The 71,205-nt window shown below is 40.5% G+C and overlaps 4 protein-coding genes across 8 annotated transcripts; all 4 read right to left on the minus strand.

Moving 5' to 3' along the window:
* Positions 1-12,726: 12,726 nt before the first annotated feature.
* On the minus strand, positions 12,727-21,035 carry LOC134634630 (programmed cell death 1 ligand 1-like). Its single transcript, XM_063483946.1, has 6 exons — positions 20,850-21,035; positions 16,990-17,307; positions 16,148-16,429; positions 14,624-14,724; positions 14,509-14,544; positions 12,727-14,211 (listed from the first exon to the last, which is right to left on the minus strand). Exons 1-6 carry the CDS (start codon positions 20,914-20,916, stop codon positions 14,209-14,211), a joined length of 807 nt encoding a protein of 268 aa, XP_063340016.1. The 5' UTR covers positions 20,917-21,035; the 3' UTR covers positions 12,727-14,208.
* Positions 21,036-25,497: 4,462 nt separating this feature from the next.
* Positions 25,498-29,389, minus strand: LOC134634043 (V-set domain-containing T-cell activation inhibitor 1-like). The gene is made up of 8 exons (XM_063483077.1): positions 29,317-29,389; positions 29,007-29,095; positions 27,510-27,818; positions 27,010-27,297; positions 26,716-26,804; positions 26,551-26,619; positions 25,938-26,035; positions 25,498-25,826 (listed from the first exon to the last, which is right to left on the minus strand). Exons 2-8 carry the CDS (start codon positions 29,074-29,076, stop codon positions 25,766-25,768), a joined length of 984 nt encoding a protein of 327 aa, XP_063339147.1. The 5' UTR covers positions 29,077-29,095; positions 29,317-29,389; the 3' UTR covers positions 25,498-25,765.
* Positions 29,326-47,482, minus strand: LOC134634032 (NLR family CARD domain-containing protein 3-like). Of its 5 annotated transcripts, XM_063483061.1 has the most exons (13): positions 46,653-46,992; positions 44,773-44,794; positions 44,502-44,634; positions 44,013-44,111; positions 43,632-43,730; positions 42,999-43,077; positions 37,073-37,301; positions 35,154-36,954; positions 33,930-34,103; positions 33,024-33,197; positions 32,243-32,292; positions 32,037-32,116; positions 29,326-29,403 (listed from the first exon to the last, which is right to left on the minus strand). In XM_063483061.1, exons 3-13 carry the CDS (start codon positions 44,588-44,590, stop codon positions 29,392-29,394), a joined length of 2,886 nt encoding a protein of 961 aa, XP_063339131.1. In that variant the 5' UTR covers positions 44,591-44,634; positions 44,773-44,794; positions 46,653-46,992; the 3' UTR covers positions 29,326-29,391. The 5 variants fall into 5 exon arrangements, with proteins under 5 accessions (XP_063339131.1, XP_063339127.1, XP_063339129.1 ...); XM_063483057.1 differs by lacking the exon at positions 29,326-29,403 and having other exon boundaries at positions 30,552-32,116; XM_063483059.1 differs by lacking the exons at positions 29,326-29,403; positions 44,773-44,794; positions 46,653-46,992 and adding an exon at positions 47,317-47,482 and having other exon boundaries at positions 30,552-32,116.
* Positions 37,500-41,170, minus strand: LOC134634034 (piggyBac transposable element-derived protein 3-like). Its single transcript, XM_063483062.1, has 3 exons — positions 40,804-41,170; positions 38,876-40,399; positions 37,500-38,636 (listed from the first exon to the last, which is right to left on the minus strand). Exons 1-3 carry the CDS (start codon positions 40,830-40,832, stop codon positions 38,354-38,356), a joined length of 1,836 nt encoding a protein of 611 aa, XP_063339132.1. The 5' UTR covers positions 40,833-41,170; the 3' UTR covers positions 37,500-38,353.
* Positions 47,483-71,205: the final 23,723 nt, after the last annotated feature.

Here is a 71,205-nt window from a genome sequence, read left to right on the forward strand (position 1 = left end):
ACGGGATTATTTCAACAAACTTAGGATGTATTTTATTTGTAGGCTAGTTCCCCATTAACTTTACTGTATAAAGAGGTAACACAAACATTTCAGGGCCAAGAAGTTATTATAAGAAGTGTTTATGCACTAAAAAAACACAAAATAAGGGCTAGTGTTTGTCTGAGATTTGGACATCCCTGTGTGCGCTCCTAATGCAGGGGGAACAAATTCTGTTGGGGATACCTACCTTGGCACCGGCATTTGTAACGCATATTTTGAGCTACAAAAACAACAACAACAACAAATGTCTACAGCACACTTAAATTATTACTTATTTCCCAAAGCCATAGGGAGCTGCAATGTAAAGGTGAAAGGTCTGCACATGGCTCCAGGCTGCTGACCCCTGAGTTAGTAGCTAAAGTGAACTTATCAGCAGTTTTCACAGACAAGTCAAAGCTGCCTCTGTGAGTCACGCTCATTTCTTCTCCTTAGATTTATTCAGTTGCACACCCAAAGCTCAAGGGTCCAAGATGAAGCTGGGAGGCATATTAAAATATTTAGGGTATGATTGTAAAATAAAAACTTTTCTTTGATAAAATCAAGCATTAGGATATGACGAAAACAAAATGAAAAAAAAAGGAAATTAATGTCTCAGTGTTCTTGCTCCTCAGTGCACGTATGAGTTACTATGGCTCCAAGAAACTCATTTGAAGGTCGTCTTTAGCGGGTTTTTCACTTATGAATGTTTGTGCTTTACTAAACAGACAGTCAACACATTAAGAGAGTTCAGTGCTGAAGCAGAGCTGCTGGGGTCTGCTAGGGTGGTGTCAGGTGTTTCACCATTCATGGTAGACCTTCCCTTTGCCATCGGCACAAGTTCAGTGTTACTGTTAACAAGATAAAAAAAGATAGCTTGAAAACAAATCATCATTATGAATGGAAAACAACGCGTGCAGTTCAAAAATAAATAAGTAAACACCACATCCATCTGAATGTGCTTTATCTGATTTTCTGTTTTTCATGTCATGGATGTTGTTGAACGCTGCTTCACTCTGACACACTAATAAAATATTTTTGACAAAACAGCAGTTTAATTAGAGTCATTATATACATCTGGTTTAATCTTCAAGACCATAACACTGTTTTCAAACAAGTTTTCATAGTGTAATTCATAAAACATTTACTCACATATGCAGAATCACTGTCTGTACTTTGTGGTTCTTGTTGCTCTGAGGGATTGGGGCCTGAAAAAAAAAATCATACTCAGTAGAAAAAACATAAACAAATTGAACTGCAAAGTGAAGGGAGAAAGTCATTTACCTTTTCTGCGTTTATACAGCATGAAGCCTACTGCTGCTACTACTCCTGTAATCACAATGGCTGCAATCACCCCTCCTAAAATAGCTCCTGAATTACCTGAACCTGAAAGAATCAGAAAAAGTCATTTGGCTCCAACCTCTCTCTTAAAAATAGAGTCCAGCATCACATGAGACACAGTTGATGGACCTGAAACCAGTAAGTGCGGCAACATCACTATGCTGACTGCTTCCAGATACACGCTCCCAAGTATGATCCCGGACAAAAACTATGGCATACTGCAAAAAATATTCATTCAAATCATTGTCTCGCAAGCTCGCTCCTCATTCTATTGGACTTTTTGAAGTCAAGACTGTCATCAGACCCTCTGCAATGAAGCTCAAGCTACCACGATCAGTTCACATCCATCCCATTTCATGTCTTGAAGGTCAAACTTGTCCCTTTGAGTCCAGTGTCGAGGAAAGCTCCTGGCTTCACAGTCTGCTCTGTAAGCAGGAAGTGATTTTTGAGGGGAGGGTGCTGTCATGATTCGAGTGTTCAGTGTTTTTCCATCTTCGGTCTGTTTCTCTTGTGTTCACCCTTTGGGGCAGAGCCCTGGTTCCACGCCTGCATCTCTCAAAACAAAACAAAACAAAGCAAAACAGAGAAATTTCTTGAATAAATATATATTTTTTGTTTTTTACCCTTTATCTTTAGGTTAATAAATGATTCTTGGTTTCCTCCGTCAGTGCTGGTGTAGCACTTGTATCTGCCTTCATCCTGAACCTCCACCTTTGTCAGCTGCAGTGAGGCGTTTCCTGTGGAGATCTGGTTGTTGAACAGTGATGTCCTGCCTCTGAAGCGCTCATTCTGGAGTTTGAGCTGGTCTTGGTTATTGTAGAATGAGTGGACATTAAGGTCTCCTGCTGATACCTGAGTCCAGTTGATGACTATACCACTGCCACTATAGCTGCACGGTAACATGCAGCTTTCCATGAAAATGCAGGACACTTCAGTATCTGCAACAGCAGGTAGAGACACATCATCAGCGTTCAGCCCTCTGATGTTGCAGAATTAAAAACTTTTCTCTCTCTTAATCTCTTAAAGTCTTTTAACATTGTTCTCCTCCAGCTCAGGAACATTTAACCCAAATATGCAGCACCGGTGTGCCGACTTTGATTAAATGATTTAATGATATTCATCAAATGTCATCTTTTTCTGTGCTGTGCAGAGAACTTAAAAACATTAATGACACAATTTTCAAAGCAGGCATGACAACTGTTTTTGATAAATATATACTCTATCTGCTGCTTTATTTGACCCTTAGCTAAGTTAATTCAGTTATTCATCAAGTTTTTTATGTTTGTGAGAACATGCCACTGTAAAAGATTGGATTAGACTGAAAATGTAAATGTCAATGGAAAATTGTACTTAGTAGTCAGTATAAGCTTTTAATGCTTTAAGGCTGCGTCCTTCAGAATCACACACACACACACACACACACACACACACACATGTGTGTATTTATATCCTTGTGGGGACATCTCATTGACAAAATGCTTTCCCTAGCCGCTTACCCTAACCCTAACCATCAAAAATGAATGCCTAACCCTGACCCTGACCCTAAACCTAACCATAACCTAATTGTAACCCTGACACTAAAACCACATTTTGAGGCTCAAAAATGCCTTCAAACTCGTGGGGACCGGGATTTTGGTCCCCACGAGGGCTGATTGTCCCCACAAGTATAGTAAACTACCAATTTTTGGTCCCCATGAAGATGTTAATACCCGTCCACACACACACACACACACACACCTGCATACGCACATACATACGCACTAACATTCCTCTGTCTATGAACAGACATATTCATTATTGTATTACTTTGTATATAAATAAAGACCAGGGCAGTGGCAGAGCGCGAGTCTCTGAGCCCTCACTCTCATGCGAGTGCTCTGTGACTGCCCTTGCTTGCAAGTAAAACTATGTGTTTCTCCTCTCTGATTTCTCAGCTGAAGAAGTGTCTTAGAATAAATCTCTTGACAGTAAACATTTCCAGTTTTCTAGTATTGAATGAGTATTGAAGTATAAGTAAAGTGAAACACAAACTGTTTCACATTGTCATGAATCTGCAGTTTTGTGTTAGTATATTTGAGTTTCTGTTTAGGTTTCCTTTTATTTTCAAGTTTAAAGCTGAGATTCTTTGTAGGGTGAATTTTAATCCCTGTTGCCTGTTTTATTATTCTTGTAATGTTAAATCACTGTTTTATTGCATTATGTGAGTTCTAGCTACTGTTGATTATCTATAGAGTTTAGATGTTTTAAAACTCCAGTCCTAGTTTTGCACCCTCGTTCTTTATTCAACATAATTTAGAAAAACATAAATTTGTCATATGTGCATGTTTTCCAACCTTTAACATTATAATAAATTAAATCATTTAGATTAATTCACGAATGGAAACAGAAAAAAAGCTATGAGATGAGAAAAATAACACAGGCGACAAAATAAAATGTTTTGTTGCTTTTGTGTTCATAGGTTTAAAATCTCAAACACTGACAGCTGGCTGTACTACAAATTCTATTTCCTGCTCTTTACACTCTGGATTACTTAAAGAATATGTCATGGACCTGTGAACCAGGGATCACGTGTTATTTTTGAGTTTAATGAATATTAAGAGTTTTATTTGTCTTTCTTAATCCTTTATGGTTGTTTGTGGTGTGATCTGCTCCTGGTGCCTCGTTTCACCGTGTGTGTTGTTGTGTCAGTTTTGTTGCCCCACCAGGCAGGAGAGTCCCCGCCTTGGAGCCACCCACACCTGGGATAATCACTCTCCTGTTGCTGATCTGCCTAATCAAGGAGCTCTACTTAAGAGAGCAGCGCACTGCTACTGACTGTTAAACTTGAAATTCAGTTAGTGCTCAGCTCATATAGTCGTGTTTTCAACCACTCTCTTGTTGGAGTGGTTAATGTGTTTTGTTGGCCAGTGGATAGGATGGTACTCATTGTGGCAACTCTTGTTTTCAGGGTAATTATGGAAACGTGTGGAGGGAGCAGCGCACTGTTAAACACGTGCACTGAGGAGGAATCACGGCATTTGGAATTCGGAGAGCACAAACTGTGGATTATTGCCACTGTTTTTCTGTTTTTTCTGTAAAAAACAAAAAAAACAAACAAAAAAAAACCACACTTTCTCCATTGTAAAAGTCCAGCATTTGGGTTCACCTTCAGCCAATATGTTTCACTGACCTGTCAGTGAGCACAAACTCACTGCCTACATCCAAACACAGTTTAAACCATCTTCCCATTTTACCGAACCAATCTCATAGTTTGTATACTACGAGTATAGTTTGTGAAATTCCTGCCTCCACTCCCACGCACTGAATGTTTTCAGTGTTATTCAGTCCGTTTCCAATAATTACATTTCCTGGAAGTTTGGGCGGTTTTTTGTTTTTGTTTTTGTTTTTTCGATGAGAGATAGGAAGTAAGAAACGTGCAGTAAACATGTTTTCTTAAATGGCATTTTATATATAAATCCACAGACCAGGCCCTGCTACTATCTTTTTGCTGTTAATTAATAAACATATGTTACAGTCACAGTTTCAAGGGACATTTAACCTGACTTGAAATAGTTTTTGTACCTTGTTATTTAGATTACACTTTTCCTTTGATTATAAACTTCACACAGTTACACTGAGGGTTTGTTAAATGTATATTTTGTCTTTGTGTATGTTTATCCTCACTGCTGACAGTTTGAACAAACTCACTATTGTGCAGTCAAACATTGTTTAAACCATATACCTGCTTCACTGAATAATGATGATAAAAAATAAAGAGAAAGAACAAGGTTTCTCTACACAACTTTCTGAGATTTACATCTGAGAGTTTTGCTCTGGGAGCTTTTAAGTTTGACTCAGAGTCTCTGTCTTTATTACATTTCTTCCTGTATTTAGCTTTCTAAACAACATGACATTATTCTAGTATAAATACAAATCAAAGTAATAGGTGTAGAAAACATCTCCTCACCTCCTCTTGCATGAGTCCACTGGAAAATCAGGACCATCAAAAACACGACACATTTGATCCCAGCCAGCATCCTGCTCATTTTCATGCTACACTACCTGAGTGTTCAAACAGAGTGAACAGCGATGGTGAAATCTGACCCAGCTGGTTTTGTTGCTAACGTCAGCGTAGCGTGTTCACTGTGAAAAACATCACACCCTTCATCTAAATACATTTTTGTGACATACTAAGGAAAAGTTAATCAACAACTGCTCACAGTGTTCATGTAATTAAAGTGTTCAAAGAGGTCGGCTGTCCAAAAAATGTTTGGCTGAATAAGAATAAAAAGAACCACAAAAAAGGAAATATTTCTATAATATTTCATAGACGCTGTCTAAGGCTCGGTGAGTGTTTGGCAGAGTGTCATTCATATTGTAGAACTGTGGCGTTGATGTTAGCCTTTGCCTGGGTTGTCTCGACCAGGTGCTAAAGAGGTAAAGCTATAGAAATGCCCTGTTCAGTTTAATGTGGAGCATGTTACTAACAGTATAATTTCTAACCTGTAGGATAAAATCCTGTGTTAGATTCCCCTTGTCTGTCTGCAGTGCTGTAAAGCAGACACTGTATACTGAGCAAGGTCATTTCTGCAGGTGTGATAGAGGAGGAAGAGAATCCCCTCTGAGGTTGTTTTACTCTTTCATGGAAAATATTCAGGCCATGATTTAGTTGTCATGTTGTACTCTAAAATTATTTTTCTCAACATGTAAAAAAGTGTCACTTCAGCACCCCTGCTGGAGAAAAAAGGTAACAGCGATTTATTGTTAGGCATTATTAATTTTTATAAATTAATTAAAACTAAAGAAAATAAACCAGTAAGTAGTGAAGAAAATTAATCCATTTAAATGCTTTTCATACTTTTCTATTTTAAAGCATCACAGAAATCTGATGTCAACTGAAATGCTGTGCTCAAACGAAACCAACATTTCTCCCATAGAGAACATCAGTGGATTTACCCTGTTCAGCTCCATAAATACATGGTTTTAATTTGAACAACTGAACTTTAAATTTCAGCTATAATAAATTAGCTGAAGAAAAACAACAACAATTGTTATTATTGTTCTTTTTGTGTCTAACTGTATTAAATACCTCTAAATAGCATTCAGTCCAAATAGCTCTATATCAAAGAAGGGAGGATGGTAATTAATTACAACAGAACTGTGTCACATATAATTTAACTTATTTTTGGCTCATAAACTGCTAATTAGTTCTAAGAGCATAATTATAGCCTGCTCCCACACTCCAGGAGGAGCCGGAGAACAAGGTTAATAAATCAGGAAATAATGAAATGAAAAGCATTATAGAATAGAATAGAATAGAATAGAATAATCCTTTAATTGTCCCACAAGGGGAAATTTGGTTGTAACAGTAGCAAAAAGACACATATACAAACAAACAGTACACAGGACACAGAACAGAAACATACACAATTTTTCTTAAATATTTACATTAAGGACAATGGTTACTATATACAGAGTATTGTACAGTTATTAAATTAAATAAAAATAACTACAAGTAAGAGGCAAACCAGGTTGTAGTGCGAATCAGTTGGTTAACTTATTGCAGTTAGTGCTGATGTAGACATCTGTGTTTGTTGGGAGCAGTTCTGATTGTACAGTCTGACAGCTGCAGGGAGGAAGGACCTGCAGAAACGCTCCTTCATGCATCTAGGATGCAGCAGTCTGTCACTGAAGGAGCTCTGCAGTTCAGCAACATTTACATGCATGGGGTGGGAGACTCTGTCCATCAGAGATGTTATTTTGGCCAGAGTCCTTCTGTCTCCCACCACCTGCACTGGGTCCAGGGTGCATCCCAGAACAGAGCTGGCCTTCCTGATGAGTTTATCCAACCTCTTCCTCTCAGCTGCCGATAAACCGCTGCTCCAACATACCACACTGTAAAAAATGACAGATGCCACCACAGAGTCATAGAAGGTCTTTAAAAGCGCTCCCTGGACTCCAAATGACCTCAGCCGCCTCAGCAGGTAGAGTCTGCTCTGACCCTTCCTGTAAAGAGCATCAGTGTTGTGGCTCCAGTCCAGTTTATTATTCAGGTGAACACCCAGGTACCTATAAGAGTCCACTATCTCAATGTCCACTCCCTGGATGTTCACCGGTGTCAGTGTGGTGGGTCTGCGTCTCCGGAAGTCCACCACCAACTCCTTGGTTTTCCCGGCGTTGATCAGCAGCTGGTTCTGCTGACACCAGTCCACAAAGTCCAGAGTCCACTGTCTGTACTCTGAGTCGTCCTCACCTGTGATGAGGCCGACTATGGCAGAGTCGTCAGAGAACTTCTGTAGGTGGCAGCGTGGGGAGTTGATGGAGAAGTCTGCAGTGTAGAGGGTGAAGAGGAACGGTGCCAGCACAGTTCCCTGTGGGGCCCCCGTACTGCAGACCAGCGTGTCAGAGACACAGCCCTGTGACCTCACATACTGTGGACGTTCTGTGAGGTAGTCCAGTATCCACTGGGACATGTGGTGGTCCACTCCCGATAGCTCCAGCTTGTCCCTCAGAAGTCGTGGCTGGATGGTGTTGAAAGCACTGGAGAAATCAAAGAACATGATCCTCACAGTGCTTCCAGGCTTCTCCAGGTGAGTCAGAGCTCGGTGCAGGAGGTAGATGATGGCGTCCTCCACCCCAATGCCAGGCTGGTAAGCAAACTGCAGCGGATCCAATGAAGACCTCACCAGGGGGCGCAGATGGTTTAGAACCAACCTCTCGAGGGTCTTCATCAGATGCGATGTGAGGGCTACCGGCCTGTAGCTGCTGAGGTCCTTGGGATGGGAGGTCTTTGGTACCGGTACCACACAGGAGGTCTTCCACAGCTGTGGTACTTTCCCCAGTGACAGGCTCAGGTTGAACAGATAACCTAGGATGCCACACAGTTCATCTGCGCAGCACCTCAGGAGCCTGGAGCTGACGCCATCTGGACCTGCAGCCTTACGCAACTTGATCTTGCGAAGCTCGTTCCTCACTTGAAGTGCTGAGATGGAGAGAGGGGGTTTTGGGGGAGGGGTGTGTATGTTGGAGTCCACAGAAGCCGGGGGTAGGTGTAATGACTTGGAGCTGGGAGGTGTGAAGCTGAGAGGTGTGAAGTCCTGAGATGAAGGACAGGCAGTCCCTGAAGATGAAGGAGATTGCAGCAGGGGGGACGATGCTGTGGGAGGGGTGGGTGGTTGATCAAACCTATTAAAATATTTATTTAGGTCATTCACCCACCCCAAGTCTCCTGCAGCCTGGGGGGTTGGTTTTTGTCCTGAGATTGTCTTCAGGCTGTTCCAAACCCCTCTGATGTTGTCCTGTTGCAGCTGCTCTTCCATCTTCCTCCTGTAGTTTTCCTTCCCTTGCCTTATCTTCCATTTCAGCTTCTTCTGAACAACTCTCAGCTCCTGTTTGTCTCCAGATCTAAAGACTCTCTTCTTCTCCTTGAGGAGAGCCTTAATTTCAGGATTTATCCATGGCTTGTTGTTAGAAAAACACCGTACCTTTTTGATGGGTACGGTGTTGTCCACACAGAAGTTCATGTAATCCGTAATGCAGTCTGTGATGCTGTTGAGGTCATCCTCCAGGGGGCTGCAGAGGTTGTCCCACACAGTAGAACGGAAACAGTCCCTCAGGGCCTCTTCAGTCTCTGCCGACCATTTCCTAACTGTGCGTTTCACTACTGGTTCTCTGTGTACTAGAGGTTTATACACAGGCTGGAGATGAACCAGACTGTGATCTGAGCCCCCCAGGGGAGGGAGAGGTGATGAGCTGTATGCCTCCTTGGTGTTGGCATACAATAAGTCCAATGTTTTATTGTCTCTGGTGTGGCAGGTAACATACTGGGTGAAGGTGGGGAGAGTGGAGGACAGGGAGATGTGATTAAAGTCCCCAGAGATCAGGAAAAGGGCCTGAGGGTGCTGTGTTTGGAGTCTGCTTGTTACGGTGTGCAGGACCTCACAGGCTGCTGCAGCGCTAGCAGAGGGCGGGACATACACAGCTATCATAATCACGTGTGTAAACTCTCGCGGTAGATAGTACGGTCTCATGCTAACCGCTAGCAGCTCAATGTCCTTACAGCATAGCGTCTCTTTGATAGATAAATGCCCAGAGTTACACCATCTATCGTTCACAAACACAGCCAGACCCCCTCCTCTCTTCTTACCGCTCTCCGTTGTTCTGTCGGCCCGGATCAGATGAAAACCATCCATGTTTACGTGTGAGTCCGGAGTTAGCGCAGTTAGCCACGACTCTGTGAAGCACATCAGGCTGCACTCCCTGTAGCTCCTCTGATGTCGGGTAAGGGCTGCCAGTTCGTCTACTTTATTGGGGAGAGATCTCACATTCCCCATAATAATAGATGGAATCGCTGGCCGGTACCTCCTAACTTTACTGCGACGCCCGATCCCGGCCCGAGTACCGCGTCTCTTCCTCCTCACTTCGCGGGGGATGTTAGCTTGCTCGGCGGTAGGCATGGCAGCGGAGGCTCCGAGGGCTAACAGCTGATCCCTGCTGTAAACAATGGGAGGTCGGACCTCCACGCGCTCTCCGGACAAAGACGCCGTAAAAAATGTAATAAAGAACACCATTGTCCATAGAATTCTGAGCTCCATTGTGGGGGACAGCACTCCACAATAGAAAAACAAAAACAAAAAACACAAAACAACAGAGAAACATATATTAAAGAGAAAAAGGGACTCGGTCAGGTCGGAGCTGCTGATACTGGCTGCCAGCTCGGAGCGGTGCCGGAATTATGAGAAACGATGTAAGGAAAGACATGTAAAGAAAAACTGTACAGCTGGTTGTAGAACTGCTGCCTGATGTTTGCCACCTAGTTTTCTAAGAAACATGTAGCTCTCACTACACAAGTATGCAGGAATGTTTCCGCCTTCGTGCCCACACCAACTGAACCGAGAGGTTTCCTGGTTTGTTTGTTTTCTTAGATGAAAACCACATAACTGTGAAGAGATCATTGCAATTACAGTTTTTCCCAATTGTTTACACACATTTTCTAAAAGCATGCCTCATATTGTCATATTGCAAGAGTTGCAACTGCAACTACTAGCCTACAGTAACAGTAGGGTTGGGTTGAACTCTTTATCCTGCTTCCCTCATTGTCCTTCCATGAACACGGACATGGTGTGCAATAGTTGCCTGAATTTCATCAGTAATGACTTCTCTTGGTCGTCCTCCCCCCTCGAACTGACTTTTTTATCCTGTTCAGTTGGTCTGATTAAATCATTAGAAACACGTGTGTTCAATTGTGCGTTGCTGTGTGTAAAAGATGACTGCTGTAATACAAGTGTTAAATGTGTTTATTGACTCAGAATGTGTTTAAAGTTTTGAAAAAAAGAATGTATGGGTTTTGCAAATTGTGCCTAAGACCCTGAACAGTGTTTAAGGTTTGGACAAAAGAAGATTTTATTCGACAGCTAAGTTTAGGCTAGAGATGGACCGATCCGATATTATGTATCGGTATCGGTCCGATACTGACCTAAATTACTGGATCGGATATCGGCGAGAAATAAAAAATGTAATCCGATCCATTAAATATCAAAAAAGCATCTCAAAAAACTTGCGACACGGAGTAACTCGGCTCATAACCATAGCACATCGGAGCAGTATGCGTCACGTGATAGAGCGGCTGTGTGTATTTGTAGTCTAGCTAGCAAACCAGCATTTCATCTCCGAGGAAGTTATCCCAGAGAGAAGTAAAGCAAGTGTGTAAGTTCATCTCTGAATGGTTGTAAAGCATTCCCATGTTAAGCTTAACAACCGATATATGGAGCGACTGCCTCTCTCTCTCCTGCTGCTACTTCAATCGTGAAACTGCTTAATGATCAGCTGATCGGCTTTTCTGTCACGAGTCCGTCTCTCTTCTTTGTTTTTGGCCCACTTTGCACCAGAAAGAGGAAACCAGCGACTGAACAACAGCAGCACGTTTAAGCTTGATAAGCTGTTGTTAGAATTTATTTAATATTACTTTCTAGACCAGGATCCTTTTCTACGCAGCTGACGGCTGGTAACTGTGCAGGGGCGGATCTAGCAAAGTTTAGCCAGGGGGGCCGATAGGGCATGAACAGGGAAAAGGGGGCACAAAGACATACTTTTCTTTCTTATTTTCATTTAAAATATCTAGCTTTCAATAAATAATTATTTGAATCTTACACCCAAAGTTTTAATCTGATGTAAAATGTATAGAAGTCCATTACTGTATATAGTAACTGTTAAGTCTAATATACCCTAGTAAGCTAGTACTTTTTCCTTTGGGAAGGTACCATCTGTGCAGTCTGCAATTTCTGTTGAAGAAAGATGTTGAATCTATTTAATTATTCTTGAAAAATAATTTATTTCTGTGCATTTTTTTTCACCCTGCATCAAATTCAAGTTGATTACATCGATTAAGCATCATGAGGTGGAGGGTGGGGGGGGGGGGGGTGGGGGGGTGGTTCCCCATTTTCTTTTGCTGGGAGTTTGCAACCCTATTAGTTAGTTTGCTTAATATTTCTGCTAAGTACTCTTTAAAATACCAGAATAGGGAGGATAGAGTAGGTTTAATTTTATTAGATTGATCAGTGTTGCTGAACTATGAAATATTTTGGGCGCAGTGTATTTTTTTTTTTACATACAGGTATAACAGAATAGCTTTAGTGTTGTTGTTTATTTAAACTTGAGTATGAACTTATACAAAATGCAGCAAGATATTTAAAAAACAGTTTTATTGATTAAAAAACACAATATCGGATTCATATCGGTATCGGCAGATATCCAAATTTATGATATCGGTATCGGTATCGGACATAAAAAAAGTGGTATCATGCCATCTCTAGTTTAGGCCACTGAGAATTTGGTTTAGAGAATGGAGTTTAGTGTTTTAGGAAGTCAGTAATGCCTCATTCACCTCTTCTTATCCACTAGGAAGTAACTAAGCTCATCTAATTTAACCTGCCTTCACATAGATGTTTGAATAACTTTGATGGGACAAGCTTTAAAAAAGGTAAAGATCTATGGTTATCTCTTACAGGCTTACAGTTTGAAAAATCTTAACTAGTCTTCATCACAGCTGTGTTAGTATAAGAAGGTTCTAATATAATCAGTGGTGTTCAAAAAAGTCAACGCCACTGATAGGAAGCCTGTAACCTACATGAGGGCCTACATTTCTCTAAATTGTTTTAATTGTTCTAAACTGCAGTAGTTCCTCCCTTGGTCCAATAAACTACATTTTGGAGTAAGTCTGTCTATGTGTGTGTTACTGTGTTCGTCTTTTAGAGAACAAATGTGCAGATGTTGCTTCCTGCAGGAAGTGCAGAAACCATCTTCAGCTACTAAACATGGACTACAAAAAATTGTTCTTAACATGTTTTGGTCAAGTTTTTATTTAGTTAAGTTTCTTATGCATTATATACACACATACACACACAAAACATTCATTTTCGAGAGGCAGCATTTGAAAAGAAACAAAGAAACCTACGAGTTACTAGTTGCTGCTCCTGTTGTGGAAGTTTCCATTTAATAAAGCTTGCAGACAAACGGTGGATGGTAGCTAACATCCTTTAATGAAAAAAAGAACAAAAAGCCAAGCTTGGTGAGAGAAGCCATCACTGGGGCATACGGTCAGCAATGTCTCTCCCTGAGCCCAGCATGGCCCTGGCTTAAATACCTCCTACAGGAACAAAAAGCAGGACATAGCTTTTTCAGACCATCGGCCTTTCCCCCAAAGAAAGGTTCACACTCCCTTGCTACCTCTCACAGTCGTTGAAGAGACAAAAGACTCTTCCTGTGGAGTTGTCTGCTTCCCCCAACTTCCTGAGATACAATCACCCGGCTGTTCAATGGCATGAATGTGTGAGACACTGAGCCATACTAAAACCCAGTGGCACCAAGGCATTATACAGTAAAATAATGTGAATAATACATGAATAAAAGAAATTCCTCTACACTCTCAGGTCTTTCTCTCACGCACCTTTTATTTTTAGCTGCCCTCCGAGACACAGCAGGTGAGATCCTGTCCTGGTGACAGTGTGTTTTTACTACAATACAGTACAAATCCACCTTAAGATGTTCTATGTGGTTCTTCCAGCAGCTTGACGGTCTCTCCTCTGTGTTTATTAAATGCCAGATGACTCAAACAACAGCTGCAAACTTGATCATCTCTGAAGTTTGATATGATGTCTGCTGCACTTAAATTAAACGGTCCCTCATCTCAGCCCATTAAGGACTGAAACTAGTTAGTAGCTGTAAACACTGTGCAGGACGTCAGTTTCATACATTTACATTTATGTTAAACTGCATAAAACAAATCAATCATATGTAAACAAAAATAACAAGAAAAAAAAGTCATGTGCCCACCTGATGGTCTCAAACTAAAGTATCTCTCACATCATCTAAAACTGTCTGCAGTGCTTAATGTTATTTTTTCATTCCACAGTAGAAGAACACATGTTGAATAGCTACCAGCAAGTAGCTAAACTCAAGTTTATCAGCAGTTTTTTACAAACAAATCAAAGCTGCCTCTCTGGCTGAGACTCATCTCTTCTTCTTTGCAAGATTCTTCTTTGTGTTGCACAACCACAGCTCAAAGGTCCAGAAGGAGGCATATCAAAATATTTAGGTTATGACCAAGAATCAGCATAGACGAAAACAGAATTTTTTTAAAAAAGTGTCCTTGCTCCTCAGTGCATGTATGAGTAACTAAGTAACTCATTGAATGTCGTTTTCAGCAGGTTTTTCACTTATGAAAGTTTGTGCTTTACTGAGCAGAGATCCAACACTCAGGAGGGTTCAGTGCGGGGCTGAAGCAGAGCTGCTGGGGTCTGCTTGGGGGATGTCAGCTGTTTCACCATTTCACCATTCGTGGCAGAGCTTCTATTCAGCTCCTTCTGAAGTTCAGTGTTACTGTTAACAAGTTGAAAAGAGACCATTTGGAAACATGTATTCATTATGAATAATAAAAAAACGTATACAGTCCAAAAAAAATAATAAAATCACCACATCAATCTGAATTTGCTTCATCTGATTTTCTGTTTTCATGTCATGGATGTTGTTGAACGCTGCTTCAGTCTGACACACTATTAAATCATTTTGACTAGACAGCAGTTTAATTAGACTCATTATAGACATCTGGTTTTATCTTCAAGACCATAACACTGTTTTCATTTTTTATTTAGTGTAGTTCAAACAAGATTTACTCACGTATGTGTTTTTGTTGGTGTTGTGCTGAGAAATCGACTTTAGAAAAAAAAAAACATAATCAGTATAAATAACATAAACAAAATGAACTGCAAAGTGAAGGGAGAAAGTCATTTACCTTTTTGCGTTTATACAGCATGAATCCTACTGCTGCTACTACTCCTGTAATCACAATGACCGCAATCACCCCTCCTACAATAGCTCCTGAATTACCTGAACCTGAAAGAAACAGAATCACTTAAAATGTCTTTTGGCTCAAACCTCATCATGGCTCTGAATTGGATAAGCACCCAGTCCCTCTATATTATTATTATTATTATTATTGTCAATAGAAAATTGTATTTTTTAGTCAGTATAAGCTTTTAATGATATAAGTTTACTTGTGATAGAATGCCGCATGATGATCATTTTCTAGCTTAGAACTGATTGTACTTTTCATTGTTTTGGACTGATTGTTATTTATAAAATGTGTTGTGATATTTGTATCTGAATCTTCCCACAGCGATAGTAAGAAGTCAAACAAGCAGTTCTGGCGTTTCACAGAGCGCTCACAATTATTATTATTATTATTTTTGCTTTAACATCAGAATGTGGTTTAATTAGAATAATATTATTAGAATATAATGAAATCAGAGTTTATGTTTAACTGAATAAAACTTGATAAATAAATAATAAATAACACTAAACTTGATCATTAACCGATTAAGGTCTAAACTGTATGTGAGAAGGCTGCATTGCACATGTATGTTAAAGAAAATTGACCCTGTTACTCAAATTGTGGTCATAAATATTTTGTACTTTGTAGTTGTGAGTTTCGTAACCTTGTAAACCAAAATATCTGAAACATTTATGTTTGTGCATCTATAGATGAGAATTTGTGTTTGTAAAAATAATTACACCTGTTACAAATTATTTTTTGTTGAGGTCTGGTTACAGATACAAAGCAAAAAACGACGTGTAAAACTCCGCACTCAGGTTCCCAGCTGTGTGGGAGTTTCTACTTGCAAGTACAAATTTTGACCCGATTTTTCTTCCTTTCAGCTGATTGGTCAATGTCACATCAATCACAAATTTAACAATCCAATCAGAGAATAGACGGGTTTGGCTGTTGGATGCTTTACTTCACAGCCAGGGAACTTGAGCGCAAAATTTTATACGTAGTTTTTTGATTTGTATCTGTAACCAGACCTTAACAAAAAAAAAAAAAAAATTGTAACTTGTGTTTTACAAACACACACAAATTCTCATCAGTACACAAATACACATTTGATTTACAAGTACAAAATATTTATGAGCACAATTTGAGCCCATATGTAACGATCATATCATGCATCATATTTGATAGATGAGATTTTATGAGTTTGAGAGTTCAGAGAGATCTTTTGTCCTGATAAAACTGAATAAATTTCACAAAAATTCAAGATGTAGCCAAAATTATACAATTAATTAATTTCTCCTTTTTTTTTTAATTCCAATTACAAACAATGTGAATTTGTTATTCATCTGTTTTGTGAATCATGGTTTGCAGGGTTAAAATTGATTTCAACACCTTGTGTGGAACATTATCTGATGTCATGTTAGGATTAAGGTGAATTTAACATCCAGTACATCATATTACAACATTATTGTCTTCACTGCTTACCTGGTTTAGGCAAAGAGGTGGAGGGCCAAGTTACACTCCTCGTGCTACGGCGAGTGCTGATGGTGCAGCTGAAGGTCAGATCAGTTTCGCTGTCTGAAGGTGTCACAGAGCTATTGATGTTGTAGAGGTCTTGCTCAGTCTTCTGCATTGCTGTGTTGCACTTGCTGTTCACATTGGATGGAGGACTGGTGGACCAGGTGAGCTCAGGCTCAGGGTAGATCCCCTCTGAGCAACAGGTGAGTGTGTTTCCTTCCCGCTGAATGTCGACTTCATGGACTGGAGCTGCAGAAAAAAGAAAAGGAAGACAGAGTTTATGTTCACAGATTTTTATGGGTTCTTATTTTAGCATTTATAAAGCAAGTACAGTGAAAAAGCTGAAAAGGAGAAATATAGTCAAGTGTTACCAGTGCTCGATTTTTCTACACTAAATGATGTATTTTAACTCAACTTTCTGTGAGCAGGACATCTTTGTCATTATATCGAGTGTTTCACCAAATGGTTTATTCTAGTGCTTTTCTTTATTCTCATACATTTTCTGGACTGCATCAGTAGCTGCATTTTCTGAGCAGGTCTTTTACTTGCAGATAGATCTAGTTTTTAACAACTTGAATATTTAACTGCATGACCTTAAACTTTATTCACAGTCACTACATGCATTCATGGTACATGATATTGTGTTTTTTAAATTATATTTTAACTAGAGCTATTTCTTCAAAAATATCTGAATATAAGTAGAAACATTTATACATACACTTGGAGAAAATGATAAAGCTCAAAAAACTCGGGTATACCAACTGAAAACATTAATTTTTTTTTGAATGAATGCATTGTGTGTCTCATACCATCCATTTTTAAATTGATGAATGATTCTTTGAGCCCATTATCAGTGCTGGTGTAGCACTTGTATCTCCCTTCATCCTGAACCTTCACCCCTGTCAGCTGCAGTGAGGCGTTTCCTGAGGAGATCTGGTCGCTGAACAGTGACGTCCTGCCTCTGAAGCGCTGGTTCTGCACTCCAAGCTGGTCGTGGCCTTCATAGAATGAATGAACAAAAAGATTTCCTGCTGATAGCTGGAACCAGTGGATGATGACTGCAGTGCCTCCCTCAGAGCTGCATGGCAGCATGCAGGTCTCCATGAAAATGCAGGACACATCGGTATCTGCAACAACAGGTAAAGACACATGATCAAAAAAGTAAGATCTGCAAATCAAAACATTTTTAGATGCTTTAGAGTGAAAATTGGGGCTGTTAAGTAATGTTTTATTGAGAGTGGGATAAACAAATGCATGTATAGAATTAAATGTCAAATCTAGCAGTCCCCCAGAAATAATATAATCCTTCCTGACAGGACTACAGCGTTTTCTCACTGACCCTGAAAACAATCTTAGAATGCCACGCCGACTATTTTAATTCCTCATTTGATCATTTCTGAATTACACAAGGCATTGATTGAGGACTCCTTTCTCCTCTCAGCTTGTGTCTTTTTTCCCATTAGTTCAGATTTACAGTGGGAGGGATAAAGATACAAAGATGTAGTCAAACAGAAATGTGCAGTGAATGTGCATCACAGGTGAAGACGATCATGGACGAACCAAACCCAAAGCAAGGAGCAAAAGACAACTATCAAAGTAAAACAGGAAATAGGAAAAGAAAATACTTAAAGGAGACTCTGATGGATGAATGAGACAAAACATGGACAACAAAACTCAGAAGGACATTAGAATGACTTCAGACAAAACTGAGAGCAACACCAGAGACAAATAAAAATCAAGACAGAAGCTGAAAACAGAAAAGTATCTAAAACTAAAACTCATCAGGAGCCCAATAAATTTAAACATGAAACAGACAGTAAATTACAAAGCAAGAATTGTAAACTGCAGACTGAAGACTTTCCCTGTACCACAGGCTAATGTCTCTGCTCTTTCCAGCTGACTCCAGAAAAACAGAAACTTGGGTTTCAGCTAAACAGGTTCTCCAACAATCTTTTAGAGTTCTTAAGAACAGATTTAATTTACAGCAGTGATGCCAAAGTCAGTTCATCATTTTAAATGTGCATGTAGTTTGGTTTCTCTGTATAACCATTTTAGTTACCAAGTGACCTTTGACCTGATTTAGTAAAAATATGAGACGTATGATAAATGTTTTTAGAGCTAGGCATGTAAAGGCAGGGATGTTTTTGTTTGCTTCCTTGTTGGCAGAAGGGTTCATGCTGAGCCGACACACGGAAACATTGCTTTGTTGTGTTGTTCAAAACTGATCTTAGAAAGATTGTGTCCCTGTGACTCCAGAGGAAAACATCTGTCATGACTGAGTGAGGAACAGGGATCAAGACCAGCAACCTTAAAATGGGGATCCCAAAGATCGAGCACCATAAATACTGTCATTTCACAGTTCCCATAGGGAATAATTCACAATCATTAGTACTGGTTCAAATTCATTGTTTAAGTATAAGGAGTATGAGAACATGTGTTCATTTCTAAACTTACTGATGTCTCTATTTGAAAAAAAAATAAAACTTAGACTTTATTTTTTAATCACCATTTTCTACTGAAAACCCCATCGATAACTAATTTAATTTCTTTTTCTAACAATAACTGCAAAAATGTAAAGGACGCCCATTTTGAGCCAGAACTCTGAACTTCGATCTAACTAAGGAACTGTTATTAAAAGATGTTTCTGTAAGAGAGCGTATTCCTCCCTCGACAGACCCAACACCACGGTTCGGATAATGTTTTTCGACTTCTCTAGCGCCTTTAACACAATCCAGCTGAGAGAGAAGTTGGAGGACATGCAGATGGAGGCTCCACTGGTCCACTGGATCAGCGACTACCTGACAGGCAGACCACAGTTTGTGAGATTGCAGAGTTGTGTGTCAGAGAGTCTGAACAGGAACATAGGAGCACCCCAAGGAACTATTCTGTCCCCTTTCATCTTTACTATCTATACATTCGACTTCAAGTACATCACATAAACTTGTCAACTCCAGAAATTCTCAGATGACATGGCCATTATTGGAAGTGTGGAGATGGGAAGGGAAGAGGATTACAGAGGACTGATTGGTCACTTCATGAGGTGGTGTGACGTGAACCACCTGCAAAACAAAGGAGCTGGTGGTGGACTTTGGCAGAAACAGATCCTGACCCTCCCCTGTCTGCATTGGTGGGACTAATGTTGAAATAGTCACATCCTGTAAGCATCTGGGAGTTCAACTGGATCACAAGCTGGAGTGGTCTGCCAACACGGACGCTGCCTACAAAAAGGGTCTGAGTCGGCTTTGCTTTCTACTATGGTAAATGGTAAATGGCCTGTATTTGTGTAGCGCTTTTACTAGTTCCTAAGGACCCCAAAGCACTTTACACATCCAGTCATCCACCCATTCACACACACTGGTGATGGCAAGTTACATTGTAGCCACAGCCACCCTGTGGCGCACTGACAGAGATGAAGCTGCCGGACACTGGCGCCACCGGGCCCTGTGACCACTACCAGTGTTCAGAGGGCCCGGACCAGTTCTACAAAGGCTCAGATCCTTCAATGTATGCAGCAGGGTGCTCTGTATGTTTGATTAGTCTGTTGTTGTGAGCACCTTCTTCTGTGCTGTGGCGTGCTGGTGTTCAGGCATCAAAGCAAAGGATGCAAACAGACTGAACAAACTCATCAGGAAGGTCAAGTTTCTTCTTGGCATAAAGCTCGCCACCCTGGAGGAGGTGATCGGTGACAGAATGCTGGCAATCACGGACAATGACTCGCATCCCCTCCATAACACACAATCTGAAGAGCAGTTTCAGCAACAGGTTCCTTTAACCTCGCTGTCTGAGGGAACGTTACAGGAGGTCATTCCTTTCTGCTGCTATCAAACTCTTTAAATCATTCACGTGGGTCAGATCCACACATGTGGACCAGAATAATCCCACCTCAATGCACCCTGTCACTTTAGTACACCACGACATATTTCCACACGTACTTGTCCTTTTATATTAATATGTATATTTATACCTATATTTATCTATTTATCTTTATATTTATTTATCATTACTCTATGAGTGTTTGTTGTTTATTGTATATTTGCTGCTATGACAACTGATTTTCCCTCTGGGATTAATAAAGTTTCTCTGATTCTGAAGTGTAACAGCCAACCCTGATCTACCGTATATTCTCTATTTTCCTGTCAACAGCAGGTTTTAGATGTAGATACAAACTGATTGTTTAACATTCCCATTTCACTGAGAGTGATAATATTTAATGATAACGTTTTCAGGAAAATAAATCACAAACATTATTTGTCATGATCCTGCTCTGTGACCCAACGTTTTGAGTTTATCATTGGCTATTGTGTTGGCAATTATATTTTCTGCTTAGTTTGTTCCTAGTCTTGTTTTTTAGATTGTCGAGATTTAGCCTTTTTTCATGTTTGTTTCTATTATATTATTCTCGGGTTGTGTTCTCAGTTGTCTCCTGCCTTGCAGACTGCTGCCTCAGCACAAATAAAGGTTCATTTTCTATTTCTAAGTTCTGTCTTGGAGACATTTGTTGGTTTCTGGTTATGACACTTCTGCCTCTCCTCACACATTGAGCCATTTTGGAGTTTCTCTCGTTTCACTTCCTAGTATTTGTTTTCTCGAGTAGTTTTCTCAGATTAAAACCAGGTAACTTCTGTTTACACTGGAATAAGCTAGTGAGTGTAGTGAATGGCTAACTCACCTCCTCCGGTTAAAGTCCACTTAAATGTCATGAGCACCAGAAACACTGCACACTGGATCCCAGCCATGATCCTGTTGTTTTATCCGTTTGCAGCCGCATTAATGTTGAAGGATCGAGTAAAAAGAAAACTCACCCAGCCGATCTCTCTGTCAGGTAGTGCATATTAACGCACTGAGAATGAGGAAAACGCTAATCAAAGTTCGCCTGAATGTTCAGGTCAGCACCTTATAATAATTAATATTAATATTAACAGTTTGTAACTTCACCTGCACTAACGTGCAGAAGAGGCATCTGCTGATCAACGACAAACCGAGTTTCCGAGTGACAAACAATAAGAAAACATTTAGAGACGAGTCCCTCTCTGTCGAGTAGTGAACAGAGATTACTTTCGTTTTTATTGGGGGTTGTACTTTGTATCGGGTGACGCTCAAAGCCTCACAAGCCGCACTACCACGTGACTGATTCAGGAAATGATTGCAGTAATCCGGAGTGGACCCCACCCTCATTCTGCGGACTTATTATGAGTTTGTTTGCACTCTGGTCAAGCTTCTTTTTGGAAGCAGCAAGAAATTTCACCCGTATGGAAACATTTTCAACTGATCTCACCTAATAAAATATACACATAGTTATAAATTAGTATTAATAGTATTTATATAATTAATATTAGAAAAACGTGACAACGCATTTATCCCTTGTTCTAGTTTCTTTCTTCTAATTTCCGGTGTATTTAAAGGTGAAGTGTTGTTTTGGCTCAACAGTAACACCTGATCTGACATTACAGAGCCCTGCATGAAAACCAGACCAGCTCAGGTAACATTGTGTGGTATGTTTGTATTAAACAACATTAATTTATATTTTAAATGTGAGTAATTGATGAAATTTGTAACTGATATGGCATTATTTGTTTATTTGTTTGTTTGTTTTGTAGTCATCAGTGGAGAATAATGCAGTGGATGAGTCCTTGGTTATTGAAAGAAAAAAAAAGAAAGCTTGTTAAAGCTCTGAGCCCTACTGATGTTCTCCCCACAGGATAGATGTGCATGTGAGCATTTTACCTCATTTCGTATTTGCCATTCCAAGACTGGCAAATTATTTCCTTTAGGCTTTGAAAGCTGTAGTGAAGGACAGATAATCTACAATGATTCAAACCCACAGCCACTGTGTCAAAGACATCTGTAGTTTAACACCAAATATGTGAACCTCTACAAGGTTTGTTTGGCACTGATCACCATCCTCTGCAAGGATTATTGGCTTTTTGTCATTGCAATATTCTAACTGATGCCATTTTGTTTAAGTTGCTGCTGCAGTGACACTTGAATAAATCACTTTTTGTTCACTGATTTTATAGGAGACGCTGACACACGTGTTGGAGCAAACAGGTCAGCCGGCTTAAGGATGATTAAAGAGATGAATACACATATTTGAACAGCACATACCATATGCTCCAACATGTTTATGATCCCAGGGAACCTGCAGGAGCACACTGACGTTGTCACATAAGAACGTCTTTTAGAAAGTCTAAAAGTTCTGTCCCCATTTAATGATGCCACAGTTGAGCCACCAAATGTCATTCTCCTTTATCATTGCTGCACCATGCACTGGAGGAGGAAGGAAATGGCCACTGTCCAAACTCCAGAGAGTCTGAGGAGATGGTTAAAGGGGAAGCTGTACATTTTACAATAACTGAGTATCATATCACTGGCAGCACTGCTCGATCCCTGGTTTAAAACACAGTCTTCATTAACTCTGGTAAAGCAGCAGATGATGAGGAGATGCTCACTTCTAAATGTGCTGTTGTTATACGAAACAGCGCTGCCTCCACCTCCTCATCGTCACAACTGCACATATTAGAAGCTTCTCAGTCTGTGCTTCAAGAAGAAATGGACACATTCTAATTATGTTATTGTATTTAGTCACTTACAGCTTGTTTATGTTAGGTAGCAAACTGTGCTGTTGGTTGGACCTGCAGACGAGGACCAACCAGCACTGTAGACTCTCTGTGGGCTCCTCCTGTTTGTCTTTTTACATTTTTATTCCTTTTATTATTCAAACTGAGATCAGAGTGGTTATTATGCCGGGTGCTGTGGTGAGGGATAGGTTGGTGAATGAGAGAAGAAGAGTGTCAAACTGCTGCATCTGTAACAAAACAGACCCCAACAACAAACGGCACTCAAAACAAACAAACAAATAAAAACAAAAAAAACAGGACAAGGTAAACAAACTTTTGCTGTTGTGTGTGTCAGAGAGAGAGAGACATGTGCAAACTTGTAAAAAACTTGCTGGATAACTTAACTTCCTGAACTGAAGAAGCCTCTTGGATAAGAGGTGAAACGTAAACAAGTCCAGTCATGCTCCCAAAGAGCTCCTGAGACAAATCAATGCTTTTCTCAGCACTCCAGTGTTTTCTAAAGCAGATGAAATCATCTGAAAAAGAAGAAACCGCCTGAAGCCCAGCACTGTGGAAAAGTTTTTTTTAATGAAATAAAAGTCACTTTTTATAAGTAACATAAGCACAGTTACAAACCAAGTAACACAAACTCATTGCATCCTTTTTTCCTAATCTTCCCTTTTGATCCTGCTATTGTAGCATAAACACACACACCATATTTAAAAGGTCAGAATTATTTAGAAGTTCACAAAAATCATTAAGTCATACATTCACACCAACGCCATGGTGTCATTGTAATCACTCTGCCTGTTTTACATTTATTGTCCACTTGATGGCACCTTAGAGCAAATGAAGCATCAGTGCATGAACGCAACAGGTGACTGGGAAGCTTCAGTGCTTCTTAAGGCTTTATCTCAGCACCACTAAAAAACAAATAAAATTAAAAGTACTAATAATTCTTCATTTTGTAATATTTAACCAATACTGTCTGAGGATTGGTGAGTGAGTGGCAGAACTCCTTGGATCAGGTAAGGGCGATTTTGGAAAAGAGAGTTAAATGTTAAGCACATTTATTCCTGGTCTTCTCTGTCCCAGCACACTGCTGTGTATGAGGAAAACAAATTAGCAGACTTGCTGCAGGTGTATTACTCACTCACCTGACACTGCTTCCTGTGTGCTCCGCCCCCTCTCACCCTCAGCAGATAAGCCACAATCCCCACATTTTACTCAGAGTCTACTGGCTGTGGTCCTTTCACAAAAGACTGACTTAGGTTCCCTTGATACCTGCTGAAAAGCTCAGTTACCAAACTCTACCAGAACGGCCTCCTGTCTGTGTCTGAGTGCAGAGCAGGTCCTCTCTTGCTCTCTTGCTTCATAGAAAAATAATCATGATTTGCGACAACTTGTTGCAGCTCCTTGCAAGCAGCTATGAGGAAATCACAAACTTTGCCTCTTTAAGATTGCAGCATCGATTACTGTGCGTGTTGTAATGTTGATAAGCGGTGGTTTTATCCTCCCCAGTGGACTTCCTGCTCTGCCTGTTTAAATAGCTTAGATAGTAAATTATTATACCCGTTATGTTGTCGGCCATCACAGCTGTTGTAATTTAATATTTAAATGAGTAAGTAATAAATGTTATTATGGGTTGGGTTGATGACATTGGTTTGGGTTTTGAATTCAATGCATGTCTTCAGCTCATTTGTGAATTATTTGTGTCAGTTCTCCGTTAGTTGGTATTTATGTTAATGTCAGCTCTTCTCACAGCGGGTGGTGACTCCACTGTTTCTCCACCATCCAAATCTCCCAGTCTATTTCCCTTCAGTGTTTTTGTGGATATCATTTTTGGTTTGTTTTTGCTGCTTTTTGCTATTTTGGACTTTTTTCAGCTTCAATGAAGATTTACTTTTTGTTCATTGGACTTCTTTCTTCTGTCATTTAGGTCAATACCTGCACATTATGGGAATAATGGTTGTTTGTTGAAGTTTGACGGGAAGCACTATCTTATATCTCAAATTTTTACTTAAATTGAACTTCGATCATTTCATAGCCTCCAAAACAAAATCATATTTACACTTGACTTAAAAAATGTTCCACAAAATGTAGAATCAGATGAAGTTTTGACAAGACTGTATTTTTTATAAGAAAACTTTTTCTTTAATAGAGGAAATTTGTAATTGAGACTAAAAAAATATTTTTTAGTAAAGCCAAACTTACTTTATTTCTTTGTTTTGCTAAATACAACCAAATTTGCTATTTAACATCAGGTTATGTGTAGGTGTCAGTGTGAGCATGAGAGCCATCACCAGTCTGTAAACAGGGTGGGCACTTATAATAAACTGAGTATTGATGACTGCATTTACTGCAAGTGCTATAGTCTTGTATGAGCTCAGTAAGAGTACGAACAACCAAATGGCACTAATACTTCTAAATGCAAACATTAAAATTTATAAAGTCACTACATGAAGGTGTAGACATCCAAAAGGTGCATTAACAATAAACACCATGTGACAGTCCCTAAAAACATTAGCAGTAAGAAAAGCAAAAATAAGTTTTCAACAAATAATAAAACAGTAAAGCTCATTAAATCATAGTCAGGTCTTAAACATTTAATATTTGTGAATGTTTTTACAAAACACTGAAGACATGTGCTGCTTACAACCTCCAGATTTCAAAACTGTGTTTTTTTAATAAAACAAAAACAAACACCTAAAACTATTGTACAAGTAAACATTTTAATTTATGTGTTATGAAATATAATGAGTGACTTTTTCTTTCTGCTTGATTATTTTGTATCATTTTATCGAGTACATGAGGTAGAGGAGAAACCATAATCTCAAACTCAAAATATCAAAGAACTTCACATACATGTGCAAAGTGAGCATTAGTGTCACTGATGGAGAACAGAAAAGACCTCAGAGTGTATCAGCATCATTTAATGATACTGAGTCAGGTACATTTAACAGATACATTTAAAAATGATTTAATAAATGGAGAGGTCAGGTTGTCTGAGGCCGTGTCTCTACAGGATTCACATTTCTGTGGGTTCTGCCGCTGCCTTTGGTAATAAATCATCTCCCTCATGATCGTGCCTGCAAAATGAAATTATAAAGAATTCTGTCCTGAAATACATTAAGAATAAACAAAAAAGCAAACCAAAGATACACTGGATTAAAAAGAGAAGGAGAGAGAGAGAGATTTACCCAGGTGTGATCAGTGTTTTCAGTTCCTCTGAAGTTTTTTCTGTCAGGACCAAATCGAGTTGACTTGATATTTCTGCAGCATCAGGAACCTGCTGAGCCTGATGGGACAGAAGAAGAGTTTGTCATCCAAGAGTTTATATTAGTTCTATAGAAAGTAGTACAGCTATTAAATCATGTACTAAAAAGGTTTTTGTATAAGTTTAATATCATTTGTAAAGGGTTGCATACAATCGTGTGAACGTTTTCCTTTCACATGACTTTAAACATTTTAAAATACATAGACTTCCACTGTGTTGTTACTCTTTTGCCTCTGAACTTGTACATGTTGGGCTAAAGCATAGAAATACATTATTTTATGGTTTTGTTTTTATAAGAAAAAGAGATCAACGTTGGACATTTTTAAAAAACAGAATATGAATTTAGACTACCACATACGTTTCAAACATTATACAGAAACAGCTGAAAAGGTAAAAAAAAAAGCAAACGAAATTAAAGGTTTTTTTAATTATTTTTATTTTTATTGTAAAGAATTAAAATGGCTTGAATTAAATTTTGGACTTTCTAAGTAAAGTTTGGTCAGATTAAGGGGGTTCATTGCAACATCTGTCCCTACCTGTAACTCCATTGATCCTGTTTCCACTGCAGGCAGCACACTCATTGGCACTGAGCAGCTTTGGTGCATCTAAAATGTTGCATTATTAATTCAACACATCAACACAACAGATCCCCAAAATTCAGAAGAAGATTCCCTTCCTGATATCTGTTTGTTTGTCTTTACCTTACTGTTAAATTTATTGCAGCATATCGGTATCAGGCCTAATATTACCGCAATCATGATGACGCCTGCCACCATGCCTTTAGCGATGCCTGTAGCAAACACGCACAGACACAAACACGCACATACACAAATGAAAAGTGTTGATTTTACTTATTTAATAATCAATTTCAATAACCATAAATAACTACTATATGTATTTCGTTAATAACAAATTCTGAAGAATTTTGCAGAACATTTTTTTATTTGGTTGGTAAGAGTCTGACTGACTGACCACAAATCTTAAAACACACTTACCTTCTTTCAGGTTGCGGTTTGACAAAATGGCTGTTTTGTTGTTGCTGCGAGTGCTGACAGTGCAGCTGTAGGTCATATCAGTAAAATCATGTTTGGTGTCAGGCAATATCACAGAACTCTTAATGTTATAAAGTTCTCCATTCGGTCCACTCTGCTGGACTATGGTTGTGCTCCTGAAGACGGTTTGACGGCTGGTGGACCAGGTGAGCACAGGTTCGGGGTAGATCCCCTCAGAGCTGCAGGTGATCCTGTTTTCTGCTTTCTCAATGTTGACCTCACGGACTGGAGCTGTCATAAAAAAATATACTTTATGAATTATTCACTCAATTTTCAGTGGATGAATGTTTTTCACTCTGTAGAATCAGAAAATGTGTCATTAGAAAAAAACATGTATTTTGTCTTTAAATGTTTTCTGTTTATAAGACAAAGCTTGATATATATCTTACTGTATAGTAAAAAAAAGAAAAAAAAAAGTGTCTTGTCCTGTATGTTTCTCGTACCGTCCACTTTTAGGCTGATAAATGAATCATTGTTTCCTCCTGTTGCACATTTGTATCTGCCTTCGTCTTGAAACTCCACTGATGTCAGCTGGAGTGAGGCGTTTCCTTTAGATATCTGGTCTTTAAATAATGATGCCCGGCCTCTAAAGTGCTCATCCTGTTGTGTAAGCTGGTCTTGGTTGGAGTTGTAGGAGAGAATGGACACATGTCTTGCCTTGAGCAGACTCCAGCTGATAACTGCATCGGTGCTACCTTGGAAACTGCAGGGTAAGATGCAACTTTCCTGGAAAACACAGGACACCTCAGTATCTGCAACACAAAGAGACACCCAACACGGTTCAACTTAGAGGACATTTCACTGAAATCCAACAATTAAATTAAAAAAGTTAGTTTTTCCACCAGTAAAAACCTGGTGTCTAAATTAAACGCTATGAAAATACAAAACCAAGCTGGTTGCTTGAATGTAAACACGGTGCTGTTGGAGTCTGATATAGCTGAAAGATGTGTCATTCTGGTAGCAACATTACATACTTTACATTTTCCCACACAGAAAACAAAAGTATGTGACAGCTGGAATGCATGCCGGCACATAGGTCAAATTCAAAAACTACATTTCTCATGTGATACCATTTTTTAAGTTTACACTAACACAGTAGGTGAATAGGAACTCAGACTTTGTAGCAAACCACTATTCAAAAAATGTTATCTTAAGTGTTTAAAATTTAGTTACAAGTGTCTAAAATGATGCACAAGAGATCCAGGATTTTCCAAATTTGATGAATAGATAATGATTCTTTCAGCTGCTCCCTTTGCTTCTGTCTCACCATATCCCCAACATCTTCCTTTGAATGTTCTGTCTCTACATCTGTGAACCTTCTCTATGTTCATCCTCTTTTCTTCCTGCCTGGCAGTTCCATATTCAACATCGCTTGTCCAATATACCCACTATCACCCTCCTTTACACGTGTCCAAACCATCTCAGACTTGAGTCTCTAACGTTGTGTCAACCTAAGTGTCTGATGTACCCTTTTCTTATCTTGTCCATCCAGGTCACTGCCAACAAAAATCTTCAACTGTTCCAGCTCCAGCTTGGTCTTCTGTCTTTTTGTCAGTGTCACATCTCTGAACTATGCATCATAGCAGGTCTCACTGGCATCTCTTAATGAATGATGCACATACAAAATAACACAATTGCGAGGAAAAAAAAGTCTTGGGGCACAAATATCTCTGAAATTTCTGCCATTAAAGTTAATATAATGGAACACAACAGAAGACTGGATTTCTAGACAAAATACTAGTCAAGCAAAATTAAAAACCTCCTTCAGACATACCATCTATGTAAACTTTCTGAGGAGCACAAACAAAATATTAACACATTTCTTATTGTAATTCTAAATCCTTGCCATATTTCCTGGCACGTTCATTTTTTCTTTGAATAAAAACCATCATGACCCTAAACACACCTGTAATAATGACGGTCATGGCAGCCTCACTCACCTCCATTTGTAAGAGTCCACAGAAAAGCCAGAACAACACACTTGATCCCGATTATCCTGCTCAGTTCCATATTCCTGCTGCTGATCAGACTTCATAACAGAAGAAAAAAGAAGTCTCTCTTAGAACATGTAGTTTTGGCATTTGAGATTTCTGCCTCCACGCCCACAGAATGAACTGTTTCTCTTTAGCCTGCCATATTGTTTCCTGGTATGTTTAGATCCATTCATAATAACTACCATGATAATGGTTAGTTATAATGGTTAGAATAAGGTATTATGTATATGCACGCATAAGATAACACCTCACTCACCTCCTTTTATCCACCGACAGTTCAGCATGGTCAAAAACACGACGGACTTGATCCCAGTCATTAGCTCGTTCAGTTCTAGTTGCCTCCCTGTTACTTCATCAGTGTTTGAAAAAAGAACCAACATGTTACTGGCTCATAACAAAACTCATCGGGCTTGTTTGTTTGCTTGTGACGCTCTCAAGTGTCTTCAAACTATGACTCAGGGAAGTGTTTGAAATAGCTAGGTGTGGTAAGAAGAAACGAATGACTTGTCAATCATCAACTCTTCACAAGAAGAGTCATTCGCTGAAATGCTACCAAACCTTTTACTGCGTCTTTCTTTATTTTAGCTGCTCTCAGAATCCAGGATTCAAGTGCAGCTGTCCTACCCTCACGCATGCGCACATGCTAAACACTTAAAACATTGTTTTCATTTATACAAAAAAAGGTAGGACTCCCGAGTGCCTCTGATTACTGATCCAGCATAGGTTACTTTGTAGGTCAACCTTTTCAGTGCATTCAAATCATGAGGGCAGATCACATTATGGTAATCAATAAATATCATTTTCATAAAACAGCATGAGCAACAGTGCAAGAGAATCATGTCATGCTTTTTGTAGTTATTTAGAAAATCGATTCATAACTGCACACCAAAATCACGCATAATATTCAATCACCAGCCACTCTGTTAGGTACACCTATTCAACTGCTCATGAATGCAAATATCTTATCAGCCAATCATATGGCAGCAAATCAATGCATTTGGGCACATAGACGTGGCCATCACAACCTGCTAAAGTTCAAACTGAGAATCCGAATTGGGAGGAAAGAGGTGATTTAAGTGACTGAATATGCAGAAAAATAACATATTCACTTATTGCTAAAATACAAAATTCATATATTTATTCTTTCATTTTATTACTCAAGTTTAAGAGTGCTTTGTATGTGAGCTAAACTGCTTGGTGTTGTAGCAAACTTTCAACCAGAAGATGTCACTAAAAATATACAACATCTATTAAAAGATACAGTCTAAAGTTTAGCTGCTCAGGATCAAACTCCATCAAGGAGTTTTTCAGGTCCTCGCAGAAGAACCTTTAAAATTCACTGATGTAAAGGCAGAAGGACAGTGAGTAGTTATATCATCTGCCATCAACCCTGCAGTGTTGGGGAGCCCGGTGAGTTGGGAGTCGGGTTTTTGTTTTAAAACGTGAAAAAAAGGATAAAAAAAAAACTTTTTAAAATTTCTGCTGCTTAAACTGTGACAAAGACATTATTTTATTTTATTTAATACACATTACAAATAATCTACATCTCTTGTTTTTGTTGTGCTGAATACTATTTTCTGGAAGAAAGACTCGGTCACATGATAATTTTTAAACAGTGAGATGATGCTGCAGATTCAGTTAATTTCAGTAAATTAAATTACTGAGGTGAAGTAAATCTCTGCAGTTTTTTCCAGTTATACTGACAGACCAAACAGTTCATGACAAACTAAATTACACATATCTCTAAATCTATCTTCTTCATACTATTTTTTCATGAGCACTGTTTGTTCATAACACAAGACTCCACAGAAAAGTCAGAAAAATGCATTTGATCTCAGTCATTATGCTGGTCAGTTTTAGCTGCTGCTGCACCAGTGTTAAAAAAGGATCAAGTTAAATCTACTAATGTTTTTCAATTTATTTATTTTTTTTACTTTTTAAAAATAATTTCTTTTGTCAGACTTCATAACTCCCCAAATTTTCCCCCGTAATTGTATTATTTTTTGTAAAATTTGTACTACTAAATAAAACAAAAAAACTAAATCAATCAATCAATCAAAGACTGTGCAATCTAGACAGCTACTTTAATGTAGCTTATATAATTATATAAATTTAATTCCTCAAATGTAACCACAGACAAGTTATAATCTTGTTGTTATTTCATCATTTTAACAGTCAGTAAATATGGATGAAATGAGGCCAAAATCTGACAGCAGGCTTGCTTGTGGTCACTGGACAGTTGTAAACAAATCCCTGCAGCTCATTGGTTCCTCTCTAGTATCACAGTTTGTCTCATCTGCAGATGACATAAACTAAATCATGAAAACACAACATACTGATATTTACTGAAGCTTTTCACCAGAAAATGACAGAAAACAACAAAGCGTCTTCGTTTAGAGGAACACGTTTAAAATAAATTATTTAGAACAGTCGATGAATCTGAGAACACGTTTCTGAGTGAATGAGACAGGAAACAGTTGGTGTTTCTCTAACTGGAGGAGCTTCTTCATACTAAACAGGACACAGAGACACTGATGCATTAGGATTGAAACCAAATCCAGGATAAATAGGTTCAGTGAATGTGGTGTTAAAGGTGTGGAGGTGAATCAGAGTGTCAGAGGAGACTCTATAGAAGGACAGAATGCCAGCAGGACAGTCAACGTACACGGCTACTCTGTTAGAGGCAGAAGAGGTGGAGGAGGAGTAGGAGGAAGACATGCTTCTGTTATTGTGCCACACAGAACGAGGGCGACCATCGCTGTAGCATTCCAGTCTCCAGGACTGATCGTTCCTTCCAAACACGCAGTCTTTACTGTCGCCTTTCCTTTCAATTCCTCTGTAACTCACTGATATATCAATCCCTCCACTCCACTCGACCTCCCAGTAACAGCGACCAGTCAGACCATCTGTACACAGCAGCTGATACCAGTAATCAAATCTGTCTAGATGATTAGGATATGACTGAACCTCCTTCACCTGTGTCACCTTCCTGTTGTTGTTGGAAAGTTTGAGGTATTTGTTTATTGTGTTTGTGTCGATTGTGAGTTGACAGGAATCTGGTGGAGACAACAAACACAACAATGTTGTAGTTTTGATGACATCAGAGATGTGACTGAGTGATACAACAGTTTGAAAATAGTTAAATCTGTGCTGCTTTGATTTTATGAATGTTAAAAACTTACATTTCCTCAGACCGTCTGGTCGCAACCATCGGACTCCAGCCGGCTCCACCCTGAGAGGAGGAGAGGGGTCAGACCACCGTCTTTCAGCATGCACACACAGTCCAACTTTTTCACAAAGACACTTTAATGGATTTTCAGTTCTTTGAGGCAGCAGTTGGATTGTTTTTCATATTAGTAAATCCATAACGTCAAACCTTGGTTCAACAATTTTGCTGAGCACTGTACTGACAATATGATAATAAGCGAAGCGAATCAAGATCCTTGTGCTACCCTGATTCATTACTTTTATTGAGGTGCTGCTTAAGTCAGCACTGAATAACCCATATATGTCCTTTACTAGCATACTCATATGTTCATTGCAGATACTGCACTCAGTTATCAGTTTTTATTCTGTCCTCTTCTTGTTTGCTTTAAAATGACAGAGAACATTAATCACTCTGTGACCTTTTATTGGTATTTACTGATTTTTTGCAAGCCTTAGGCCATATAATATCAGTCCATTTTAAATGAGTTTTGCCTCAGAGAAGATGTCAGCATGTTCCTGAGATCATGCAATCATTTTCATGCCTGAGGGCCCAAAGATTACAGGCATCAAATGCTGATTTACAGCCTTCAGCATAAATACGTCATTACTGGTAAACTCGACTAACTTTTCTGTTGTGGGCAAAGGAAAAAATGTCCCTGCATTTGTGATTGCTCAGGTCATATCTGTATGAAACAAACAGAAACATAGTGAGGACACAGAAAATGTTTCCTCCACTGTTAAACATTCTCCTCATACCTTAAAGTGTCTAGTTTCCAACATGGATCCTTCAGTCCACTTAACAACAGTTTAATTCCTGAGTCTCCTGGATGATTATAGCTCAGATCCAGCTCTTTCAGATGGGAGGGGTTGGCGCTCAGAGCTGAAGCCAGAGAAATACATCCTTGCTCTGTGATCAGACAGCCTGACAGACTGAAGACACAAAAAACAACAATCTATCTGTGAACACTTCACTGAAGCTTTTTTCTTTTTCTGATACAATGCCATCTATTCATTCACTTCAGTTTAGCTTTATTTATAATGTGATAATTTAGACAGATAACACCAGTTGTCTTAAATTGTGTAATGACACACATCTACGTTCGGAAACTCTAGGAACTATATTGATCCAAGAACTACAGGGAGAGCAAAAGACTCTGTTGGTAAAATATGATGCCATAAGGTCATTGAGATATGATGGTGCCTGAACGTTCAGGCCTTTGTAATCATTGTATCATTGTAGCCAATTTCCTTTAATAACAACATTGTATTCTAGCCTCTGTAGTATAATGCACAATATCAAATGCTGCACTGAGGTACAGGAGGACAAGCACAGAGATGAGTCAACTGTCAAAGGCCATAAGAAGATCAATATTAACCTTCAATAGTGCTATTTCTGTGTTATAATGAACTCTAAAGCCTAAAACTGACCTACAAGAACTCTTCAGATGTTTTTAATGAAAGGAAGATTAGACATTAGCCTACAATTAGCTTATAAGCTGGATCATGTAAAGGCCTTTTAAGTAATGGTTCAATTACAACTACATTAAAAGCTCTGTTGTACATTGCTTTTTAATAAAGATAAATTCCGCTTTAAAATTGAACTGTCTATGCAATAATATAATTACGCTTTTAAAAGATCAAAGGAAAAGTCAGATTCCTGACCTCAGAGTTTCCAGTGTACAATGCGAACTCTCCAGTCCAGCAGAGAGAAGTTGCGCTCCAGAATCCTGCAGGTCATTATTACTCAGGTCCAGCTCTGTCAGACTACAGGACCGACAGCAGAGAACTGAAGTCAGAGCTTCACAGCTTCTCCCTGAGAGGTTACAGCCACTCAGTCTGTAAAAAAAAATATGTAAAACTTTTATTTTGACACTCAATGAGAAAAACAAATATTTCCTTGATAAAGTCATAATTTGTGAATAAGTAAAAAACTAGTTTACGTTTAGACCAAAAACAGAACACTTTCACATTTTCTTAGTAAGTCAAAATACTTGTAGGAAGCCATTTTTGGGTTGATACCTTATGTATGCCACTAGAGGTCACCTTTAGAGTTTTTCTGTATGTTTATCTGAAAGTATTTAAGGTAGACACACGTAATTAGCGTCAGCTGTGTTGTTGATTGGAAGAAGGCAAACAGTTTGTGACTGCTGCACTGCTACGTTAAATTGTGACAATAAAAAATCTAAAGGACAAGATGAGTAAAGCTGAAATAATTGGACTGTATCAAGTTTAATAAATTCATGCATAACAGTGACATTACGTCACCCCCACCAACGAACACCTCAGTGGCTTCAAGTGTAGGCTTAGCCTCTACAGTACTTATAAAAAGCTGGCAGATATAGTTCAGTACCTACTTCACTGATACAATCATACACCACTGCTGGTCATTTTCCTTTAAACTGTGATTATTTTTCCTATGTACAGCTCCTTGTTTAATCACATAGCAAACCTTAACGCAGCCTTTTAGTTAATCCTTTCTAAAACAAGCAGTTTAGCCATTTCTCTTTTAAAATTACTCTTCCTAAAAGCATAGTTCTTTTTTGATTGGTCTATTTCAGGAAAGAGGAAGGGCAGCACTTAATATTTGGGAGCCCCACCTCCTCTGCCTTGTACTTTAGTTGTTCTGAAAACATACCTTTAGACTGGACTTAGTAATCCAAGCACCGTCTATGTAAAAAAGTGTCTCTGTAAAAAGCTGTGCAGTCCAAATTTTTCCTCCTAACTAGATGCTATTATAGCAGACATAACAGAGATTTAAACAACAAGATAAAGGATTATGATGAAGGTTAGTTACACTGAGACTGAGCTATGTTCAGTACCATCAAAAGAAGATATAGTTACAGTCTGCTGACTAAATTATAAGGATTAGAATTGAAAATTGCTTACAGAGCTTTGTTGGAGGCTTTGATCACTGGCAGCAGCCTCAACAGAGCCTCCTCTGAAGCAGAGTATTTCTTCAGGTCAAACACATCTAGATCTTCCTCTGATGACAGTAAGATGAAGACCAGAGCTGACCACTGAGCAGGAGACAGTTTATCTGTAGACAGCCTTCCCGAACTCAGGGCTTGTTGGATCTCATCCACTAGAGAACGATCATTTAGTTCATTCAGACAGTGGAACAGATTGATACTTTTCTCTGCAGACAGATTCTCATTGATATTCTCCTTGATGTACTTGACTGTTTCCTGATTGGTCTGTGAGCTACTTCCTGTCTGTGAAAGAAGGCCTTGTAGGAGACTCTGATTGGTTTGTAGTGATAGTCCCAGGAGGAAGCGGAGAAACAAGTCCAGGTGTCCATTTGTACTCTGTAAAGCTTTGTCCACAGCATTCTGGTAGAAGGGAGTGGGATCTTTTGTTTCAGAGTTCTGGGATGTCATCTCTTTCTCTTCCAGAAGATTAATACCAGAGTTGATCAAAGTCAGGTGGACATGAAGAGCAGCCAGAAATTCCTGGAGGCTCAAATGGATGAAGCAGAAAACCTTGTCCTGGTACAGTCCTCTCTCCTCTTTAAAAATCTGTGTGAACACTCCCGAACACACTGATGCTGCTCTGATATCGATGCCACTCTCCGTCAGGTCTGATTCATAGAAGATCAGGTTTCCTTTCTGCAGCTGTTCAAAAGCCAGTTTTCCCAGAGACTCGGTCATCTCCCTGCTCTCTGGACTCCAGTGTGGATCTGTCTCAGCTCCTCCATCATACTTGACCTTCTTTACTTTGGCTTGAACCACCAGGAAGTGGATGTACATCTCGGTCAGGGTCTTGGGCAGCTGTCCTCCCTCTCTGGTTTTCAGCACATCCTCCAGAACTGTAGCAGTGATCCAGCAGAAGACTGGGATGTGGCACATGATGTGGATGCTTCTTGTTCTCTTGATGTGGGAGATGATTCTACAGGCCTGCTTCTTATCTCTGAATCTCTTCCTGAAGTACTCCTCCTTCTGAGGGTCAGTGAACCCTCTGACCTCTGTCACCATGTCAACATATTGAGGAGGGATCTGACTGGCTGCTGCGGGGCGTGTGGTTACCCATAGGCGAGCAGAGGGAAACAGATTCCGTCTGATGAGGTTGGTCAGAAGCACATCCATTGAGGTGGACTCTGTAACATCAGTCAGCGTCTCAATGTTGTGGAAGTCCAGAAGAAATCGACATTCATCCAGACCATCAAAGATGAACACAACCTGGAAGTCTTCAAAGCTGCAGATTCCTGATCCTTTGGTTTCAGGAAAGAAGTGATGAACAAGTTCAATCAAGCTGAACTTTTTCTCTTTCAGCACATTCAGCTCTCTGAAAGTGAATGGAAACATGAACTGGATGTCTTGGTTGGCTTTGTCTTCAGCCCAGTCCAGCGTGAACTTCTGTGTTAAGACTGTTTTCCCAATCCCAGCCACTCCCTTTGTCAGCACTGTTCTGATTGGTTCATGTCTCTCAGGTGAGCCTTTAAAGATGTCTTCTTGTCTGATTGTTGTTTCTGAACTATCTGATTTCTTGGATACTGTTTCAATCTGTCTGATCTCGTGTTCATCATTGACCTCTGCAGTCCCTCCCTCTGTGATGTAGAGCTCTGTGTAGATCTGATTCAGAAGGGTTGGGTTTCCTGCTTTAGCGATCCCCTCAAACACACACTGGAACTTCTTCTTCAGTTTTGCTTTAAGCTCACTTTTACTCGATTGGAAGTTCCTAAAAGACATTTCTAAAGGAACAAACAGACAAAAAAATATAAGTCAAGGACTTGTCAAGTTCATATGTTGTGAGTATATATTGGTCCATTAATAAATGTCCCATTTATCAAATAGCATGAATCCTCTTACTGCTCTGCAGACGGTCAGCGAGCTCCTCTTGCTTCATTCTCCTAAGAAAGAGCAGTGTGATCTTAACCAATGCTTCTTTGCTGCTCCTCCTCTGCTCTTCATCCTCACTGTCTAACATTTCCTCACCCTCCCTCTGACTCTCTAACAATTCTGGGTAATCTGGAGTCAGAACCTTCTGGATCTTCCTCAGTTCATTCTTCACAAAAGTGACAATGCTGTCCTCCAGCAGCTGCAACAGAATACTTTATAAATTACCTGGTCACTCCATAAACACAAGCAGTTGCAACACATAGGGAAATAAAAGAAAGAAATGAAAAGTATAAAGACCCAGGAACAATAAAGAGAACAAAACGCAAACTACAAAAGATAAGATAAGATAACCTTTATTAGTCCCACACGTGGGAAATTTGTTTTGTCACAGCAGGAAGTGGACAGTGCAAAAGTTATGAAGCAATATTAGAATAAAATAAAATAAGAATAAATACAGTACACAACTGTACAGAATAGAATAAAATAAAATACTATATACAGTAGAATAAAATATGCAATAAGATAAAAATAGAATACAATGCTATATACAACTCAGTAAAAATACAACGATGCCAGAAAAGATTATTGCACATTAGTGTTAAAAGAGAAAAGACAAAATGCAGTGATGATTTATAAATGATTAAGCAGTAAAAGAGGGGAGTAAAGACATAATCAGTGCATCATGGGAAGTCCTCCAGGAGCCTAAGCCTTCATCAGCATAACTAAGTGATGGTTCATGATCACCTCATCCAGTCCTCACTATAAGCTTCATCAAACAGCAAAGTTTTAAGGCTAATCTTAACCCGTTTGTGCCCAGATTTTTTTCAGAGTTGTAAGGCATATCATTTTATCAGTTGAGTCCCTCTGAATCATGTTATGTATTTATTTTTTCCATTTTGTACTTTTTTTTGAAGAAAATAGCATTTTTATGACTGGCAACAATTGTTGCCAGTAGTCACACAGCTTGTCACTAGGTCAAATGTCACCTAATAATAATAATAGAGAAGTAATAATAATAATATAATAAGAACAAAATAATAATATAGTCATAATAAATAATAACAAAAAGGTGGAGCCTCAGGTTCCCCCTGTATAAAATTCAAAACATCAAACAATTTGAACTGATTTCTTTATTCTCAATTTTTTTATACTCAAAAACTCAACAAACATTTTTTTCTTAGAACCTCTAAAAACATATATACATATATAACATATTTCTTCCCATACATTCCATCATCTTTCATGCATGTTCTACTCAGTGTGGTACTTCTTGAAGCACTCCACATGTAGTGGCACATCACACTTTCCACACGCAAATGATGTGCGTCCGCCGCAGTTCTTGCATCGCTTGTACCTGCTACCAGTGTTGCAGGGCCAGTGGTTCAAATTATCAAACCTGGTGGCATCAGTTATCGCCACCGCCATTGAAGATCTTCTGCCCTGCCTACTTGGCTTTGTTCCATGGCGCAGGAGGAGGGTCTGGGCTACCAGCCTCTGGAAGGAGAGGAGATCATTCTCCCCGCTTTTCCAGGACCTAAATGAATGACAAAACAAGCATGATAGATGCATGAATGTGCATCGTTTCATCCTTTCTACAACGTCATGCCCCATATGTAGAATGTTCTGTAAAAGCAATATCACACTTGAGTTTGTGATGTTGGTCTGGATATCATCACTGTTGCTCTTGTCGACCGAAGAGCACTAGCGATGACCTCGAGTCAAACATCACCAACTCGATTGTGATATCACTAAATAACATACAGCCTTGTGTACCTGTAATAGCACCAGCTGTTCACCATGGCACTGTTCAGGGCCCAGCTGAAGCATGGCCACCACCACTTCTTGGACCGGATGTTGACTCTGTAGCGGCTGACAAACTGGTCATGCAGGTCCACTCCTCCCATGTGTGTGTTGTAGTCCTGGATACACTTGGGCTGTCTGACCTTGTCCATAGTCCGCTTCTGTTTATTCCATCTCTTCGCCTCAGTTTCGGTGAACTCCCTCTCCATGTTCGACACCACGGTGACCACGCTGTTGTCATTCCACCTTACAATCAGCTTCTCTGCCTCAACCAGATACTCAGCATCTCCTCTGGGTGTCTTCTTGAAGGTCTGGGGTGCTGTGAAGGGAACGTTATGGAGCTGAGTTTGTCGCATCGTGCCACAGCTGCCATAGCCTCTCAGGGTCATCTCATCCACCAGGGACAGGGTTGTGAAGAGGTTGTCGTGGTAAAACTTGACTCCAGGTGGCACTTCAGATTTCTCTGCCAGGCCAAGAACCACACTTGGACCCTGACCAAGTCCAGTTTCCACCAGATGTGTGTGGCTTCCTACATATGGCTCCATCTGATGGACAAACCCGGAGGAGGATGCTAAGCTCCATATTTTATACCCAAAACGAATAGGCTTCCCTCTAATAAACTGTTTGCACCCATGCCTTCCAAAATACTCAATCATCATCTCATCTACTGCCACATGTTCTGCTATCGGGATTGCGTTGTTGATGTCATTTAGATGCTTAAAAAGGGGACGCACCTTGAAGAACGGGTCAGCTGTGATCTTCATGTTGTCTACTAAATGAACAGAAGACATAATTTCATCAAACCTGTTCCTCCGCATGGCATCTTTTACAGCATTGTTGCTGACATCACAATCGTCTGACCAGAGAAGACGCCGCCTTGGGACTGTGTTGTATCCACTGATCAACAGAATACCGTAGAATGTAAGAAGTTCATCCTCAGTCAGGTTGAGCGTTTTCCCTTTTTGTTCAGCGTAGAGATTGGACATTTCCAGTGTGACATCTCTGAGGGACTTGGGATAAAATGTGAGGAAGATATCCACTGGATCATCTGATGTGAAGCCAGGATCATGTTCTTTGGGGACATAGCGAGGGATCTGATATTTTTTGTTGGCTTGTGCTGGTGCTTTGGCCGCAATTTTGATTTTTTTGAATTTCCTGTCTTGGTTCTTAGTTTTGTGGAGCATGGGCCCAACAATCTGACTGGTCACCTTTTCATTTGTGCCACTGACCTTTCTAGTCTCTGTCTGACTCACTGAGGATGAGCACCCAGGATCATCATCGGGGGGATTTGGCAGCTGCATGTCCGAATTAGGTAGAAAGCCTTCACCTTTGAGTATTCTTGATGGGAGGCGGTTATGGTCACCAGTGGCCTCATCATCAGATTGGTCACTGTCACAGTCTGTGTCATGTGCGTGCATTTCTGACTCAGGCACAACTGTGATGTCCGCCACAGTTTCAGAGTCCTGCAGCATGGCCAGGATCTCTGCTACGGTGTACCTAAGGAAAGGACAACATACATGTTAGCTAGCAAGCGAATTTTAGCTAGCAAGAAAATGATGTATGGTAATGTATAAAAATCCTATACACAGAGGCCTTGAATACCTGTGAATTTATTTAGCTAGGAATTATTCTAAAAGGACTAAAATGAGCCATTGTACATCATTCTACAATTTTAAATAAGTAAATTAGGAGCAATCCTGCAGACAGTGTTTTCCTTTAGTTAGCGACATGCTATGTGCCCACTGGCAACTTTTGTTGCCACTCACAGAAATAAGCCCATGAACAAAAAAATATTTATCCTAGGTACAATTTTTTTGGGGAGGGTTACTCTAGAGACTTGAATGATTAAATAATTATAAATATGTTTGGGGGGAAAGTCATAAGAAATTTATGAAAATTACCTCTTTCCAGGATGATTTGCATCCGCCATGTCTTCAGCCAGAAAGAGCGGGAAGCAGATGATGTCATGCGATAGGAAGCACTTGGAAACGATTTTTTAAAAATCAAAACCTTTGTCTAAGTTGTCTACTAGCATATAAGTGGAAAAAGTTGCATTAGTACCTTTGAGATTTTTTATTGTGAGTCGAAAATGACAGTGATAAACTTTGGCAACAATTGTTGCCAGTGGGGCAAAACGGGTTAAAACTAGAGCAGGCATGTGTCTCCTGAACACAAACTGAGAGCTGTTTCCACACGACGGAGCCCTGACAGCTGAACGTTTTCTCTTCTATTTTACTTTCAGAAACTCTAAAGTGCACTTTTGGGATAATAAGGTACAGTAAAAAAGCAGAAATACTTTGTACTTAAGTAAAAATTTTAGGTATCTTCAGTATTTATTTTTCTGACAACTTTTTCTTTTACTCCCTACAAATTAACACAAATATTTGTACTTACTACCCCTTACATTTTCAAAACAGAGTTGTTACTTTTGGTTCATCTACAGCATTTATACTCAGGGGTTTAAGTGGGCTGGAATGGTGCACGTGTCCATAAACTGTGGTCAGGTACTTAAACATTTAGTTAGTTCTACAGAAGAGGAGCGAACATAAAGGAAGTAACATTTTTTTAACTGTCAGGTAATTTAATATTTGACATTTCTATCAGCTCCACAAACATCAGCAAACACAAACTGTTTGTGTGAAGTTTGTCACACAGTGTGTTGCAAGCTAAAGGTCCAGCTGCTGTTTTTCACAGGGAGAGAAAAGAGTGTGAGATAAGATGAAGGAAAGACAGGACAGGAGGAAGAGAAGTTAGATTTAAAGGTAAGGCCTGCTCAGTGACACAGTTGTCATTTTTAACCACATATTGGATCTGTACATGATGTGTTTTGATAAATAATGTATTTTCATATTGTCAATCATCCTGCAAAACAAACTAAGCTATACTTATTTTGTGTTATTCAAATGTTACACGAAAGCACTGGTAGTTTGTAAAGAGGTTAGTTTTCTGTGAATTTATTGCAAATTAATTTTATTTTTATTTTTGCACAGCGGCCTGTCAGTGTTGGGTTACATCAAGCGTAGTAGACTAACATGCATTTAAGATGATGATAGTTAGATTCATTCAAATAGCTGGTTAAACTGCTGCCAGTTTGTTGAATTCAAGAATTCAGATGAAATCAGCTGATTACAGTCTGTGCAAAAAATCTACTGGATCTGACAATAGAAATTTTTGTGAGTTGTGATTCTTTTCCCCACACTGAGCTACTACACCACAAACTGTGGTTCTCTCACATGCCAGCTCCAACTTTAACCCCTGACTGTACTCATTTTCCTCTTTAGGTTTATTTTTAAATTCTCTTTCACTGCATGTGACCTAAACAAACAGATTCAACTTGAGTATATTTATTAGAATTAAAATTTTGATTTGAATAATATTTGTATTTTCATGTACTAATATTGTTTTATTGTTATATTAATATAGCACAAGGTACAGTTAGCTTTGTACACAAATGGTTAGTAGAAATGTCCTTCAAGGAGATACTTTTTACTTTCTTACTTTGAGTATATTGCGGTGCCAGTACTTGTTCACTTTTACTTAAGTAATGAAGTTTCTTCAGTACTTTTACTGGAGTATTTTGTAACCCAGGCATCTGTAATTCTCCTTAAGTACAGAATATCTGTACTTTTACCACATCTGGTTCTATATGAGAGCTGCACAGTACAAAACAGGATCATTGTCATCTCTCATGACCAGACACGTTTTTTAACAAAATGGTTTCCAATTATCTATCTACCCAAATAGTTTACTAGACACTAACCAGCAGCTGAAGAAAAACATGTATCTGTAGAAGTAAAATTAGTCACCAGTAAGGCTAAACCACAAAGTTTTATATTCTCCTTTAAAAAGAAGTTTAGTATTCAACTGTGCTTAATTGTGTTTCCATTTCACCTTATCTCACCTCCAATGCTAGAAGAAACTAGTGTTTGTCATATGTACCATGTACAGCATGCACATTAGAGCAGGCTGAAATTTGACACAAGCGTTCTGTTTGAAGGAGAACCAGCTCTACCTCCTGAATCACAACCCACACACTCAACTTCGAAATAATTAAGAAGAGAATAAATGTAAAAGTAGCTGTTGTGCATGTACAAACCACAAATATGGAGTCCAGGTGTGTTTGATGCTGCTGCTCAGACCGACCACTGGGAACCTCTGAGGTCTCCTGATCCACTCTGTGGAGGAATCATGAAGCAAAAGTATAATCCCACAAAACACCATAAACAGCTACCTAAGGTGCCACTGGTCCTCCACATAATACCAAAAAACACCCAAACTAAACAAAAAAGTGCCTTCCTGCTGATGCCTGGAGCTCTGAGGGCGCCCTGTGTTATCTGTCACAGACAGTGAAAACAATAAATGCCCTCACAGTACTTGCTGTAAAATTATTAAGCTGCTGTCTTTCAAGGATCCTGACACTCGATATGTGTTGGGGGTGCATGGACCATTACAATGTTTATTAACCTCAGAACTCCATCATCAACCACAGCATTGCTATGAGATGGGGTGGCTAAGAGGAAGCTCATGAGAGAAAGGGAAACAGTCATTTAGGCTCATTATAGACAAGAAAGGCTCTCATTAAGACTTTTGTGTTTGTGGAAAAACTCCAGCAAACACAAAATCACATATGAACACAGAAACATGCGTGACAAGAGCCGGTCTGACGGGAAACATTTGGAGAAGTTATTCAGAAATAACAGAATCAGTTAGAAATTTAGATGCAGATTACCTCTCCACGACAGAAGCTTCTTCTTTAAATGTAATATCATACTGCTTTGAATGGCTGCTCTGTAATGACACAGAGCTGGGGTCAGGCCTCCGATCGATACTGAAAGAAAAAACATATCTGGTAAAATCCTGAGAATGAGAATGAAAGAAAATATTAAATTACAAATCTAGACCAGTTTACAATAGAAATAAATAAATAATATCTAAATCTTAAACAACTCAAACATTTAGAAATATTATGTAAACCTAATTAAATACTGAGAACTACTTACTATGTGTCAGATGAATGTGCAATGAAATTAACTGAGCTACCACAACATGAAACATTTCTTAAATTTATTTAGAAAAACGGATTTGGTTAGAACATTCGGACACAGTTTACCTCTCCACAGCAGAAGCTTCTTCTTTAAATGTAATATCATACTGCTTTGAATGGCTGCTTCTTAAGGACACACAGCTGGGTTCAGCTCTCTGATGGGAACTGAAAGAAAAAAATATTCAGTAAAATCATGTTGGACAGAAAATGCTAAAAGACAAAATGTGATTATACATGTTTGAATAATGAGTGAGAATGAATGATGAGTAAAAATAAGAAATTACATTTGTAGACCAGGTTATATTAGAAATGGCTAAAAAAACAATCCAAATCTTAAAAAACTCAAACAATTTATCTTGTGAAATATTATCTAACTCTGATTGAATCCTGAGAATGACTTACTCTGTGTCTCATGAATGTCTTTGAAATATTAAATAATTTTCTGTTCAGCTTGTTCTTTAACTTTAGGTCCAGGTCGATGTTTAGTATTTCTATAAATAATGATGGTGCAGTGATGTGAGCGCACAGCTGCGATATTTAGAGATGTCCTCTCACCTCTGAGCTTTGGGCTGGATCTCATGTTCCTCACACAGATTGGTTTTACAGGGAGGGACTCCCTCCTCTCTGTCCTCACGCTCATCCATGCTGTGGAATACCACATCAGCTCACGCACACTTTCTACCTTCATCTGCAGAGGAAACACAAATTATTCACATGAACATCAACTGAAATCCTTCTTTCCATCACGTGCACTGAAAAGTGTTGGGTGTTACAAAGTAATACACTACTGTAATCACATTGCAATTACAATTATGTGGTTACTTACATTACAAAGGTTCTTGAGTTATCTAGCCGGTGAGATAGAAAGAAAAAAAAAAACATCAAACATGGTTTTTGTTTTTTCTTTCTGTGCACTTGCTGAAGCAGTTTATAAGGAGTGAGGATATGATATAACGTCATTTTTTTTCCCCAAAAGGGCACGAGCACGATGGTTGAATGCAAACTGCGCCCAGAACAGAAATAACCACATTATGCTCGAAGAACAACATGCTAACCAAAAACACAGAGTGATGATAACACTGATGACAACTACAGCCCAGCAACCAGAGCCTGAACTTCTTCACGTAGCAAAAACATTCATGAGTATTCAGGGTCACAACCTCTGTTTCTACCTGTTCAGGTTAAATAGTTAAATCACTCTGGTGATCCCACTTAAGTCTCTTTTAGATGGTTTTTAGCTTTGATTTGTATTTTTGACTTTGTTTACATACTGCAGGTAAACACTAAAAAAATTAAAAAAAAATCACGTTTATTATTTGTGTTAGTGTGTGAGCCTGTAGCCTGAGGTCTATATATATAGCTAGTCATTTTCAGACAGTGTGTTTCAGATTATTTTCTGGAATAACAAGAAAGTAATGTAATGAATAGTGTAATGAATTTCTCCGTCAAGTATTTAAGCAATGCACTGCATTACTTTTTAAGAAAAGTAATGAGTAATGTGTAATATATTACTTGTTTTGAGTAAGGACCCCAACATTCCTGCTGAACATCAGCACACAGGATAACTCACTGACACAAACTGGTTTACTTTGACTGGAAGCTTCAGTGCACTGATATTCAGTCAGTATAAACATTTTCCATCTTTTCAGCTGATCCATCAGAGTTGATTTCCAGTAAAGGAGTAACAAGAGTGTCGACAGTGTTAAAGCTGCACAATAAATAATCCCGGTTACTTTTCAGAAAACTGTGCACACATTGTGTCTGTGAAGGTTCTCAGTCATCCAGCACATCGTAGTCAAAGGAGCTTGCAAAGAAAAGCGTCTGGAAGACGTTTCACCTCTCATCCGAGAAGCTTCTTCAGTTCTAAGTTCAAATGGTGACATCTGGGACTCCCCACCATTTGACCTTAGAACTGAAGAAGCTTCTCGGATGAGAGGTGAAACGTCTTCCAGACGCTTTTCTTTGCAAGCTCCTTTGACTGTGCACACATTGGTTTGCTGTTAATAAGAAACATTTTCCATCAAATAATGATCTATCTTTGTAAGTTCCAGGATTAATCAGGACAGCCTGATTATCTTCTAGTTCATTGATTTTGATAGTTTTCCATAAAATATCAAAACCAGCTGAATGCAGCATCGGTAGTCTAAAATTATTAAGTTCAGTATCATGAAAAACAAAGATTATACATCAAATCCCCCCATCAGATGTTGCTTCAAAACACAAATTATTATCAACGATCTGATTAGTAAGGATCTTTACTGTCAGCTGATTATTCAGTTAATCATCTGATACCTGCAGTTCTACAAGTCAATACTCTTTATAATTTTTTCGTATTTTTTAGCAGAGTGGAAAGCTGCTGAAACTGGGAATCATGTTAGCGAAACACTGAAAATTTGTAAGAACCTGAACTTGACAATCTGACTAAATTGCTAAAATCAAACTTCAATGTAATTTTATTTTAAAACAACTGACAGGAAAAAGCGGTACGTTGTTCTTCCAAAACATAAAAACTCGATATAGTTTGTGATGTTTGATTTCAATCAATTATCTATACCTGTATTTTCTGTAATTTCTGTTCAAACACAGTTATCTAACGTGTGTCCTGAGGTAAGAGCCTGATAAGATGACTGCATCTTGTGCAAAGATCACAGCCAGAAAGCAAACCGTAAAGGTCGTAAAGACGAGAAAGAATCAAAGCAAACTCACAGGAGAATCTCGGCTCCATACCGGAAACTAAAAACTGACTCACAGGCGAGCTGCTTCCTGAAACACCAAGAGCACCTGGGCGTTTCTCAATATGCGTACTTGTGCGTACTTGCGTTCTCGTGTACTCGTGATACGTCATCAGTCGGAGACCAAGTACTGTTCCAATTCGAAGTACGCATCAAGCCGAGAACGCGAAAAAGTCCCGGATGTGTTCTCGATCCGCCCGTTTTATCGAGCATGCATCGGTGGTGACTTGTGTGGACTTGGTACAGCTAAATATCCCAGAATGCATTTCGTCCAAAACTCAACAGCGGACTCCCGGCACATCGTTTTCAACCCCCCCCCCCCCCCCCCTCCCGCTCGCGGTCTTCTCACTACTCAGGTTAAAGAAACCCCAGCAGCTGTCTATAGTATTGAGTGTCCACTAAAATAACAATAGAAGCATTCCAACATCTCACCTGCTTGTTTTTATTAAGGTATGTACACGTATGTACATGTACACTAATTTTATTATTAGAGGTTTCACTACTGAGGTTAAAAATGATATATAAGTCACTTAGATCACTTCTAAATGTTAATGTTTGGTTTATTTCAGTGTTTTATTTGTTCCTGAGTAAACCGGTTTGGCTGTGATTAAAGTTAAGCTTCATAACATGTTACTCACAGTTACATTAAGAGGGGACGGCAGTAAAAACTCCGGACCTGTGACATCATCACGTACGCTGGTGTTCCAATTGTACAAATCGCGAGTCCGTGCTCGCGTTCTCGGCCAGTACGTACTCGCCGAGAACGCGAGTACGTACTCGCGTACTTGAGAATTGAGAAACGGCCTGTGTCCCAATCCAGCGACCGCACCCTTCGGGGTATGCGCAATTCGCGTACTACGTACGGTGCGCAAGAAGAGCGGAAGTGAGAGGCTTGTGAAATGGGACGGTCTAGCCTTCGTCGCGCTGCTCAGGTTGCCTAGCAACCATGATACTAACCGCGAGAAACGTTTCATACAGTTTTGTGTGACATAAATGAAGGAGAAAAAATATTTTTTTGTCCATTCATTTTTTTTAATGACATCACTTTGATTAGTTGAGTATCTGAGGCTGAGACCACGGGACTGTAAAACATGATAGTTGGGCTTCATTTCTGTACTGAAGTCATTTCAAGATTAGTTATTAAATAACAATTAGCTAATGTTGTTCATGAGACTAAAATCATCTCACTGTGGTAATGTAAATATAATATGGCCAATATTATATGTATTGTCATATTATTGTATATATATATATATATATATATATATATATATACATATATATACATATATATATATGTATATATTTATTACAGCTTGAAATCTGTGTCTAAGATTCAAGTTGCAGTCATTTAAATTGCCTATCACCTTAAATCTTCACTCTGTTACGATTTAATGTTGTCAGTGTTTTGTTATGTTTAAGGATTTGTTCTCGTTTCCTGTTTTATTGTGAAGGTCTGCGTCTCATGTGAGTGTGTTCAGTTTTACCTCTGTCTTGTCTTGTTGATTATTCCCAGCTGTGTTGCCCACCTGTGTGTGTTTTCCCTGTGTGTATTTAAGTCACGTCCTCTGTCTTTGTAGTTTGGCTGGTCCGTCTGTGTATCCACCATGTCTCATCCGTGTGTTTCCCTGCTGCCCAACCGCCATCTGTTTTCTGCTGGCTGTTATTCGTGTTCAGGTTTGTGTTTCTGTTCAGGGTCAGTAGTTTAGTTTTTCCCAGTATAGCTTAGTTCTCCGTTCACCATTTTGTCCATCTCTTTTGTTGTGTTTGCCTTAGTGGCACCAGCCATTTTTTAGCCGACCTGGTTGTCCATTTTAAGATAAAGCCTCTTCTCATCCCACAAACTGGTATTCATCTTCTTTTATGTTGCGGCTATGAGCCGGGTCGTAACAGAATTGGGGGCTCGTCCATTCTGTCTTTGCTGGAGGGTCCGAGGGGGGGACCGCTTCAGCCTTCTGTCTTCGCTGGAGGGTCCGGAGGACCGCTTCAGCCTTCTGTCTTCGCTGGAGGGTCCGGAGGACCGCTTCAGCATTCGTCTTAGCTGGAGGGTCCGTGGGGCCTGTCCAGCCTTCGTCCGTCTCCGCTGGAGGGGTCCAAGGGGCCTGTCCAGCCTTTGTCCGTCTCCGCTGGAGGGGTCCGAGGGGCCTGTCCAGCCAGCATTCGTCTTCGCTGGAGGGGTCCGAGGGGCCTGTCCAGCCTTCGTCCGTCTCCGCTGGAGGGGTCCGAGGAGCCTGTCCAGCCAGCATTCATCTCCGCTGGAGGGGTCCGAGGAGCCTGTCCAGCCAGCATTCGTCTTCGCTGGAGGGTCCGTGGGGCCTGTCCAGCCTTCGTCCGTCTTCGCTGGAGGGTCCGGAGGACCGCTTCAGCATTCCATCTGCCTGCAGAATAGCGGCCAGTGCCTTGTGCACTGGTCCTCCAGGACTACAGCATTCATGGCTCTCTAGGTCATGAATCAAACATTTCATTTGGGGTTAAATGTTTGATTTTTGGGTGGGGGGAAATGTTACTTTTATTCATTCCTGCGTGCAAAAACTGTATTTCAGTGTTTGCTATTATCCATACACACACACAATAGCAGCCCCTCTCTCTCAGTTTTTGCGTTTGCGCTTGCTCGCAATGTGTTGCTTGCGCTCTCAACATTTCTGCCCGTGCGCGCTCAACTCTTGATGTACACCATTGTATTTGTGCCACAAAACCAGCCAATCACAGACTTGGATGCAAAAAAATCTGATTGGCTGTTCTGGTCTCCAATCAGCTCGAAATGACGAAATGCAATATCCCAGAATCCATTTCGTCCAAAACTCAAACGAGGCTGTGGCGGAGGAACACAGAGTGGCGGAGTTTGAAATATTACTCTTTCTGGGTCACAAAATAAACTTTTAAGATATTTTCATGCGAGAATGGTGCTGTGTAAACTTCAAATATCTGCTCGATTCATCAAGACATCACATATTTGCATAAGTGCTCTAATTTTTTCGGAGATGCCTGTTACCCACCAGCTGACCGGGTGACTCGGGTTAAACACAATATATAAGGCTGAACTGACAAAAAATCACCGACTACACCACCAGGTATTACAGGAAAGGCCATAAAGCCTTTGAACTAAAACAAACGCTGTTGTGACAGTGATGTACACTGTCTTGTTGGTATATATGTATGATTTGTATCACCTTCATGTTTCCAAACCGATATCATGAGCAGCAGCTTTTACAGCTGTGGCTCCAGCAAACATCAGCTGATACTAGAAATTAATTTTAAATAAATTCTAACAACAGCTTATCAAACTTGAACGTGCTGTTGTTGTTTAGCACAACATCCGCTGGTTTCCTGTTTCTGGCGCAAAGTGGGAGATTGAAGTAGCAACAGAAGAGGGAGGGAGGGAGAGAGAGAGAATGAGAGAAGAAGAGGCAGCTGTGCAACGTAAAGACAGAATAACTCCAGCTTTGTGTCTTTTTTTCATTCTAGCTGAAGTACGGGACTAATCGCGTTCCTTTTCCTCTCAATATGGATGTATTGTAATTGGTCCAGCCCAGAGTTGATCATGACCAATTGGCTAATCCACCACCTTTCATTGTTTATACTGCTACAAAAACAAACAAACATAAAAATGAAAAATCATCATCGGGCAAATCTCCGGTATGCCCAATGGCCGGTTCCAGTCCAGCTATGCAGTCAGCTGGTGGGTAACAGGCATCTCTGAGAAAGTTAGAGCACTTATGCAAATATGTGATGTCTTGATAAATCGAGCAGGTATTAGAAGTTTACACAGCAACATTCTCGCATGAAAATATCTTAAAAGTTTATTTTGTGACCCAGAAAGAGTAATATTTCAAACTCCGCCACTCTGTGTTCCTCCGCCACAGCCTCGTTTGAGTTTTGGACGAAATGGATTCTGGGATATTGCATTTCGTCATTTCGAGCTGATTGGAGACCAGAACAGCCAATCAGATTTTTTTGCATCCAAGTCTGTGATTGGCTGGTTTTGTGGCACAAATATAACAGTGTACAGAAAGAGTTGAGCGCGCACGGGCAGAAATGTTGAGAGCGCAAGCAACACATTGCGAGCAAGCGCAAGTGCAAAAACTGAGCGAGAGGGGCTGCTATTGTGTGTGTGTGTGTGTGTATGGATAATAGCAAACACGGAAATACATTTTTTGCACGCAGGAATGAATTTTGTTCACTCAAATTCAGCTTTTATTCGCTCAAAATAAATTTCTCCTCAAACTGCAACACTTGCACCTGCAAACTTTTTTACGTGCGTTCAATTTTTTTTTACGTGTGCTCAGAATAGTGGCACAAAAATAATGCCATACAAGAGAAGGAGGATTTAGTGTTTGTGTTACTACGAGTGCTAAACAAGAAGAGTTCCCAGATGGTCCAGTGGACACATGTGTGACTCCTGTGATTAAAGCATCTTTCTTTCAGCTTAACGAGTGAACCGTCAGCTCGTTCAAACACACGTTAAAGTCTGTTTGGCTCGACACCACCGAACAGAGGCAGCAATATCACATAGCTAACATTAACAGTGCAGTGAATCCTGCTTGTGCCGTGATATTCAGGACTGCAAACTGAGCAGCATCACTGACTTTCAGCTTGTTGTGTTTGTGGATATATGACTGACTTTAATTATCCATAAAATCATCACATTCTCTGTAAGATTAAGGTCAACTATTGAACGGCGTATATTTTAAAGTAAAGGCTTTAAAACCAAGTTACCGCTGAAAGTACAAACATCACTAATGTCACACACAAGCTGTGTCCAAATTCATGGGCTGCATCCTCCTGAGGACCTGGCCTTCGCGGTCTACGTGGGCCGGGTCCTCAGAAGGTCGGGTAGGCCGGAAGTAATTGGACAGTTTAGCCTCCTGATTAGCGTCACCACTGTCTCAGTGGAGTTTAATAAACTCGGCCGTCTGCTCCTTGCTATCTAAAATATAACAGGACACTGGAGTAAATTCTCGACCATCTCACACTTCTGTTTAATCAGTTTTCTGTTTGACGTTTATTCAGCTGTGTGAAAACGAAGGAGGAACCCTCCCGGGGGATTAATAAAGTTTTATTTTATCTAATCTAATCTAATAACTTTAATCTCAGCCAAACCGATTTACTCATGAACAAATAAAACACTGAAAAAAGACAAACAATAACATTTTTAGGTTGTCTAAGTGACTTATATATTACGTTTAACCTGAGTAGCAAAAGTCTGCGGTGATCTGAAAATGATGTGCCAGGAGTTGTGCCGTTGTCAGCGGCTTCAGTGACCCTCGAGCTCTCGGCTAGCTATCGAGCTGGTGGGTAACCGATGTCTCCGAAAACGTCGAAGCACTTTTGCAAATATGCGATATCTTGATAAACCGAGCAGATATTTGAAGTTTACACAGCTACATTCTCGCCTGAAAATATGTTAAAAGTTTATTTTGTGACCCAGGAAGATTAATAAGAGTAATTTTAAAACTTAGTAGCGGCCGCCATTGCCGGAAACTGGAGTTTGGCTGGGCCGCGCTATGAATTCTGGGATATGTTGGACCACGAAGGACACACCCGACCCATCCTTCAAATTCGGGGAAAAGGAGGACGCATTTGTCGGCTGCATTCGGAGGAGTCTACGAATTTGGACAGCCTTCTGCGCGTCGCTGTGACGTAATCGGTCTACAAATGCGTCCTCAGGAGGATGCAGCCCATGAATTTGGACACAGCTTGTATGTCTAAAATCTGATAAATAAGTAATAATAAAAAAAAAAGAGGATGCAGCCCATGAATTTGGACACAGCTACAGTTGCGCTCCACAGTAGGAGGAAACACGTGAAAGGAGGCTGGACTCCAACTGAAGCAGGAAAGGAAACAAGGGGGCGGAAGTTTCTCAAAATAAGACAACTTTGAGTTTGTGTATATTATTGTTTAGATTCTTTTTCTTTTTAAACAAAGTTAATGTCACACCAGTGCTTTCTAGCTGTTTAAATTTGTGATTTGATATTTGGTTTTATTTAATCGTGTTTTTTTTCTCTAAGCAAATTCAGTTCTTATCAAAATAATAAAAATCACATATTTTGAAGTTACTTTGTTGCACATGATTTACGGTTGTCTTTGACCGCAGCACTTGGGTAAACTTTTCACTCTTAAAGTTCACATATCCACATATATATATGACTGATAAAATAAGAAACTGAAAACAGCAGCCTATATTCCTTTTCAAACTATCTTGGTCAACAGCACGGTGGGCTTGCATAAAGAGGCAGTCAGGATCAGGATTTTTGGTTAAAGGGATCTATGAGAAGCAGTCACTCTTTCATCAACCTTTTTTTTTCAAAATGGTTCACAGATGTGTTAGAGCATAACATATCCACTCTGTTACATCCAGTATAAACTGGCATCATTTGTAATTATGATCATAGGGCTGATTAACATGTTGAAATTAATGGGGTTTTTTTTTTGTTTTTTTTAAACTTTTTTTTAATTGGCATTAAATGATTATGCATTAAATAACTTATCACTTAACTAGTCTACAGTAGCAAGGAGGAAGAGGCGCTTGAAAGCAGAAAAACTCAGTTCCTCATCACTTGGATGCGGAATTGCTGAGACTGGAAGTCATCAGACGTTGGAGACAGATTTGCTGTTAATATTTTGATATTTCATTTTCTTCTTGTAATAAATTATTTTCTAGAACCCCATGTATGTTGAATGTGTTTGTAGTTTGTGTACTAAACATTACAAACACTGTACATCTTTTGTTCTTATTTTGCTCAGTGTTTGCTTACTGTAAGAATGATTTCACCATATGATCACTACAAAAAGTTAGATTATTTGATTACATGGGTGAAGTAAATGTTCAGTTTTTCATGCTTTGCTCAACATTGGAGATGCAAATACTGATTATTTTTGAAAACTTCACACTAACGTAAAACTCATGCTGTGTAGCAAACCTCTGTTTAGACAGCACAGTACTGTAAATAAGAGGCATCAGCTTTTGCTGTCATGGTCACATTTTCTCTCTTTCTCTCCCCTGTTGGGATGACATGTTTGCCTGTATGTTTCAGAAGTGAACTGATTCCCAGTTCGCCACCTCTGTTGATTACACACCCGAGGCTCATGCCTAATTACACCCATGCATACAGTTCAGTGCCGTTACTTCGTGCGGTATATAAGCTTGGCTCTCCTAGGGCCTATACTACCTTTACTAACTGGATTTTGGCTAACTTCAGGCTTAATCCTGGGTTTTCTGTACTATGAAGGTGGTTCACTTCTTTCAGCGGTAAATTGCAATAACCTATGCTGTGAACCTAACCTGCTCTGAAGCAGGTTAAGATCCATCAGGTATGAAATCATCATCTACTGAGTAATCAGTTCTCCAGAAAATAGCCACACCATTTCCAAACAGTAGTGATGGCCAAGTGAAGCTTCCTGAAACAATAACACTTGTATTGAAAAAGTGTTGATTACTTAAAGTTTTTCAACATAGTCCTCTTTGGCGACATCTGCTTAGAAAGAGCAGCTTGAATCTTCCGCTTGAAATGAATAGCTTCATTACGTTTGCCCACTCTACGAGGCTGAATTGCCAGCTTCTATTTAATATCATGTGACATTTCTGTGAGATGTTAGGGTCTCATTGCGGTTCTTTAAACATGTATTTTTTGGGGTGATGAAAAAATGTTATATCTATTTGATTAATAAATAACGTTGGTGAATACACACACACACACACACACACACACAAAAAACAAAAACCAACAGAATAAGTAGACAAAAAATACATATATCGATCACCTGAGAGATTGAGATTTAAATTTATAATCTGCATACGTATTTCCTGGCCACATTATTTTATAGAAGAAAAGGTCTAACTTTGGGCCTAAAAGGTCTTGACAGGAAACACAGGCTTGTGCAGAGTATGCTTTGCAAAAGTGAAACCGAAAGCAGAGTCTGAGTGTAAGTATTTTGAGTAGGTTATGAACAATCAGGTTATTCTTTAGTATCTTTTATGTATCTATATCTTTGGATTAAGCTTTTAGTAGAGGTTCTTGATTAAAACATTTACTCAACATATTACATATAAAGTTCCAAGTAGGTTTTTGGTGAGAGGTCAGAAGTGCAACGGGAGAGATGAGAGAGCATTTAAGGACGAGACACACATACACACACATAGTTTCAGTTGTGTACGTGCTGGCCTTCTGTCTGGTGGAAAGGTTACAAGGTCTAGCTGGGGAGCTGAGAGGTGAAACAAAGTGCAAGCAGAAGCTGACACACACATACACACACATCGTAGATAGACTCAGTTATATAGGTAAAAGTTAATCATGTTTTGCTTGCAACTGCAAAATTGTGCGTGCGTATGTGATAGTTTGTGCAGAACGTGTGCCTGATGTTCCAGACAGATAAGCGAGCGTCCGGGGACAACAGGAAGACACCTGGATGGAGACGAGACGATGTTCTTTTAAACTATGTTAAAAGTCATTGTGGTTTTGATTTGACGTATGCTGTACTGGATCTGCCTGGCAACAGAAGAGGGGCTGTACTATTTCACCCCTATAAAGTCTTTGTTCTGACTATTGTAAGACAGTTCAACACTGAATCTGTACAGTGTTGGCTCCACGCTGCGTGTATTCATTAAAATGTCGTCTAACTTTACCCGGCCGGATCAGTGGTCATTATTTTGAAATCCCCCTCAATTTATGAATCTTAACAATCACCTGTTGAGAAAGAAAAAAGAAAACAAGCAGAAGAAAACAAGAGTAATAGAATAAACAACATCACAATGATATATGAGAATATGACAGTAAATACTAAATATTAAACATTATTGTGCAGCACGTAAGATTGACAGCGCACAGTGTGCTTTGAGGTAGGAGCCAAAAAGGGTGTAGTTTGTGTGTGTGATCACCCGTGTGTACACCTGTGAGCATGGACGCGCTTGTTTTTAAGAGGTTCCTTCATGTAATGACCTGCTAGAGGGTGTGGGGGGCCACTGCCCCGTCCTCCAGGGCATGAAGCAGGTATGGAGGAGATCAAAACTCCAGACATCCAGAGGCCCTCAGAACACAAGAGACCAAGGAAGACCAACAGAGGGGCAGCCGCGCCACTGTCCCAGAAAGAGCTGAGGAGAGTCCCAGATGAGGGGTCACTCAGCAGCCGCGGAGCAGAAGCCAGGGGGGGTTGCAGTGACGTGCCCGTGAGCTCCGCCGGCAGCCAGCTGTGCCTGAGTGACCGAGCCCCAGGCCGAGAGGCCGAGAGGCCGAGAAGCCCCGAAGTGGCCCGAGCGAGCCCCAGGCTCCAGGCCCCGATAAGCAGCCACCAAGGAGTGAGCCGGTGGGTACCTGGACTCCCATCCCCGGACACAAAGAACCACCAACGCACCGATGTCTGACGGCGTCCGCCACCAGCAGGGGAAGTGGTGGGGGGAGATAGGCCTCCAAACCTTGGAGGGCCTGAGATGTCCCCAGAGAGGTGGCGTCTGATACCCAACCTGACATATAGACACAGACATACAGGCACACACAGATACAAACATCCATTCCCACCCTCATGCTCTCATAAGCAATTACTCCACACTCAACCAACGTGGAGACAGACATAGAGAGACACTGTACACACAATCACACTCCCCAAACGTACTCTAAGAACCGGGTCTAGGTACCCTTGCCCCTGGAGGGGGAAACTGCACCCAGACCCAGGTGGTGTTACCCTTTTCCCTGCGGTGGGGAGAAGCAGACCGCCCCGACTCCGCAGCAGCAGGGAGGCCCCACATTCCAGACCCCAGTTGGACGGCCACTCCTCCTCCTAGCCCCCCCGCTCCAGCAGGCCGCAGAGACCGGGGGTGTGAGAAGACTCCAAACCTCCCTCCACCCGCTCATATGTAGTGTTGATGTATGTGTGTTCTAAGGTGCATTTAAAACCCAGGAGGGCATGGAGCTACCTGCCAGAGAGCAGCAGGTAAGCGCATAGCCCCTCCTGCTAGCCCTCAATGTCTACGTGTATTTAAAATTGAGAGGTGGGCAACGACGCCAGGGGTGAGGTGTACACCCTGATGGTAATTTGGAGTCCGTGTAGTGTGCCCACCCCCAAGATCCTATATGTATGTGTTATGAGAGTGTGAGTAATGTGAATGTCTAAGTTGTGAGATAAAATTGAGGCAGAGGCAGCCAGAAGGGGACGGGGGGGGGGGGGGGGGGGGGGGGGGGATGCCTCTTCTGCACCCTGGTGACACACCCCTACCTACCCCAAGGCCCTGCATGTGTGGGTGATTGTGGTGGAGCGGGAAGAGGGAGGCAGCTGGAGATGGGGAGGGAAGGAAGGGAGGGGCAAGTGACCCCTCCCTGGGGCCAGCTCCCCCGCTGACCCCAGTAGGCACCCCCATGCTCTGCAACGCGCCAGGGAAAGGGGGCCCAGGCCCATCCGGACCGGGGCCCAGCGCAGCAGCGCCGCCCGGCCCCACAGAGCCCGGGACAGTCCACCCGACCCCACCACAGAGAAAACTGCACCCACCCCATCATCCACTCATCTTCCAGACTACACAAGACAATAGACGCCCAGGCTGAGATCTTCCTCCACCTCTCCTATATCTCCCCCTCCTGCAGAGAGAACTCCTGAAGAGAGGAAAACTCCTGCAAGATGTGACAACCTCCCCCACCAGTTGAAGAGCCCCCCAGGTGGCTCGATGCACTGGCGGCACCCTGCGCGAGGAAACCGTCACCTAAGAACCAACAGAGCCCTTAATAGGCCATGACCGCTACCCCGGGTTGAGCCCTCCAAGGAAGATGCTCCTGGGCAACCCCCCGACGCCCTAAGCCTGTCCCTACCACCACACCAATCACAACAGTGAAGGTGGGACCAAACTATGACCCCCCACCCCCACTAGGTGATGGAGCTGATCAAAGGAGACAAGAGCAATTGATCTGATGTGGTGGCAGAGGCTGTATCAAGACTAATGTAATCTAATAGATAATTTCTATATTGGTTAGAATTAAGATTATTTTTATTTTTCCAGTTCATGAGGACTGTTTTCTTGGCTATGCATAGGGCAGTGAAAACCATGTGGGCTATATTATTTTCTGAAGTGACATTATCTAAGCTGCCCAACAAACATACTAAAGGGGAAGTTGGAATGTTACATTTCAGACACTTTGATAAGTTTTCACATATCTCGCGCCAAAACTTCTGAACTGGTGGACAGAACCAAAGAGCGTGGATATAATTGTCCAGTGTATTGGTTTGGCAGTGTGAGCAGTTGTTGGTAGACGTAAAGCCCATCTTGAACATCCGATGACCTGTATAGTGCACTCTATGTAGTATTTTGTATTGAATTAATTGAAGACTGGGATTTCTAACTAGATGAAAGGTTTTTAAGCAAATCTGAGACCAGAAGTTTTCGTCTAAGTTAACTGATAAATCCGCTTCCCATTTTGCAATAGGAAGTGATATTGATTCATCTATTTTAGAAAGCATTCTGTATATTTTGGATAGTAATGTGGGAGTTTTAAGAGTAAGAAATTGAACCACACTTGGTGGTGTTTGTAGTTCAACTTGACCCAGTTTAAATTTCTTTTTTACTATGGATTTAATTTGTTGATATTCTAAAAATCTTTTCTTGTTGATTCCATATTGTGTAACTAGTCTGTCAAATGAAATAAATTCTGTACCTTCTAGTAGATGTTCTAAATATTTGATTCCTTTAACACTCCAATCTGAAAAGTTTATCATATTATTGTTTTGTAATATGTCAGGGTTGTTCCAGATAGGTGTACGTTTGCATGGGATTAATGAAGACTCTGTCAACTTCAGAAACTCCCACCATGCTGTCAGAGAGGAGCTAATGTTGATGCTTTTGAAGCATTCATGTCGTTGGATGTTTGAGCTGATGAATGGTAGATCTGAATTTGGACATATATGAATCTAGAGATCTGAACCAATCTTGCGGCGGTTTAGTTGGGATCATTGAGAATAAATAATTTATTTTTGGTAATACCATCATTTTTATAGCGGCAACCCTTCCCATGAGTGATATGGGTAGACATTTCCACCTAGCCAGATCACCTTCTACTTTCTTTAAAAGTGGGATATGGTTTAATTTAGTTAGATCTGCAAGTTTGGGAGAAACATTAATACCTAAATATTTTATATTTCCTGATTGCAGTGGAGTAGAAGAGGAATTATGGAAGGAGCAATTAATCGGAAGGACTGTAGATTTTGACCAGTTAATTGAGTAATCTGATATTCTTGCAAAAGAGTTTATCAATTCAATCACCCCAGAGATATTGGTTTGTGAATTTTGGAGAAAGAGTAACACATCATCCGCATAAAGGCTGATTTTATGTTCTACATTCTTACATTTTATGCCCTTAATTACTGAATTCTGTCTAATTGCTGCTGCTAGTGGTTCAATAAAAATTGCAAACAGTGAAGGGGAGAGTGGGCATCCCTGCCTGGTGCCCCTCAGGAGACAGAAGCTGGAGGATGTTTGGTCATTTGTTCTGACACAAGCTGTTGGGGAATTATATAATATTTTTAACCAGTTGATGAAAGAAGATCCAAAACCAAATTTGTGTAAAGTTGCAAATAGAAATTTCCAGTTAACTCTGTCAAACGCTTTTTCTGCATCTAAAGAAAATATTGTAGTTTCAAGGTTTTTACTGTATGAGTAGTCTATCAAATTAAGTAATCTACGTGTATTAGTTGATGAGTGCCTACCTTTTATGAAACCAGTTTGGTCAGGATGAATTAAGAAGGGGGTTATTTTCTCTAGTCTCTTCGAGAGAGCTTTGCAGATTATTTTAAGGTCTACATTTATAAGGGATATTGGACGATAGCTTGAGGGATATACAGGGTCTTTGCCTGGTTTTAGCAGGAGATTAATGTTTGCAGAATTCATATTTGATGGGTGTCTGCCATTTTCTTTGATTTCCAACAACGTTCTGTAAAAAACTGGTGCTAGAATCGTCCAGAATTCTTTGTAGAATTCTGCAGGAAAGCCATCTGGACCTGGAGCCTTATTATTGGGTATACTTATCAGGGCTTCCTGGAGTTCACCTGGTGTCAGTGGTGAATCCAGTGCCATTGCTTGAGAGTCTAATAATTTTGGGAGAGTTATGTTGTCTAAAAACTGATCAATTTCCTTTTTAGATGGGTTTATTTGTGGTGAATACAACGTTTTATAGAAATCCCTGAAAATGTTGTTTATTTGTTTCGGGTCATATACTGTGTTCCCAGATGAATCTTGAACAGCACATATAGTTGTTTTTTCTTTATTTATTTTTAGCTGGTTTGCTGGAAATTGACCGGATTTATTACTATGTTCATAATTTTGTAAGCGTAGTCTTTGTACTAAGAATTTTGTTTTTTTTTTTATCAATTATCTCATTTAATTCTAGTTTTGTTTTGCGTATTTTGTTCAATGTTTCTTGATCTTGGTGGGACGCGTAGGCTTCTTCTAGTGATTTGATGGTTTTTTCTAATTCCTGAATATTTTTGTTTTCTTTTTTCTTTTTATGTGATGAGAAAGAAATTATTTTACCTCTCATCACAGCTTTCCCTGCTTCCCATAGAACAGAAGCTGATGTTCCAGGAGTGTCATTAAAGTCTAAATATGAAGTCCACTCTTTTTTAAAATATTTAATAAAGTCTTCATCTTTAAGCAGTGACGTATTAAATCTCCAGTTTTTACTTGGCGTAGTATTATTCTTGTGCATTAGTGTTAAAGATACAGGAGCATGATCGCTGACAGCTATAGGGTGAATCTCAGTGTCTGAAATGTCCCTCAGCAGTGAGCTGCTGACCAAAAAATAATCCAGACGAGAGTAGGAGTGATGAACATGTGAGAAGAAAGAATATTCCTTACTGGTGGGGTGAAGGGAGCACCATGCATCGCAAAGACCAAAGTCTCTCATATACTGTTTGATTATATTTATGGACTGCCAATTACGCTGAGTTCCTGCTGTATTGAGCCTATCCATTTCTTCATTTATTCCAAGGTTGAGGTCGCCTCCAAGAACAAGTGTGCCATCTAAGTGTTCAGAGAGTGCACTGAAAAAACCATGAAAGAATGAGGGATCATCAACATTTGGACCATATACACTTACAATACATAGCTTTTTATCAAGTATAGATAGTTTAATGATTAAGTATCTGCCCTCTGCATCTATAAGTATCGAGTACTGTGAAATTAATATTTTTATGTATTAAAATTGCTACTCCCCTTTGTCTAGAATTATAACAAGCTGAGAACACATTAGGAAACTCAGGTGTTTTAAGTTCATTCGAACCTCTAAGAGGTCTGTGGGTCTCTTGTAAAAGGACAACATCTGCCTGTAGTTTTTTGAGTTGGTTAAATATTTTTAACCTCTTTTCTCTGGAGCCAGCTCCATTTACATTCCATGTAACGAATCTCAGTGCACCCATAGATGTCTGTGTATAACTAGGGGTGTATGCTGTGTGTGTTGCTTAGACAGGTGGAGAGAATACATCACTTGTTCGTAAATAAAGAGAGGGAGAGAGAGAAAAAATGTGTGGCGAGATGCTCCCTGAGTCTGACTATGTGTGTGCATATTTACTAATATGAGTACGCTTGGCTTAAGTGTGTGTATCCTATACGACTGTGTGCGCTGTCTGACTGATGTAAATGTGCTGCCGTTGAGCGCATGACTGTGCGTGATCGTGCTGTGCATATGTGTCGAAATAAAGGATGTTGTTTGTGGATGAGTCTGGAAGCAGGTGATCGAAGCAGTGAAAGAAAGAAAAAAGAAAGAAAGAAACCAAGGACAAGGGTGAGCAGCATAAAAACAAGAGGGGGAAAAAGAGGGGAAAAAAACGAGAAAAAAACAAACAAAAAAACCCGGAAACATTCCAATCAAACCATTGACGGAGAGTGACGGTGTTAATTCTGCTATGAAATCACACTTAAGATGTGATTTGATACTAGTAAGTTAAACAGATGTTAATGCAAGTTAGTGTGAGTGGGTGGGGAAAGGGTGTAGCGGATTCTTATCTGGTGTGAAGTTAATACAGCCACGGAGTGATGTCGGGGTCGCGGTGGAGCTGTCCGTCCACGTACAGCCGGTCCACAGCGATGACAGCGCGGGAGCCCTTCTGGATAAAGCTGCGTCGGATTGGGAAGAGGACCCTGCGTCGTTCCAGGATCTCTTTGGGGAACTGGTCGTTCACGCTGAAGTCCGTTCCTTTTAATTCCCTGCCGCGGCTTTTCACCTGTTCCTTTTGTTTGTAGTGGCCGAATTTGGCCACGATAGGACGTGGTCTCCCGGCCCGGCCCGAATGGGGCCGAGGCGATGCACCCTATCAAAGACGATGTTCTTCACCGTGTCCTCCAGCAGCTTCAGGTGGGTTTTGATGAAGCTTTTTACCGTGGTCTCCGCGTCCTCTCCAGCGGCTTCTGGAATACCAGAAAATACCAGATTATCACGCATGCTATGAGCTTGTAGATCTATAACTGTTTCTTTTATTTTTTTATTTTCTCTATTTAGCTGAGTAACATTGTCTGTGAGACATTTCACCGACTCCCTTAGCGTGGCATTTTCAGCAGCGAGCGTTTCCACCTGCTGCTGGCTGAACTCCAGGGACTCTCGCAAGGATTTAAATTCCCGGTGAAGAATCTCCACCAAGGACAGCCTTGCATCGAAACTGGACAGTCGTTGGTCGATTGACTCCAGTATGTCGACAATATCTTTGCCGGCTGGCGATGTTGTGCCGGGGGAATCTGCCGGGCGAAGTCTTTTCGACGACGGCGTCTCAGGTTTGGCCGGGGAAGCTGCACTCTGAGCCTTCTTCATCACGAGATCCTGGAAGCACTGATCAATGTAATCTTGGAGAGCCTCTAAACTCTCCCCGTTGTTCTCCAGGGTGTTGGAGATGATTTAGACAAATGTTGTTAGTTATAAGACAATTGATAAGTGTATTTGGTTATACTGAAGCTTAAAGGAATTTATTCAAATCTAAACTACCATTCGCTTTAATTTTCCGCCAAAATCTCCGGCATCTGACGTCAGTTACAACATGAGTCGCTTACCTTGTCCGTCACTTCCGTCACTTACCTCCTCTCAAACTCTCTCTCTCTCTCTCTCTCTATATATATATATGTGTATATACCGTAGTTTTCGGGTCATAAGCCGCTACTTTTTTCCCACACTGTGAACACTGCGGCTTATACTGACGTGCGGCTAATGCATTTTTTTTTTCATGCGGCCAAAAACATTTTGCCTGGTAACAGTAGACCAATAAAATTGATAAGTAGTATATATACAGTACATATTTTTTACCGGTTGTTAAGAGACGTTATAATGTTGTTTGTGCACTGTTCCGTAAAAAAAACATAAGCAACGTAATTTGTGTGTTACCGATACGTACGTATACTTAAAGGTAGCCGTGTTACAGGCGCTGTTCGAGGAAAAAAGCATTTGCAGTATGTATTTTTGTATGTTACCATAACGTTTATGTTACCATGTTTATGTTACCTTACGGATTAAATTAAACGTTAAAAATCCTCCCGTGTAATATTTCTGTGTAAATATCTCATATTACAAGTGAAACGCATACGGCTTAAAATCCAGTGCGGCCTGTACAAGTACAAAATTGATTTTCTTTCTAAAATTAGAGCATGCGGCTTTTAATCAGGTGCGCTCTGTAGTCCGGGATTTACGGTATATATATATTGGAAACTGCCAAGCAAAGACTCACAGCCTTGGCGAGCCGCTTGGGGAGGTACACCAGAGAGATAGAAGGCAGGAGAATAAACCAACTGTTTTCCACAGAACCAGCAAAGGTGTACTCTCAGTGGCAAGGGAACAATAAGAGAACAGCACCACCAAGGCTGGAGACGGAGCAATACTGGAAGAGCATATGGGAGAAGGATGCAACCCATAACGGCAATGCTCAGTGGCTAGTGGATCTGAGGGCAGACCATAGCGACCTCCCTGAACAGGGTCCAGTAACCATCACAGTGGCAGACATCCAAGAAAGGGTCTCCAGTATGAAGAGTTGGACAGCACCAGGGCCCGACATGGTTCACGCCTACTGGCTGAAGAAGCTGACTGCACTCCACGAGCGTCTGGCAGCACAAATGAACCAGCTGCTAGTTAACGAGAGACACCCGGAATGGCTAACCGAAGGTCGGACGATCCTGATCCCCAAGGACCCCAAGAAGGGACCGGTCCCATCCAACTACCGACCAATAACCTGCCTCAGTACTACATGGAAGCTCCTGTCAGGCATCATATCGGCTAAGATGAACAGGCACATGGGTCAATACATGAGCGGGGCACAGAAAGGGATTGGCAAGAATACCAGAGGCGCAAAACACCAGCTACTGGTAGACAGAACAGTCAGCCGAGACTGCAAGACCAGACTGACCAACCTGTGCACAGCCTGGATTGATTACAAGAAGGCCTATGACTCAATGCCCCACAGCTGGATACTGGAATGCCTAGAATTGTACAAGATCAACAGGACCCTAAGAGCCTTCATCAGGAACTCAATGGGGATGTGGCGTACAACACTAGAGGCCAACTCCAAGCCCATAGCACAAGTCACCATCAAGTGCGGGATCTACCAAGGAGATGCTCTGTCCCCACTGCTGTTCTGCATAGGCCTGAACCCCCTCAGTGAGATCATTAACAAGACTGGCTACGGATACCGACTACGGAACGGAGCGGTTGTCAGCCACCTCCTGTACATGGATGACATCAAGCTGTATGCCAAGAGTGAACGAGACATCGATTCACTGATCCACACTACCAGGCTATACAGCAATGACATTGGAATGTCGTTCGGACTGGAGAAGTGTAGTCGGATGGTAACAAAGAGAGGGAAGGTAGTCAGAACTGATGGGATTGAACTACCAGAAGGCAACATTGCAGACATAGAGGACAGTTACAAGTACCTGGGGATCCCGCAGGCAAATGGGAACCATGAAGAGGCCGCTAGGAAAGCTGCAACCACCAAGTACCTGCAGAGGGTCAGGCAAGTCCTGAGGAGTCAGCTGAACGGTAAGAACAAGATCCGGGCCATCAACACCTACGCCCTGCCCGTGATCAGGTACCCAGCTGGGGTAATAGGCTGGCCAAAGGAGGAGATAGAAGCCACTGACATAAAGACAAGAAAGCTCCTGACCATGCATGGAGGGTTTCACCCCAAGTCCAGCACCCTGAGGCTGTACGCTAAGCGGAAGGAAGGGGGCCGGGGACTGGTGAGTGTCAGCACCTCAGTCCAAGATGAGACAAGAAACATCCACGAATACATCACGAAGATGGCCCCAACTGACAGCGTGCTCAGTGAATACCTCAGGCAGCAGAAACCCAAGAAAGAGGAGGAAGGCGAGGAACCATCATGGAAGGACAGGCCCCTGCACGGTATGTACCACCGGCAGATAGAGGAGGTGGCTGATATCCAGAAATCCTACCAGTGGCTGGACAAAGCTGGACTGAAAGACAGCACGGAGGCACTAATCATGGCAGCACAGGAACAAGCACTGAGCACAAGATCCATAGAGGCTGGGGTCTATCACACCAGGCAAGACCCCAGGTGCAGGCTGTGTAAAGATGCCCCAGAGACAATCCAGCACATAACAGCAGGGTGCAAGATGCTAGCAGGCAAGGCATACATGGAACGCCATAACCAAGTGGCCGGCATAGTGTACAGGAACATCTGTGCCGAGTATAACCTGGACGTCCCGAGGTCAAAATGGGAGATGCCCCCAAGGGTGATGGAGAATGACCGAGCTAAGATCCTGTGGGACTTCCAGATACAGACGGACAAAATGGTGGTGGCTAACCAACCGGACATAGTGGTGGTAGACAAACAGAAGAAGACGGCTGTAGTGATCGATGTAGCGGTTCCGAATGACAGCAATATCAGGAAGAAGGAACACGAGAAGCTGGAGAAATACCAAGGGCTCAGAGAAGAGCTCGAGAGGATGCGGAGGGTGAAGGTAACGGTGGTCCCCGTGGTAATCGGAGCACTAGGTGCAGTGACTCCCAAGCTAGGCGAGTGGCTCCAGCAGATCCCGGGAACAACATCGGAGATCTCTGTCCAGAAGAGCGCAGTCCTGGGAACAGCTAAGATACTGCGCAGGACCCTCAAGCTCCCAGGCCTCTGGTAGCTTGAAGGATAAACCGCCCGCAGAGGCGAGATGGGTGTTTTTTTTTTTTATGTGTGTATATATATATATATATATATATATATGTATATATATATATATGTAGAGGATAGAAAAGAATAGAATAGAATAGAATAGAATAAACCTTTATTATCCCACGGATGAGAAATTTGGGTGTTGCACAGCTTTTATTGCAGGGGGAAATATAAAATATAAAAGAAAGACACAAAGTGGTCCTATATACATAAGCAACTGAAGTTTGTATATACAGGTAGCAATGTACAGAAATATATATAGGAAATAAATTGTACAGAGATATGTATAAAATGTACAATGAACAAACAAGCTGGTGAGTAAGATAACCAAAAGGATGTTAAACTGTGTTATAGGGTCTGACAGCTGCTGGTAAGAATGACCTGTAGCGCTGCTTCCTACACTGTGGGTGTGAAAGCTTACTGCTTAACCAGCTGCTCAGTGCTCCTACAGTCTCATGCAGGGGGTGGGAGGTGTTGTCCATGACGGATGTTAATTTAGACAACATTCTCTCCTCCCCAACCTGCTTGATGGACTTCAGCGGACAGTCCAGGACAGAGTTGGCCCTCCCGACCAGTTTGTTAAGTTTCCCCCTCTCTGCCATTCCACCACTCCATCAAACCACAGCATAAAAGATAGTGGACACCACCACAGTATCGTAAAACGTCCTTAGGAGTGTCCTGTTCACCCCAAAGGACCTCAGCCGCTGTAGCAGGTGGAGATGACTTAGACCCTTTTTGTAAAGTGCATTTGTGTTCGTGGACCAGTCCAAACCCTGGATGTTCACTGGTGTAATAGGGGGTGGTTTCTTGCTTGAGTCAATCACCAGCTCCTTCGTCTTGCTGGCATTGATGCGAAGATGGTTTTGTTTGCACCAGCCGCCGAAGTCATTGATGACCTCCCTGTATTCCAGTTCGTTTCCCTCCGACACCCGACCCACAATGGTGGTGTCGTCTGAGAACTTCTGGAGATTGCAAGTGTCTGTGTTTAACGTGACGTCTGCAGTGTACAGAGTGAAGAGGAAAGGGGCGAGTACTGTTCCTTGTGGGGCTCCCGTGCTACAGACTACCACCTAACTAATAATAATGTACAAGTCCGATTTTAAAATAATAAAAAAAGAAAATGACAATAAAAAATCTTACCATTTAAGAGTGGACACCTCTCTTATGTATTATTATTAACCACTGATAATAGCAAAAATAATATGAAAGAAAAGCACACATGAACATGAAAAATAAATATTTTTATGCCACATTCCATTAAAATATCTTAATATTAACTTGCATTATAATGTATAAATTAATTTGTGCTCTCATTTTCACAGCAACAAGACCAAGGACACAATCATAGGGACAAATGGTGGAGTGGTCTCTCCACCATTTGACCTTAGAACTGAAGAAGCTTCTCAGATGAGAGATGAAACTTCTTCAAGCAACTTAAAGAAGTCCAGATGCTTTTCTTTTCAAGCTCCTTAGACAGCTATTATGGTTGGTACTCAGGCAGAAATATCTGCCCATTATAAATATGTAAGGATTATTATGAACTGTGAGTCATGTGAAGTGCCTGTAATAGATTTCAAGGCTAAGCAAAATGGATTCTCATTAAACACACCCTGTACATTTAAATCTCAAACAAGGTGTGGTGATAAAGCATTTGCCCTTTAGCCTTTCGGTCTTAAAGGTAAATGATAAAATGTTTTTATTACATTTTATTACGTATGATAAGTTTCCATATTATAGAGCAGCTAAGTTTCAGCTCAGCTGTCTGCCATTGTTCTTTCACTTCAGTAGGAATCTGAGATATTTATCTTTGCTGTGATTTGTTTCAGCTGAAATGAAACATGGGGGAACAAAAGTGATTATAACATTATGGTGGGCTAAAACTGTTAACATCTCAGACATTTGCAAGTGTCCCTTTGCGAGATTTGATCATACTGTGTGTTTTGCCGTCTTTACAATGACCTCACTTCCACAGGTGTGCTGGAATGCTGTATCACCTGTTGTTTGGAAGTTTAATCTTATCAGCTAAATCTGCCCAGAAGTAGACAGAACAACACACTACAACATTTAAAAACAAAAGCCAGTAAAAAAACAAAAAACAAAAAAAACAAAAGCATAGAACATGTTCTAAATATTTTAAGCAATCTTAAATGCTGCTGTTTTTTTTCTGCCTATTAGTTTTTGTAAAGCCATTTTACTGAAGTTTCACAGAGTTGATTTCCAGTAAAGGAGTAACAAGAGCTCAGAAGTGAAAGTGAAATATTCTAAATATGCCAAGAATGACACTGTGAAATGTTTGGAATGTAAATCTAAAAAACACAGGCTTTCCATTTAGCCAGCAGATGCCTGGGTTAAAGATTCACATTTCTGTATGTCAGCAGATGCATTTAAAAAAGCCTAATTTCCATTACAATGACAGTTGATTGTTATTCATTGTATTTTGGCTGACACTATCCTTTTTTTGAGTTCCACATAGTGTATTGTTTACCTGTGTGCGACTAAAGCCTGTTCAAACTGTCATGGTCCTGGGTTGTTGACCCAGCGTTTTGTGTTTCATTTTGGTGTCATCTTATGGTTTTTGTTCATTCTTATTTTGTATTTGTTCTTAGGGTTTGGTTCTTGTGTTTAGTGTTTTAGTGTTCTCCCTCCTGTGCTCTGTTCATGTCCCTGAGTTCATTCCTCGCTCGTGACCTACCCTTCAAACCACTCATCTGTTTCCTCCCCTCAGACACCAGCACCCCAGTCTTGCAGAAAACGCTCTAAACGGTACTGGGAGGATTTCTATGAGCCCGCGAGCAGCCCGCGAGCAGCCCGCGAGCAGCCCCGCGAGCAGCCCGCGAGCAGCCAGCTCACGCCTGCACAGGCATTTTACAAGATGGTGGGGATTATCATCATGCCACCAGGCTCTCCTAGTGTTTCCACACTCACCTGTATCTAGCCGTTTCTTGCGTATTGGGTCCTCTTTCCTACAAATGACTGCTGCCCCAGCCGTGACACAAACATGATTGGTCAATACAAACAGGACAGCTATGAGTACCTGCCAATCTATAATACATGTTCATGTTCTGGTTTTATGAATTACTAAAAGTTAAAATTAAGTTATGTTTCTCTAATACTGTAAAAATAAATCAGTGTCTTGAGCTCTTCAATTCCTCTAAATATCAAGATGATTATTTATAGTACAAATCACATCTTGTTTTTTAATTTATTTTCTTTGTGTTTCTCATAAAGTCCACATTATGACAAATTTTAAAAAAAAACTTTTAGATTCCTCTGATGGTGTAGTGTTTGTATCCCACTAGTGACAAATAGAAGAATGAGGAGAAGAAGACAAAAAGGAAGATGAAGCTTTCACCCAAATGTATGTTGTGTGATACATGTACTTTATCACATCAGTGTTGAGGGGCTCAAGTAAATCCTCATTTCTAAATCCATGACAACTTTTAATAGTTTAATTTTGTTGTAGTTTTAAGCATTTGAAAAACCAACCAACCAGGTCTCTCTTTACCACCAGAGTCTGCATCACTCAGATGGTACAATATATTATATACAATATTCCATTTTCCCTCAGTCTTGAACAAGGCCCCAAGATATTAAAATTCCTCCACTTGAGGCATAGACTATCCCAGGAAGGCTTTTTTTGGGAATCGGGTCATTCCATGTCCATCTCTCCATCCCTTCTTTCTCTTCTGCCTATCCTCATCATGGTACCCAGCTATCATAAGACAAGAGTAGGGGTACACTCTGGACAGGTCCCCAGTCTATCACAGGGCTAACACACAAAGTCAAACAACCATTCTCACCAACATTGACGCCAAAGACAATTTAGAATCATTAGTTAACCTAACCCCACTAACAAACCCAACAAATTGCTTGCTGTGAGGCAGCAGTGCTTACCACCTCACTCGCTCATTCCATGTCAAATCAGTTAATTTTTAGAACATTTCCTGCTCAACCATCTGACATTTAAACATATATGATGAGTGTTGTGAAATTTGAGTTTCATATATCAAATACTTTTCAGGAATTTTTTTTATATATATATATTTCATTGATCCACTTTCAGTCCATTTTATGCGCTGTGAAATCTGTTATTTAACCTTGAGGCAAAGGTTTGCAACAAGCTTTTGCTGCTATTTAACTTGAGACAAAAAGAGGTTGGCCTAATAGTTACTAGAAACTCATCTAGTTTTAATCCAGTTCACGACCATTAGCATCAAGTGTCAGTCCAGTTACTTAGTGTGTGGCCTTTCACTTATTTTATCTAGTTGCCCTGCCCTGCTCTGGGTTTGTCGTATGCTTCAAGAGGTTCAAAAGAAGAAGAAAAAAGATAAGGAACAGTACAAACACTGTGTAGACCTAAAGACAAACACCCCACCCTTACCAGGGAAAGACCTCTTAGAAGTCTTGCTGTCAGGAATTTAGTTTTGTTTGAACTCACTCCTTGGTTATGATTAGGCACAAAAGTATAGGCTTTTGACAATCTTAAAAACACCAAAGCTAAATTTTCTAGATAATAAATTGTGATCCAGCCATGCACATTTCACCAGTAAGCAACCATTTTGGTAAATGAGTAGCGATTTCAATTTTTTCAATTTTCTGTCTAAATGAATGATGAAGAGGCCTTTCTTTAAATCTGTCTTTTAGTGGAGAGCTGAGATCAGTGGAGTGTGATATAAATGGCATACTAAATTGTGTTGTGCGGATAGAAAATGGGAAAAAGTTGTAACTACACTAGTGATTCTGTTCATCTGGATGTAGCATTTTCAATGGGAGAAACTTTTTGTGATTCATCCAAGTGTTTTTCTTCAGTCTCAGCTGACTAAACAGTACATTGCACAATGACTGAAACTAGCACCACTGAATGAACAATGGGCTGTGAGGTCATGAGGGTGATCCCGTATGTGTCAGGAGTATCGGAAAAGTTGAGACGCATGTATTTCTAAACACCGGGTCTCTGTGGCTTTTAAATGCCAAAAAACTCTGTGCCAAAAATTGGTCCACCCTAAGGATCGGGTCCCCCAACACAAACAGAGTAACATACTGTACGCTGTTAAGTGCCAGGAGGATTGCCAGGATTTATACATCGGGGAAACCAAACAACCTCTGGTGCAACACAGAGGAGCTACCTCGTCAGGCCAGGACTCTGCAGTCTATTCACACCTACAGGCCAGTGGACACTCTTTCAATGATGAGGATGTACACATCCTGCACAGGGAGGAACGCTGGTTTGAGCGCTCAGTCAAGGAAGCCATTTACGTGAAAAGGGAAAGACCATCTCTGAATCAAGGAGGGGGCCTAAGGGTACATCTGTCACCATCTTACAATGCTGTGATTGCAGCCATTCATATGAGTTGTTTGCACTAAAGTAAAAAACACCATCACTTCATGCGGATACCCCTTCG

The sequence above is a fragment of the Pelmatolapia mariae genome, linkage group LG9 (assembly GCF_036321145.2).
Source record: "Pelmatolapia mariae isolate MD_Pm_ZW linkage group LG9, Pm_UMD_F_2, whole genome shotgun sequence".
NCBI lineage: Eukaryota > Metazoa > Chordata > Actinopteri > Cichliformes > Cichlidae > Pelmatolapia > Pelmatolapia mariae.

What these genes read in the sequence shown, in the direction of transcription:
- LOC134634630 (XM_063483946.1), bottom strand. Translation starts at nt 20,916, where the DNA reads ATGGCTGGGATCCAGTGTGCAGTGTTTCTGGTGCTCATGACATTTAAG. An exon ending in GTGGACTTTAACCGGAGGAG is followed by an intron (nt 17,308 to 20,849) that starts GTGAGTTAGCCA and finishes CTGTTGTTGCAG; the next exon opens with ATACCGATGTGTCCTGCATT. An exon ending in CACCTCTTTGCCTAAACCAG is followed by an intron (nt 14,725 to 16,147) that starts GTAAGCAGTGAA and finishes TGTTTCTTTCAG; the next exon opens with GTTCAGGTAATTCAGGAGCT.
- LOC134634032 (XM_063483059.1), bottom strand. Translation starts at nt 44,590, where the DNA reads ATGGATGAGCGTGAGGACAGAGAGGAGGGAGTCCCTCCCTGTAAAACC. An exon ending in ACCTGGACTCCATATTTGTG is followed by an intron (nt 37,302 to 42,998) that starts GTTTGTACATGC and finishes ATTCTGTTGCAG; the next exon opens with CTGCTGGAGGACAGCATTGT. An exon ending in TGTACACTGGAAACTCTGAG is followed by an intron (nt 33,198 to 33,929) that starts GTCAGGAATCTG and finishes TTGTGTCTTCAG; the next exon opens with TCTGTCAGGCTGTCTGATCA.
- LOC134634034 (XM_063483062.1), bottom strand. Translation starts at nt 40,832, where the DNA reads ATGGCGGATGCAAATCATCCTGGAAAGAG. An exon ending in GCAAATCATCCTGGAAAGAG is followed by an intron (nt 40,400 to 40,803) that starts GTAATTTTCATA and finishes TCCTTTCCTTAG; the next exon opens with GTACACCGTAGCAGAGATCC. An exon ending in AACAGCTGGTGCTATTACAG is followed by an intron (nt 38,637 to 38,875) that starts GTACACAAGGCT and finishes TCATTCATTTAG; the next exon opens with GTCCTGGAAAAGCGGGGAGA.
- LOC134634043 (XM_063483077.1), bottom strand. Translation starts at nt 29,076, where the DNA reads ATGGAACTGAGCAGGATAATCGGGATCAAGTGTGTTGTTCTGGCTTTT. An exon ending in AAACCGCAACCTGAAAGAAG is followed by an intron (nt 26,805 to 27,009) that starts GTAAGTGTGTTT and finishes TGTTTGCTACAG; the next exon opens with GCATCGCTAAAGGCATGGTG. An exon ending in CAGGATCAATGGAGTTACAG is followed by an intron (nt 26,036 to 26,550) that starts GTAGGGACAGAT and finishes CTGTCCCATCAG; the next exon opens with GCTCAGCAGGTTCCTGATGC.